Below are 72089 nucleotides of genomic sequence, written 5' to 3'. Positions count from 1 at the left end.
GGGTGGTGGTAGAAGGGTCTATCTTTCTGGGAAGCAGCGGTAGCAGGGTTTGGGTGTTCACTGAGAGGAAGAAGTGTGCAGGGCAGAAGGTGTGTGAGAGGTATCAGCAGCTCTCTTGTAGATATGTTAAGTTGAGATGTATGTTAGGCCTCCTAATCAAGATGTCCAGTAGCTAGGCAGGTAGATACACAAGTAGGGAGTTTAGAAGAAAGGTCTGAGCTAGAGATACAAATGTGGGAAGCATGAGTATCCAGGTGGTGTTTTAGGCCATGGGCTTGGATAAAATCACCTAGGGAGTAAGAGGCAATGACAAGAAACACGAAGAAACCCCCAAGTTTGGGGGTACTCCAAAGCTTAGAGGTTGGGAAGACAAGGAAGTATAGGGCAGGTGGGTGGGAAGGAGAAGCCAGTAAGAAAAAGGCAAACCAAGAGAGGGTGGCGTCTCAGAAACCAAACAAGGAGTTTAAAGGAAGAGATGGTGATCAACATTGTCACTATTGCTGATGGGTCAAGTAGGACGAGGTCCAAGGACTGGCCAAGGGATGAGGCACCATAGAGACCACGAACATCCTTCATAAGAGCAGGTTCACTGATTTCTCTTTGGCCACCTGCAGTTCAGAGACCATCGTGGTTTTCCCATTCAGGGACCGGTGGGGGCTGTTGGGACGACTCTGTCAGCTCCCACCTTAGCTGGATGGGCTGTTGTTGATGCTCTTCCCCCACACTGGACAACTGTTGTCAAGGCTGGCTCCAGCAGCTCTTTGTTGGGTACGATGGAAGTCCTTTTAGCCGGTTGACCCTCCCAGACCCTCTAAACACAGTGCCCCCCGAGGGGGCCCATGAATCATCCCAGATGTTGGGAAGGACCCAATCAGTCCACCTTCATAGATGATCTTGTTTCTTCAAACCACAGACACTTCTCCCTCTTTTGCACTGTCACCCAATGACCTTGTTTCTTACTCCACTGGAAATGCACTAGCAGTCAGGGAACAGTCCCTTAGGTCCCCACCACCACACCCACCAACCTCCCTGTGACTGTGCTTTCTCCCTCCTCTACAACAAATGAATTGTCTGTTCTTAGCTAAAGCTGACCCGTAACTTATGCACTGGTTCCCATGTGCACTTGTAGGACCAGCTACATAATTTGGGGAGCCCAGTACAGAATGAAAATGTGGAGTCCCTTATTCAAAAATTATCCAGAACCCCAAGATACCAACAGCAGAGCATTAAACCCAGGAGGGTGCCCTTCTGATGCCTTGGTCCTGAGGGACGGCACAGGTCACATGTCCAGGAAACCAGCCCGCAACGCCATCCCGGAAAGGATGCCTTATTCCCTGGGCTGCCTTCTGCCACAGAGAGAATCCTGGCCGTGGTGAGTGAGTCTCCCACTGAGGTAATCTGAGCAGGTACTTTGGGGAAGAGGCGCTGCCCTCCAGAGAAGCGAGCAACCCTGGAAACCAAGGCTAGGCAGCCAGCGGGGGGCCACTTCCATCCAGGGTCCTGAGACACTGCCTGGTAACCACAGCCACACACTGAATGGGGAGTTCCTTTGCCTTCAGCCCTACGTGCCTCAGGACAATGCACAAAGAAGCTAAGGAACCGCCAAAGCACTCCCAGGGTCGATCCGCTGGCCCGTCGCACTCACGCCGTGTGGTCAGCACACCAGTACGGCTCCCAGGCTTGTCCCCGGGATCACCGCCTGGTCCAGGGACGTCTAGTTTCTCCCGGCTGCTCAGCAACTCCACTTCCACTTCTTCCTTTCTGAGGGGAGCTTATCCTCCAGGGGCTAGAATTTCCTGGAACTAGAGCTGGACAGTCTGGAGATGTCTTAGACCCACCGATCCATCTCCTTCCCTCCCACCACCGTGGAGGCCTCCTTCCTGCTTGGGGCCTGGCAAAACCAGCTGCAGGGCTTCCAGGTCCCCTTTTTTAAAAGACCAGGTGCTGATGGCCGCTGATACTCTGGCTCCAGCCTCCCATTTGGAGGAATCAGAGGACTCTCACTGCCCAGGCTGGCCGGGGGGGTCTCTGCAGTTTAGGATGGGGGCAAATGACTGGCTCTGTCCCCCGCGACGGCCTGCTCACCACTTCCTGTGCAGGCGACTTTCTCCTTCCGCTTGGGACACTCAGCCACCAAGGAGACTTCCTGGGCTGGCGGACTTTCCTGAAGCCCCATCTTCCCCAGCAGAGATGGTCTCAGGAGGGAAAATGCCACTACACAAGCAGCAGTCCTCCGGACCCCGGGCCAGGGTGCAGCCACTTCCCCTCCCCGTCTTGCCCCACTGCCTTTTCCCGGGGAGGGGGTCCAGCTGTACCCCACTGCCTGTTCTCACCTCCCTCCTCTTCTTGCCTCCAGGGCAGCAGCTTTTCATTTCCTAGTGGAGGTTCCTGAACACCTTATGCCCGGACGCTGGCTGCTTCCCCCCAGGAACAGCCCCCCGCTCCTGGCCACACTTTTCTATGGATGATACACATTGGCCAGCAGCCTCCTCCCCTGTGGCATTTCTCTTCCCATCTGGGCCCTCCGCGGGGGTCAGGATATCTCCATCAGGGTAAAGGGCAGGCCCTCCGTGGCAGCACGGGCTCAGGGCCACTGCCGGGGACACCTCCTAAGGTCAGCTCAAGCGGCAGCCCCATTGGGCCGGGTAGGGTCTGGGGCTCAGAAGCTTCTGCCGCCTGGGCCAGGCTTCCGCGGGGTCCAACCCTCTTCTTACTGTGCCGTGATGCTCTTGACAGAAAGCAGCAAGCTGCTCCGAAGATGAGCACACATTCTGAGGGGGCGGCGAGCGGCGTGGAGACACAGTGAAAGAAGATGGGCCTAGGCCCATCGGAAGGAGTGAAGGTGGAAGGGGCTGAGGAGAGGGCGCTGTGACTCCTCCGCTCTGCTCAGCGCTCAGATGTCAAAGTGGAGGGGGGACGGGGACTTTCGCAGCCTGCCCTCAGAGGCCTTGGTGTTCCAGAGCCTCTGCAAGGATGGTGCCTGCTGTCACCGCTGTGGCCCAGCTTGCTGGCAGGCAGAGACCTGTACTCTGGCATCTTCTGCCAACAGGAAGCCCGGGAAAGCAATGTTTCGGAGTCCAAAGGGGCTTCCCTGTTGGCAGCCCCTAAATGTGGAGCTGGACAGGAAACAGCTTCGGATTCATGTTGAGGCTCTTGGCAGCCAGGGACCGATGTGTGGCGGACTCTGGGTACTGCCTGGTACCTTGGGTGTTGGGAGAAGGGAATGTCTTTGATGTCCTACCAGCTTCCCTGTGTCCTGAGGGTCTGTCCAGACTCACGACCCTCCTCTAGGAGGCTGCCCCACCCCCATCAGCCTCAGGGGACAGTGGGGAGCAGCAGAGATGTGTCTGCATATGCCCGTGCTTGTCTAGGTTGCTCTGGCTCATAAAGGCAATGCCGAAGGGAAGGGGGCACACGGCAAGGTCTCTCGTGTGTGTAGGACCAGATGTGCTTTTCCAGACAGCTGGCCTTCAGGCTGTCCTGAGCCTGGTGCAGGCACAGTACACGCTGGCGTGTTCGCCTTCCTGGGTTTCCCAGGCCTGGCAACAGGACAGGTATTTCTACTCAGCACCGGGGCCACTGGCCTCCCAGTTGGACAGGGTTGGGCCTCTTGGGCCCTAGCAGGGGGTTAAGAACAAAGGGCATGCTGCCCCCATCCAGGCTGCCTGCCTCTAGGGAAGCAGGCGGCTGAACCCCCTGGCAGGCACTGTGTGGTCGAGGAGAATGGGCAGGGCCTTCCGGAACATGGCTGGTGCCGGGCCCGGCTCCAGTAATAAGACTATGGGGCCCTGGGTTAGGCAGAAGGAGAATGGACCACCGTGGGCTCCGGGGGAGCTGGGAGCAGGAGCTGGCAGTCCCCGGCAGGCGGAGCAAGGTGAGTGGGTTCCAGCACCTCCCCCTGCCACCATTCAGGGCGGCCCAGGGTGCAGGGCAAACTGCACCAACAACCGGATGTTCCCCTGGGCGCCTCTCTTCTCACAACACTCTTACCTCAGCCCGGGCACGTACATGACCCCATCAGAGTCTCAGAACAACCCCCAAGGAAAGCACCGTTTTCTCCACATAAGAAAACAAGGATGGAGGCGCCGAGGACTGAAGTGACCAGTCCTGCAGCTAGTGAATGGCAGAGCCAAGATCCAGACCCACGTCTGCTTGGATCCAGCCTCTTATTCACGCACCCTGCAGTGGACCCCTGTCCCCTGGCCCTACACGGCCTCCATGGCAGGCTTGTCGCTGGCGAGTCCCCAGCACGTAGCGTGAGGCCTGCTATAGAAGGCACTCTCAAAAACTGTCTGGACTGCGTTGGGGGGAGAGACAGGCAGCGTGGCCGAGACCCTGGAGGTCCACAGGCATCCAGTGCACAGAGCACAAGCCCCTTGCATCCTCTGGGACTCATTTCCAGATCTGTAAGCTGGGCAGGGGCCCAGCAGCTTCCTAGAGCCCTTCCTACTCTGGGGTTTTGTTTCTGCCCTGAGATGTCCATAACAAGAAAGACAACTGGCTCAAGGACAGGACGCCTTCCTCGGCCCTGGGATCAGGCTCAGGGCTCCTCTAGAGCCACTGCAGCTGCAGGCAGGGCAGAACTGGTTCCCTCGGGCCTCGGCCAGGGCAGCTGGGCAAACGCTGAGCAAGAAAGATCCAGCAAGCTCTTCAGATCAACTGGAAAGGAAAATGGGTGCGATGGATGTTGGCTGAAGCTCTGAAATGGGGAACCCCACATCCTAGCTCCTTGGGTACCCATGCCCCCAGAAACTTGCATAAACACCCTTCACCCCACTCTGCAGCTCAGCTCCTCAGAAGCAATGGTGAGCTAGAGCCGGCCTGTGCCGCTTCATGGTGCCTCGAATCAGCCCACACAGCTTCCACCGGCCCACACTGGCTCACGAGAGCTGATTGTTCCATTTCCAGGGTTGAGTCAACTGGCTGATTTAAATACAGCCCTTATTAACAATTAGTTAAATATATTAAAGAGGATTCCTGTTGTGACGAGTACTGGGTGGTATATGGAAGGGACGAATCACTGAATTCTACTCCAGAAACCAAGATTATACTATATGTTAACGACCTAGAACTTATTTTTATTATCTTTTTTTAGAGAAAGCGAGAGACGGGAGGAGAGGGCAGAGGGAGAAGGAGAGAGAGACTCTGTGGAGGGGCTCCATCTCATAGCTTGGAGATCATGACCTGAGCCAAAATCAAAGAGTCAGATGCTTAACCGACTGAGCCACCCAGACACCCCTGACTAGAATTTAGATAAAAACTTGAAATGTGAAAATAAAGAATTAAATGGAATAAACATACAATTATATAAATCATATTAAAAACAAAATCATTTATTAATTGTTGCGTTGTACTTTATCTCACCTATGATCTCGAGGGGTTTTAACGTCTTACATCGCTACAATGGGAATGCCATTCACTGCCATGTACCTCCTTCCAGCTCCTCGTCATGTTAGGAGCTTTTTCCACCATGAAGGTTGGCAAATGAGGCTTTTGATTTTGAGCAAGAACTGGTGTTTCCCATTTGCCAGCAGCCCACTAGAGAGAAGGGAGGGTAGATAAGGCCACCTTGGCCATCCTCTCTCCAACCAGAAACACCTACCATTCTGGCTCTGGCAGTACTGGTCCCCTGCAAAGCCCCCTCACTTCGCAAAAAAAAAAAAAAAATTAAAAAAAAATCTGAGCCTTTATATGTTTTTTAAGGAAAGAATTAAAAAGAGAATTATTTAGAGAGTAGTAGCTACTAAAGATGATAAGCACTGATATGAAGATAAAGTCTTTAAAAAAAAAAAAGATAAAGGCTTATCTCATGACACGCATCATTTCTGCTACCTGGAGAATATCGGAGTTCTTCCCAGGAAAAGAACAGACCTGAGTTCCTATCCCTCCTTAGCGATCGTGCTTGCTCAAGGATGCCCTTGCTTGGTTCTAAGAACAGGGTCATTAGGGCAGAATTACCCAGAAAGTCAAATGAGACCACGGACATAAAAACATCTAGCACGGTGCCTGGCCTAGAGGAAGAATTCAATCCAGAACTTGCGGGGACTGGTGCAAACTAAAAATGTGGGACACCTTGCTTAAAAAGCAGGGGAAATGGTAGTCAAACAGAGAGCTTTTTCCTGTCTTTCTCATTCTGTTTCTTGACTTGTCATGGGGCTTTTATTTGCTGTTAACGTCAGGCTACATAGGAAAACTGAAAGGTTTAGATTACTAGCATAAATTTTGCTGCACACACTTGGGCCTGGTCTCCCACTGGCCACCTTGCCTAGCCGTGGCCCTGAGACCGGGGGGGTGAGCTCTGAGCAAGTCGAGTCCCACCTTCCATGGGTGTGTCTCCTAAGTCCACCGCCGACAGATGGCCCTCAGGGATCTTGAAACCTGCGCACCAGGGCACACTAGGTACCAAATTTGGAGTGGATGAGAAGCTTGTCTCCACCAGAATGCAGCCTCCGTTAAGCTGCCTGGATGTGCCGTGGCAGTGCCAATGCTGGACCAAGATGGCTACCACCACAGCCTGCCCTGAAACTCCCCAGGGTGTAGGCACCTAAGCTCAAGCAGCCTGTACCCAGGCCCCCCAGGAATGGATGTTGACAGCACAAATCAGGCCTGTCCTCCTTCTTCCACCTTCCACTTCCCACCCAGCTGTTTTTCTGGGTGTGGGGCAGGGATGGGGGGAGGCCAGGTGGGTTCTGGGGCACCAGACAGCTGGGAGCTGGTGTCTAAGAACCTGCCCCAGGGAGATGGACAAGGCAGGACTGTGCGTGAGCTGAGGCTCCAAGCCCCTGGCACCTCCCAAGCTCCACTGGACTTTATTTACAAAAGTCCAAGTATCAACAATCTCCAGAGGGCAACAACAGAGCATTAAACAGGCCTTTCAGAGCGTGGGGCCCTGGGTGCCTCCACAGGTCGCAGGCCCGTGAAGCCAGTCCCAACCACTTGCCCTCCTCAAGGACCAAGCCCAGCAACTAACTATCTCCTCAATTTCCCCGTGCGTACTGGAGAAAGCTGGACGGGTGTGCAAACACGCCATAAGTAAAAGCTCTGACACTTCACAACGCACACACATCCCTCAATTCCACATCCAATGCCACAGACTGCCCTAATGCATTCACTCCCTTTTGCACTCAAACTTCTAGAATGAGCCATCTGTGTTGGCCATCATTGTTTGCTCTCCTCTTTTTCCACCCTACTGCAATCAGGTTTTATCGATCACGCCATTATAAGCACCACTGTCACTCCCTCCGGGTTCTCCGCTTACCTTTGCCACTTACAGACGGTCAGCTGGGGCAGCCTGTTCTCCGTGGGTATCTCCGTGGTATCCTGTGGGGCAGCCACAGTACCCCACAAGGGTCGCTTCATGCACTGTGCCTCTGCATCTGGGTCGCTGTCCAGGGCTCTTGCTGTCTGTCTGCCTGTCTCTCTCTCTCTCTCTCTCTCTCTGTCTCTAAGGCTGAGAATGGGACTTGAAATGAACTCTCCAGGACCTGTCCGGCCCAAGGCCTCTCTTCTTGGAGAACATCTCAGCCCCTGCAAAGATGCAAGGGAAGAACCAAGATGTGTTCCCTTAGGGCGCTTAGTGGCTTTTTCTCTCCTCTTCGTTTCTCATCAAAGAGAATGCCGCACAGATGCTCTGTGACTACGTTCAAGCCCGCCGCACTCGGAACATTCTCAAGTCATCGTTACTACAAGATGTTTATCTGGAGACAACGGTTTGAGTTCCACATTTTTCTATTGCTATTTTCGACTTTAAACATAAGCCCCAAATTCAAATTAGGGCCAAGAGTGTGTTACTGTTAGTTATGAGATACCTGGCTCTCCTCTAATCACGGCACCCATTACAGCATTTAAAAACCAGAACTATGGCCTCTTCTTTAAGACTTTCCTTGAGATCACATCATCATCTTGTTCTTTAAAAAGGAGATGGTTGGCAAATTGGCTACATGTATCGGCAGCTGGTCTCACTTTCAGGAAGTCCGGGGGGAAGCCCATTTGATTTGAAATCCTTCTGGAGTGTTAGCCATATGTGGTACATCACAGTTCTCTTCGCACTAGACTTCTATGAGAATAAAAAAAGAGAAGAGAAAACTATCTTATTTTTCTGTGTATGACCTAATCATCTTCATGTTCCCCCCTGCTTACTAACAAAGCAGATTCAACTTTTCAATCAGTCATATCTTCATGTCTCCCAGTTTTAAAACTTCTCTTTCCATTTAAAAGGGTCCCTTTCTGGGCCAATCTCCGTCACATATATAAAGAGCTCTTAAAGATCAAGAAGAAAAAGATCAAAAGCAAAATTAAAAGATGGACAAATATAAAAAGGTTGTCTGGAGAAAAAAATGAATGATTCTTTTTTTAGGGGGCAGGGGAGAGGGAGAGAGAGAATATTAAGCAGGCTCCACACGCCCAGTGCTGAGCCTGATAGGGGGCTCAAGCTCATAACCCTGAGATCGTGACCTGAGCCAGAATCAAGAGTCGGACATTAACAGACTGAGACACCCAGGCACCCTCAAATGATTCTTAAATATAAGAATATATGTATATATATTGCTCATCTTCACTCATAATAAGCTAAAACTACAGTGAGACTACATTTCTCATCCATCTGTTGGGCAAAACCCCACAGACTTGACAAAAACCTTTGCTGGCATGGCTGTGGGAAAACAGGCACTCTCCCATGCTGCTGGTGGAAGCAGAAACTGCCATAGCCACTCTGGAGGAGGGGTTGGCACGATGTAACAAAATTACACCCTCTCTGTTTACTGCTGGAAACAGAGTCATTAGCATCTTGAAATCTAATCAGGTTAAAGAGCCAATTCCAGAAACGCAGAACCGATTCAGAAAATTCACCCTTAAAATTCTGTTCCTCTAGAATCACTCTTGGTACCAAAATCCATACTAGTCAAGGTTCTCCAGAGAAATAGAGCCAATAGGGTAGATAGATAGATAGATAGAAAGATAGAGGAAATTTATTATAGGAATTGGCTCACGCAGTTACGGAGACGGAGAAGCCCCACAACCTACTCTCTACGAGCTGGAGACCTGGGAAAGCTGGTGTAATTCAGTTCTGGTCTGAAGGCCTGAGAACCACAGAGGCCCAACGGAGTAAGTACTGGTCCGAGTCTAAAAGGCCAGAACCAGGAACACTAATGTCTGAGTGCAGGAGAATGTGGATGTCTCACCTCAAACAGAACAAATACCCTTGCTCAGCCAGGTGCTCAAGGGATTGGATGGTGCCGAGCTGTGAACCGAACCGCGTTACTGAAGACAGCTCCTCTCCACTCAGTCTACCGATTCAAGTGCTAATCCCTTCCAGAAACACCTTCGCAAACACACCCAGAAATAATGTTTTACCAGCCTTCTGGACATCCCTTAGCGCAGTCAATTTGACACATAAAATTAACCATCACAAAGATTAATGCGAGGGATGGATTATAACACACATTATGATACTTGCAAAGGTTTCGGCAAAAGGAGGGAGGGAGGGAGGGAGGAAAAAGATGGGGGAGGGAGGGAGAGAGAGACAGAGGGAGGGAGGAGGCAGAGGGGGAACAGAGCTGAAAGAGAGAATAATGGAATGACGTCAGGAGAAGTGTTAGGTGACTCTGAGTGAAGAGGTTCCAGGTGATGACTACATTACTTTTTCAACTTTTCTTACTATTTGACAAGTTGAAAAATAAAAATCTAGGGGAATATCTGAGAAAAGTCCCTCTCTGAGCTCCGCCCAGCTCAAGGGACAGGGGTGTGGGCAGAAAGGCCGAGACCTGCCACGTCCTCATGACATTCTTTGGGTCCTGGCAGGCCTCGGGAGCAGTGGCGTCCCTGTCCATCTGCCCCCGTTCACCCTGCTGTCTCTGCTAACAGTGTATACAGCTGGCGACTCCCAGCTACTCAGGGCCCCGCTTTCGCTCTCCTGCCTCTTACACAAGCCGTGTATCCTCCTGAAGTCCAGCTGGTACTCTCCAGGGCCCCCAGCCTCAGGTTCACCTTGCAGCCCTCAGCTCCGGGGTCACTCTGCCCCTCGGTAGCCTCTCCTCTGGTGGGCTCACCAGCCAGCACTGTGGTTACTGTTGGCTTCCTTCCGGAGAGGGCCCTTCTGGATGCCCTCCCTGCTGACCCCAGTGTTAGGCCAGCCAGGAAAAGGGCACCCTACTGCACCCATTTCATGGGCCAGCACTTTGTCACATGGCCCTCAACCTAACTGCAAGAGAGGCTGGGAAATGTGATCCCCGTGAACCCAGGAAGAAAAGGTCTGATGAGTATTTCTAGACTGGTTGTGCCATAATTGTCTAGAGAGGCTAGGCGAGACCAGGACTCCCTGAGGGCTCAGACCAACCCTGTTGGATGTGAGAAGGGCTGGGGACAGGCTGACCGATGAGGGAAAGGGATGGGGAGCAAAGCCAGAGGGCTCCCAACAATTCAGGGGAGGACTGGACCTTGCAGGCGCACTGCTTATGGCTCCCAGGCAGGTCAGCCTGGTTGAAAACCTTAGGACTTGGTGGACACAAAGTCTTGGTTACATTAAAAGAGAATTTGATTTTTTTTAAATGGGCGTCACTTGGACTATTTCAGGGATCCATCTAATGTCTAGATCAGGGCTTCTCAACCTTGGTGTTTGTGACACTTGGGACGGGATCGTTCTTCTCCATGGGAGCTATCCCGTGCTCTGGAGGACATCCAGTAGCAACCCCGGCCTCCAGTTACGAGATGCTTATAGCACCCACTCCTGAGTTGTCACAACCAAAACGTCCCCAGAATCCCCTGGGGACAAAACCACTCTCATCTGAGAGCCAGGGTCTCCATGGATGCCAGAATCTCACGGGGAGCTTTTCCAAAATTGGTTTCCCAGGCTCCCCTGTGGGGGAAAGGGGCTGATGTGGAAAAGCTGAGGAGGGTCTGCCCTGTAGGTGGGGCACAAAGTAAAGGGCCATTCAGTTCGAACTGAATTTTAATCTGATAAAATGGGATTTACAGAGAACATCTCAGGGCCATCTGCTGCCGCGTGGTGGTTCTCCATGGGAGCAGTACCCGACCCCATCAAGAAGCCTGGGGGAAATGCCGAGAAGTTTGGCGATGATTCTAATGTCAAAGACTGGAGCCCCTTGCTGGCATCTCGTGGGTGGAAGCCAGGGATGCCAAACAGTGTGCAGCACACAGGACAGACTGGAACAACAGACTTCTGTTCTGCCCAAGCTGCCATTCGAACTGCTGTGTCAAAACCACGAGAAGCACAAGCAAATTTAGAGCTGTGCTCACTACCTCGTGAAAATCCTGTTCGTGCAGGATAGCTGTAAATCTAGGATTACTGGGTTCACTTATGATACAAGCTTCCAGAGGGCTTAACTTGCGCATAGATTTCTGAAAATCATGCAGTGAACAGATGCTGATGGAAAATTCCCTTGGAGTCAGTTTCTCATGCCCAAGGACAGATCAGGCTTTGTGGGGCCTGAAGCTCTGCAGAATCTGGTGGGAGAGGGTCCTTTTAAAAATCACACAAAATAGGGGTGCCTGGCTGGCTCAGTCGGTTAAGCATCCAACTCTTGATCTCGGCTCAGGTCATGATCTCGGGGTCATGAGTTCAAGCTCTACATTGGGTTCCATGGTGGGTGTAGAACCCACTTAAAAAAAAAATCATACAGGGCGCCTGGGTGGCTCAGTCAGTTAAGCCTCTGCCTTCATTCAGGTTATGATCCCAGGGTCCTGGGACTGAGCCCTACAGGAGGGTCCCTGCTCGGCAGGGAGTCTGCCTCTCCCCCTGCTCATGCTTTGTCTCTCTCTCTCTGTCAAATAAATAATTAAAAGTCTTTTAAAAAATACAAAATAAGAAAATTAGGTACAAATATAAATATTTACTTAGAATAAGAACAAAACATGCAACAAATTATAAATTTCAAAGAAAAGAACGACAAAGCTCCCAAACAAAAATCCTAAAGTGACAGTATTTCGTATGAATTAGCTTCCTGAAATATAATAATTTTTCCTTTTTTTCTAGATACTCTGATAACCTCTTCATTTGACAATCATTTTACGATTGTCTACAGAAACAACAGAAATAATTCAGCCTCAGCTCCATCATGACTGATTGAAATTCATCTTTTTATTACTGCTAGCTGGGGTACCTGTAACACACGACTACACACACTGTCCGTACTGCCTAGAGTACTGCGGTAAGTCTGTGCATACGAGCATGGGAATCCTATTCCTGTCTGTTGCAATTCACCAAGGGAAAAAAAAACCATATTATATGCTTGTAATGATAAATGTTGCGTTTATTAAGTGTATTAGTTTCCTATTGCTGCCAAAACAAATGACCACAAACTGGGTGGCTTCATACAACATTCTCTCACCGTTCCGGAGGCCAGAATTCCCAAATCGGGGTCTTTGCTCCCTCCAAAGTTTGGAAGGGAGACTCATTCCTTGCCTCTTTCAGCTCTTCATGGCTCCTGGCCTCTCTTGGCCTGTGGCAGCACGACCCCAGCCTCCATCTTGATCTTCACATAGCTACTTCTGTGTCTCCGTGGGCCCTCTCCTCTACAAGGACACCAGCCCTGGGATTAGGGCCCCCTTTAATCCAGTATGACTTCATCCTAAATTACATCTTCAAGGACCTATTTCCAAGTAAGGTTGGCGTTATGAGGTTCCAGGTGGACATGAGTTTTGGAGGACACTATTCAAGCCAGCACCCTAAGTATATCGTTGCCAGGAGCATGTCCATTTTGATTAGGCATCAGTGAGAACTGAATCCTCCCCTTGTGTCTGTTGATGGAAGAATTTTCCACAACATCAAGCTGTATGCTTTCCAGACCTTCTTCCTCCTCCACTCTGCGCGTATCTTTGGTACTTGGCGCCATAGGTCCAGTTGGCATCTCAATACGACTAGGGAAGTCTTTGTCACAGTGCCGCATGTCTTGGCATAGAAAGCAAGCAGAAGGATTCCAGAGCCACTCTTGGATTGGGATAACTAACAATAAATTAACTATACACACAAGTCACTGTGAACCACATAAATATTTCCCTCTAAGCATAAATTAAATGCACCCCCAACTCAAATTCCCCATAGCCCGATCTCATCTCTGGCCACTTCAGGGCCACCAAATGTGAAGGATGCTCTGCTGTCCACAACACAGAGCTTCCCAAGTTGCACCTTGCCGAGTAGGGTGACTAACTGAGCTAGTCTGCCGGTACTAAGGAGATGATCTCCTGAGCTGAGGGGCTGCCAGTGCCCAAACCGTGGAAGTTCCAGGCCTACTGGGATGACTTGGCCACCTTAGCACATATCCTTACCTAGATGCATCTATTGCACTGCTAATGCTTCTACCCTATGGTCGGGGGCACACATTTTGGTGAGCTGCTGTCTACCATAGTAACAGGTCCCTCAGAGAACGGAGGGGGCCAGCGTGCAATGTGGGGGGAGGGGAGAGGAGCAGTTTAGCAAATACAAAGGCCCTGAGGCAGGAGTGCATCTGGCATCAAGGAGGAAAAGCAAGGGGGCCAGTGTGGTTGGAATAAGGACGTGAGGTAGGATATTCCAGGGCTATCTTCTCAGGTTCTCTCTCCAAGTGTGGGTTGTTCACTTCCATCCAACTGGCCATAATTTGTTTATAAAAAAATGATGAAGATCTTGGCTAACTCCTTCGCTAAAACCCACTTACACAGTCTGTGGCCTTTCCCTGGCTGAATAATTTGATAGCGCTATCAAGAAGGTTAACTGGCACAAGCTAATGAAGCCTAAGCAGAGAGGCCCCTCACCTGCACAGACCCCTAACCAGCCCCGAAAGGGGCCCGGGCAACATGTTCACATGTCATGTGCTTTCGCAAAATCGGCAAAAATAAGGCATTCTAACCACATTCGGTTAAGTCCTCTGTCTTGAGTTCTCCTTGCTCTCTGTCACAAATCTACTCTATACCCGGCAAACAGAGTTTGGGCCAGTTGAATGCGGGTGAAAATGATTACATCATGTCCAGGCCTGCCCCACAGACCAGAGAGACCTCTTAAACCATCCTCCATTTCTGCATTTCTCCCATCTGCTGACTTGATGTTAACATCCAGAGCCCCTTGGGAAGCTCTGCACTGTGGCCGGCAGAGCCTCTGATAGCCTGTGGCCCTGAAGGACCACACAGAACAGATTCTACCTCGTGATTCCAGAGTCCCTCCCCACAGCCCGGTGATTAAAGCAAGAAATAAATTCTTTTGTGTTTAGTCACTGAGGCCTGAGGGCTTATTTGTTATATCAGCTAGCATAATGTTAACTAATACAGTCATCTTTTCAGGGAGACCTTCCTAGACTACTGTATTTAAAATTGCAACTACTTCCCCTCTACTCCTGTACTCCCACTCCCTATTTGGCACTCTTGCTTAATTTTTCTCCATAGGCTGTGATCACCATCTGACATAGCATCTAGGCTTCATGAAGATGAGAAATGTGTCTGTCGTGTTCACTATTGTACTTTCAGTATCTAGCCAATAGAAACTGCTGTGACAGAGGAGATATTCTCTACCTATGCTGTCCTATGTGGCAGCCACTAGCCACATGTGTCTACTGAGCACTTGAAATGTGACTAGTGTGACGGAGAAACTGAATTTCTAATTTTAGTTAACTGAAATTGAAAAAGCCACATGTCACTAATGGCTAGCGTACTGGACGGTGCAGATATAGAACAATGGTTCAGTGTAGCCATCCAATAAGTTTTTGCTGAATGCAAGAATCAGTGAGTGGATTCAACAAGCTTTCGCTGAGTCTGTTGTGTGCCACACGCAAATGAGACCCTCATGACTCAGTGCATTGGCAGAGGCTAACCTGGGTGATTCACTGAGATCTTCTTAAGTTTATTATTCTATGAGTGGCTAGCTCTGCGTTTGAGAAGCAAACCCAAATGATTACCCTTCTCTGAGTTTAGGTTGGACAAGATTCATTTCTAGAACATGTTATATTCCATCTGGGTGGGGGAATTCTTTCCCTGCCATTTACAACAGTAAAGCCAAGATAATATCAGAGAAGAAAGTTCCAGTGCTTTGTGTAGTGTGACTGGAGGATAGTTCGAAAGGCTTCAATCTCCAAAGAGCATCCTTCGTCTTCCCTTCTTCTTCCATAGGTCTGAGCTCACCACTCAGAAGGTGATAATTACACTGTGGCAGAGATGGCATCTCGTCTCTGAAAGCCACGTTACCATCTTCTTGGACACATGGCCTGACTACATTTCCCAGGTATGTTTGCAGTCAGATTTGACCATGTGATTGAATTATAACCTGTATGGTTCCTCTGCAGGCTATTTTTTTTTTTCCTTTTCCCTCTGGTTTTGAGATTTTCTCCTTTACTGGAACGCTCTGTAGTTTTACCACATTTTTTTTTAAGGTGTGGATTTAATTGATCTTGCTTGGGAAAAGACATGCTTTGTTTAGTCTAAAAACTCATGTCTTTTTTTGGCCCCAGAAAATGTTCAGCCGCTATTTCTTGGAATATTGCTTTTCCCTCATTTCATTTCCCGTTGATTATTCATTCTGCAGCTTTGATTAGACATATGTTGGAACTTGCTCCAAATTACTTTCATAGTTCATTTCTCTTTACTTCTCTTTCTCTCCCTCTCCCATTCTGCCACCTGTGGAGTAATTTCCTCACAGGTACCATTTAACTAAGTTTCCTTTTGCCATTGTCTACACGACTGTTCAAACCTGTCCACTGATTTCTATGACTCTATTTTTCATTAGTAGAAACTCTATCTGGTTCTCAGTCAAATCTCTCCGGTCTTTTTTCATACTATTTGGGGTTTTCATTTTGGTTCTCTTTTTTATATCTTCAACTATTTAAAATATACTTACGGCATATTCAAGATGATTCTATAATATCCAACTTGGGATGCTTATTCTCCGGTCTGCTGAACTTTCTAACTGACCCTCACCATGGGAGCATTATTCTATACAATGAAACTTTTATTGTGAATTCTTCTTTGGCAGGTTGGTTTTTTTCCCTGGAGTCCTGTGAGTCACTACCTGTGAAAATGGACCTGCAGAGTAGGTCTGCCTTTGTTTCAGTTGGGAATTCTGTAGCTTTCAAAATGTTCTAGATCCATTTTTATGTTAGTTCTTTTGCTTGTTTCCTGTGCCATACAGGAAATGTGAATTCAAATCATACACCAAGTACAGGGTAGTCCTGGGCTTTTCGTCTCCTGTAGAGGACTTCTTTCAGCCCAGGGGCCCAGCCACCAGCGTCCTCATAACTTCCCTCGGCCAGGGTTGCTTCCCTAGTAAGCTTGCCATGCTCCTTTTCAGAACCCGAGATGAAATCTTCGTGGTTCTAGAGTACCTGTTTGGCCTTAGTGCTCTGACTTCGATTCCTTTCTTCCTGTCTGGCTCTTGGGGACTTCCTTATCCTTTTCTGAGCCCATGTATGTACTTAAATTCTGGAGATATATATATATATATTACTGGAAGAAGTCTGCTGTTGATTGTTTTTAGAATGTCTCAGAAGAAATCTCCAACTTCTCTTTTCTCTGATTTACTTCCAGCATTCTTGTGATGGTAGGGGGCTGGTCTACGTGACATTCCTAATATAGACTGAAGACCCCATTATGCAAACAAATCAAAGAGACACATAATTTATGTAAAATTAGTCTCAAAAAGACATGATATACTTGTTTGTGCTCTTAATGATATACAATGTAAATGTCAGACAGAAGCTTGAAAATGAGGGTCAGAAAACAGTGACCTCTGCATTCTGCCAAATATGTCCTTGGGATAAATTGCATTTTTATTGCATTATATTCTATTATGTCGCTGCAATTATATGAGACTCTTGTTGGAATTCTGAATGCATCTATCATTTTAAATATGCATGTATATTATATATGGCATTTTGAGCGTTCTACAAACAAAACTCATCATATAAAAATGAAACTGAAAAATGTGATAATTCAATAATGCATAGAAATATGTTGCAAAATAATAGTTTAGGATATAAAAGAAATCATACAGCTTTTTAAAATAAATGTCTGTAGCAAATTTTGTCTAATACATCAATATTCCAAGAGAAAAATAAAAAGAAGAAATTCTCAAAATGATTTCTGGAAGCTTTCAATTTTCTACCAGGCCATCTCAGTAGTATACAAAAATCGTGGCATGAAACAACTCAGAATTTTTGCAAACAATAATTAAGGCATAACAGAAGGCTTTATTTTTCATGTTGGATGGTTTTTTAAAAAAATGGTAAAAAGGATCCTTTTGGCTTTTGTGAGCTCCCTTGACAAAAATGTTGATAAGAAAGAAAGATGAGGAAAAAAAATGCTAGAATTTTATAACACAAACAAGACACACAAGCCATTTTCCTAACTTCACACTGTTTGGGAGAGTGACAAAACACCAATTTCCACAAGATGGTCTGTCTTACAAATATGGAACGCTTCCCATGCAAATAGGTATCTGGGGCATTCTGGGTAAGCCAGCCAAAACGGGTAGCAATAGCATGTAAATTAAAATAGCAACCTTCCCCATCCTGAGCGTTCACCCGTGCCACTGACGCGCTGTAGAACGTCTGCCAGACCTTGCAATGACATAAATCTCGTGTCTGCAGCCTGCTGCGCGATCACAGAAATGCACCACCTCCAGCATGGAGAGCTCCTTTGTTGGTGCCATGCAGTCAGGAGGAGGACCTAACAGAGCATCTGGTGTTTCACCATGCTCCCCAGCCACACGTGCTACGTGCCGCAACGTGTAAGGGGCAGATAAACAAACCCGTGCTGAGTTCCAGGCAAACGCAATTACCACTTGAGGAGAACCATTCCATTTGTCTCAACCCAAATGATTTGCAAAATGACGAAGTGCAGGCTGTCAGTATGGCTTGTAAGACAAGCACCTGATCCCCAGAAGTGCACGTGCAGCCCCGTCTTCAGGGCAGGCTGGGCTGCTGGAGCAGGCACCGACAGGTGCCTGGCCCATCCCCCACCCCTGGTCCTTAGCACTTCGGGGCGCTCCAGCCTGACTCCCACTTGCCAGAACCTGCATTTCTTTACCCTTTCTGGTCCCTGATGTCTGCAAGGCCCTTCTCTGTGGCAGGCCAGAAGTGCCGAGGAACTGAAGCCGGTTGCCCACGGGGACCATCGGCTACATAGCACACTCCTTCTCCGCCGCCGTCCCTTCCCTGTTTCACTTGCCTGCTCCCCTCCGGTGTTTCCTCAGAGTTCCAGATCAGCTCCATGTATGGGAGACCTTGTTTCTGAGTCGGCCTCCGGAGGAACTCAAGCTCAGACAATTATTTTCTCCCAGAGGTCCTTGCAACTGAATGCTCTGGCAGGTTTCGAGATGTCAGGGCTTCTGTGGAGGATGACATCCAGTGGTATACTGTGCCGGGTGGAACACACCTTTTCTGGTTTACCGTTCATCTTACAAGTTAGTTCTGCGTTCCAAGTTCACACTGGCACGCTCAGCAGGTTTCCTTCCTTACTGCTCAGGTCAGACTTGCTGCAAGGTTCCTGATGCTGCTAGAAAACCAGTTTCTCTAGTGCCTAAAACATCCACAGGCTCCCTTCAGGTGATGGTGATGCCACTAACAAGTATGACAGAAAGCAAGTGTTTTAGAGGACAGCCCCAGGACAGGAAAGCAGACTGTGTTTGGAAGCAAAATTAGGAGTAGAGGTAAGGCCAGAATTGAGTTAATATTGAACCACATATTTTGGAACTTAAAATATCGGGTAAAATAATTAGGGCCTTTTGTATGAAAGTAACAGTCACTCTGATCGCTTTGGGTCTTGTGGGGTTAAGAACATGCGTGAAAATCATCACCATTGTCCCCGTGAATATGACTTATGCTTCTTGAGCACCTAGTATGTGGGAAGCACTCTTCTAAGTGTTTTATATGCATCAACTGATTTAAACTCCATAAAATGCTGAGACATAGGCATTATTATCCCCATTTTATGGATGTGGGAACTGAGAGATGAAATAAGGGTGACAGGAATCTTGTTCTTGTACTTACACCAAGAAGGAAAGCAAGAACAGCAGCACAAGGGCCCTCAAGCGAGCCTGAGTGGAGATGTAGGGCCTCTTCACGGGCAGCTCACACTCCATGGCCACCTTCTCTGGGCTCTGCCATTTCTCTCAGTCAGTGTCCTCCTTCTTGGGATTTCTGTGTCTGCTCCTGCCAATCAACCACCTCACCTTCTAGCCTGCTAATCTCTTGGCGTCTGCCTACGCAAAGCTTGTTCATGGTCATGGCCACTCATGAGCCTTCCTCCTCAAGGCTTTTCTGCCTGCCTTCTCTTAGGCACCATTCCTCTGGGGCTCTCACCCACCTGCCCAACTCTGTATTTGTAACACATCCAGGCTCCCCAGGAAGATCAGGTTGTACCAGTTAATCTGTCATCTCTATTTATGTGGAACTTTTACTCCAGGCTATCGCTGGGCTTTCGATCACGATGTGCTGCTGTTCGGACATGTGTCCATCTCTGCCCAATCTGGTGTGGTCTGAAGATGAGGTCACATGGTAGCAGAAGGATGACCTCTGACTAAGGAACTGCCTGAAGATGGGGACCATTCAGAGGGATCTACAACATGTGGCTGATGGCCAGAGATGTGACATGCCCAGCACCAAAGGAGACACCCCCTAAAGAGTCTTCCAAGAAGTCACTGAAAACCAGTCAGTGGGCTTACAGAGTATGGCCACGTTTTGCCTTGTTTCTTCCTTCCCTGGATTTCATATCTATGAGAATCAGAGATTCTAGAAAAGTCTGAGTGCTTTTGCAATAGGTAGTTGCCTTTACCCTGTCCCAGAGACACAGAGTACAGGGGGAAAGATCCTGGGGAGAAGCCCAGCAAAGGATGTCTCTATCCTGTGCATGTTTCATGGCCTGGATTGGACTTTGAAAACCATGTTAGGCTCCTTATTTGAAGAGGGGTGGATACAATGACAAGGGTTGTTTTTTCTTTTTCCTTTGTAAACTTTTAAAACTGAAGGACAGCATACATAAAGACAAGTGCACAAATCATAAGTGTACAGCTCAGTGAATGTTTACAAAGTAAACACATCTGTGTAAGCACCAGCCAGATCAAGATCTGTAACAGGAGGCTTTTCTCAGGGCTCTGGAAGTGCTCGTTACCATTCTAGAGTTCATAGGTCATAGGATCATAGAAGATGCTTTGGAAACAATCAGGCCACATCATCATTTTTGCCTAAACTAAGCCCCAGAGTGGCCAAATGTCAGGCACACGGCCACACAGTTAGAGAGCATCTGGGTTTTTTGTTTGGTTTTGTTCTAAAGCATCAGGCAGTTTTTCTGTTGCTTAACGAAGTCAGTGCCCATGCATAAACCACCCCACACCCCCACTTCGATGGGGTTGCTCCACATGCCTCGTTAACTTCCCTTATTTTGTGCTCACTTTAGAGTCAAACCATCAAGGACTGTGATTTCTCCAGGCTCTCTGTGTCCAGCGCGCAGGAAGACAGCTCTCCACACGTTTCCGTAGCCAGGGCAGCCCAGGGCCACGGGCGCAGGTCGCAGAGAGTGTGGCGTTGGGGCTCTACCCTTCCACAGAGCGCCCTCCTCCTCGGTGTCCAGTGTCCTCCACTGTCCTGAGGAACTTGAACCCAGTCCATCAGCGGTTCTCATGGCAGAGCTGACGACCTAGCCACCAGGACTGGCCTTTGCCTCTGTGACGCTGAGGTGTGGCTGGAAAACGGCTGCTTAGCCAGCAAGTCCATCTCCCATAGTCGCGGGGGAGGCCCTTTGACTGGCTGGTGACCAGCAGAACGTGAGTGCAAACACACTTTTCATTTCTGGGCAGAGGTGGTAAAGAAGGAAGGGTGCCTTCTGCACACTCTCTTTCCCCATCCGCTGATGCTCTGGACCTAGCTCAAGATGGGGGGAAATGGACCCCCAAAGGAGGCCACGGAAGGCCACTTGCTGAGCGAGAGCCCCAGCGATGGACTTGACATCAGCCAGAAATAAACAGCTAATGGATTCATCTACTGCGATTCTGGTATTACTGTAATGAACACAGAGCAGTGTTGATGGAGGGAATCTTAAACTTTTCAAAGGTCATCTTTCAAATCATCTCTTTTTGCTTTTTCCAGCTACTGAAGACCACCACAACCCAATTCCCTTACTCATATAGGAAAGACAAATCTTAGACATTCTATGTAGAAAGATAAGGAACTGGTCTTTTTTATACATAAGAAAACATTTTCTAGAGTCATGCACCTTTTTCAGGATTGTTTCTAGGAATCCCCCAGACACTGGGGCAAGACCGGTCCCGGAAGAGCAAGGACAGCCCGGAGTTAGTTGCGGAGCTCAGCTCGGCACCCTGTACTTCCTTATTGGCTAGAACACTGAACCATCACCTGTATCTGTGATATAGTTTTAATTAGTGGAAATGCAAATTTCTCTTTTGGAATGCTTGCCAATAAAGAAAGTGACCTTTATTCATACTGTTCTTTGACCCATTTAAATAAGACAAGTTTTTCTATAACGGAAATTAAAAAAAAAAAGACACAGAATATGACAAGGGAGCCCTCTTTATGGGTTTGGTTTTAGGAGACAGTAAATAATACACAGAACGGAGGTGGCTGTTTCATGAAGAGCTTTCATCATCTCACACAGAGGCACCCAGAGAATGGCCTGTGGCATGAGAGTGCCTGAGTTCAGATCCTGCCTCTACCATGTACAAACCAAGTGACCTTGGGCAAGTCCTTTAATTTCTCCATGGCGCAGCATCTCCAATGGTAAAATGGAGACCAGCAGATGCCTGCCTCTTAGTGTTGTGAGAACGACATTAACACATTATTTAAACTGTCAGAAGAGTGTCTGTCACACAGGAAGCCCTTGATACATACTACTATTGTTATTACAATGGCTTGAGGCCCTGATTTGTCTGTAGTATATCTGGATTCATGTCATAACATAAAAAAGAAAAACAAAGAATTGCCTCACTGGGTCAACCTGGGGTCCTTTCTCTTTCTCCCAAGAACACCCAGCGGCAGCCCTATGGGGAAAGGGACTGGGAAACCCGAGGCCGTGTCTTCTGACACTAACCCTAAGTGGAATTAGTACCACACGTGTTGGAGAAATTTACTGATGTGCATTGAAAATTTGAAATACTCTTTGATTTAATAACTCAGTTTCTGGGAGTGACTCTGAATATATTCTAATGTGTCTTATTTGTTCTAAATGCAGAAAAGACTAGAAGGCTCTAATGTATCATTGCAGGTGCCTGAAAATAGCAGGAAATCAGGACTGCTCAGGTTTTCAATAGGATATGGTTTTAAAAAAAGAAAAACTCACAGTAAATCCTGTTGATGAAACCAACCCAGGAAAATGGGGATTGGGAAAACTGTAATAACATGGAATACACTTATGATATAGTATTAAGATGGAAAAATTAATATTCAAAATCTTATCTAAAACCTGACTACAGCTATGAAAAATGAGCCCTAAGTGATAGGAGGAAAGAGACTGGAAACAGGACTAGGCTGGGACTAGGGCCTGAGACAAATCAGGGTCTCATTTCAAGAGGTGAAGTAAGGATAGGCTGGTGCCCCTGAGGGGGCCGACGGCCAAATGGAGGGAAGCCAAGGAAAGCATCACGTCCAAAGGCTGCAGAGCAGCTCGGCTTCTGGGTGTGGGGACTGGAGATAGGGGCCATTGAGGGGGAGCCCAGAAGGGTCCTGAGAGATGGCCACTAGCAGCTTTAGGGGGTGTGGGGAGACTCTGGCTGCTTTAAAGGGCCAGTGAGAAGACAGACGGGAAGGAAATAACCTTAAACATCAGCAAAGGTTGTATTCGGGTGATGGGACATACTTAGGATGCTCCTTACCAATTTGTATCTAGTTTTCCTATTTTCTCTGTTAAACGTATGTTAGCTTTATAATGGAAACAAACTTATCTCATAAAAGTCTACAGTACTGCTGCAGAGCTAATACCTCTATACATGTACGCTGGAATTGAACAATTAAGTAAATGGATGGCAGATGGTGGGAGCCAGGTTTCTCACTGTTGGAGTGGAAATTTACAGATCAGCAAGGGGAAGAGGTTAGAATGACCCACGTGGTCATGGATTAGTTGGAGACATCAGTATGAATTTAGGGTTAGCTTAATATAGACACAGATGGATATAAATAGAAATACTTATAGAGACGTATGAATGTATGGGTTAGTATACACACCTCTATTTCTCTGTTCTGTCAGCTGGGAGGTCCTAAAAGAAACAACACCCCAGTAACAATGAGCAAACCTACCTCCAAGATACTCATTTCTGTTTTTTTAAAGATTTTATTTATTTGACAGAGAGAGATCACAAGTAGGCAGAGAGGCAGGCAGAGAGAAAGAAGAGGAAGCAGGCTCCCTGCTGAGCAGAGAGCCTGATGCGGGGCTTGATCCCAGGACCCTGAGATCATGACCTGAGCTGAAGGCAGAGGCCTTAACCCACTGAACCACCCAGGTACCCCCCCCAGACACTCATTTCTAATACTAGTGTACTAGGGTCTAATAAAAGGAATCACAGCTCCTTGGAGAAATCGTTGATTCTAGGATTGGGGCAGGAAATATACAAAATAAGCCTGGAGTATCTTGTAGAGCCAGAAAGTAAGGAAATGCTCTTTCTTCTCCCCCTTCTCTCTCTCTCTCTCTCTCTCTCTCACACACACACACACACACACACACACACAATGGTGGAGTGATGGACTATGTTGAGTGGTCACAAGGATCAACTGAAAAAGCTCCCAGTCACCAAAGCTGGAACAATTCGAGCAGTAAATATATAAAGTTGTCTTGGGTTCCAAACCAAAGTATAAAACAAACATCCCTGAGTTTCTACTGCTATAAATAAATGACTGAATATCTTAATAAATGGAGAAGACACAGTCTCCCGTGCAGGAGAATCCCAAAGAAATTCTGTAAATATTCACCCTCGAGGAGATGAACACAGCGCCCTACTCCTTAGGTGTGGGCTACCCATAATGACCTCCTTCTAAAGACGACAGTACGGCCAGGGGAGGAAAAGACTAACTTTACAGTGAAAAAATATGGCAAACTACTGCAGCCAGGTGACCGAGGCCAATATCATCAATCATGTTGATAATATGTACCCTTAATATGACACAATGAAAATGTTACTCTACGCCTGTGATCTGCCTCCCCAGAGCCATAACTCCAGCCCAATCATGAGAAAAACATCAGACACATCCCAGTACGGGAGCATTCTACAACATACCTAACCAGTCCTCCTGAAACCTATCAGGGTCATCCAAAACAAGGGGACATCTGAGAAACTCTCCCAGCCGAGAAGGGCCCAAGGAGATGTGACAACTAAATGTCGTATGGTATCCTGATGTCCAAGAAAAGTGGCATGAAGTAAAAGCTAAGGAAATCTGAATGAACTGTGGACGCCATTGAATACTCATGTATTGATACTGGCTCATTAATTGTAACAAACGAACCACACTACCGTAACGTGTCCATGACGGGGGGAAAGGATGGTATACAGAAAATCTTTATACTATCGGTTCAACTTTTTTATAAATCTACAACTCTTCTGAGCAATGAAGTACAGTTGATTCTCATTATTTGTGGTAATTGCGTTCTATAAAATCTCCACGAACACGAACTGGTGAACACGGAGCCATTACCCCTGGCTGTGAACCTCTGGTCACAACATTTTTGGATCAATACATAACCTTCTTTTATGTGTGTTTCTGCTTAAAGCCGCCTCATTTAATATATAGTTGACTCATTAACATTGAATTGATGGCAAATGGCACTCTAGCTCATGCCCAGAAGAAGCTTATCTCACACACATATTTTTTCCAGCACGCACAGCTCAGCCCTCTTACACGAGAAAGCACTTCACTGCTATGCTTCGGGGCCCTTTTAAACAGCGACATCAGCCACAAAAGGCACACAAAAATGCAAAAAACATGGCACTAAGCAGACCACAAAAAGGCCTCTGTGTATGGTATGAGAACTGATACAAGGAAGCAAAACATCACCTTGTTCCACCCCAGGTGGGAACACGTGCACTGGGCCACTCAAAGGGTTCACCCCATGCACAAGTCATGTTCACCAATGACCACAAAACTGCCACCAAAATTGATTTGGGGGTTACAAATAAAGTTTAGCAAGTAGGTGAATTCACAAATATGGAATCCATGAATAATAAGGATCAACTGTATATTAACTTTCAAAGGCTCAGGAACATGCTTCCCAATAGCCTAGGTTCTCTGCATAACCCACTACAGACTTCTCACTTTTGAACTTGTCTAATTCTCTAAGATTTACTTATTTATCGATTCAGTGATTTATTTAGCCTATACCCCTGCCATAGAATAGCCACATGTGGGGACTGGCACTTTCACTGTGGCTAGTCCAAATGGAGTCATGCCATAAGGCTCCACAGCAGATTTTGAAGGCTTAGTACACAGAAAGAATGTAAACTACCTCATTCATGACTTTTATATTGATTACACATAGAAAAGATAATATGTTAATATAATCGGTTAAATAAAATACACTACTGAAATTAATTTCACCTTATAATGTGGCTACTAGAAAATCTAAAACCACACATGCGGCTTGTGGTTTATTTCTACTGGACAGCACCAACCTACAACGTCTCTACGGAAAAGGAACTCCATCATAATATTTGTAGTGTGGAGAAGAACAAAGAACTTAAAATCATTTTATCCTTACAGGGACCATGTAATCCCCTCCTTTTAAGAGGCTAAGGCTCAGACAGGTGAAGTGCCTCGTCCTGCTTCACACAGGCGGCTGCTGGCACAGGACTCAGAGCTCGAGCTCCCGTCTTCCAGTCTAGTCTCTTTCCTTTTGATCTTCTCCCCTACATGCCCCCACCCCTGCCAATAAATTAGCATTGGCTAATCCCAAATTGAAAGAGACGATTTCATAAAATCTTACTGGATTTCTATAGGTGGGGCTGTCAGATTTACCGAATAAAAACACGGGATGCCCTGTTAAAATGTGCATGTCTGAAATGCCAGCTTAACTGGGTCTCCTGTATCTATTAGTACAAGTAAATTCCACTTAATAGTTGGGACATACTTATACCAAAAAAGCATTTGTTGTTTCTCTGAAATGTACGTGTAATTGGTCTTCTGTCTTTAATCAGGCAACTATGATAAAAACTTTGAGGAAAGAGCCTCTTGCTAATTTCTGCCAGGCACTTAGGCACTCATCTTTCCGTGTTCCTCCAAGGAAGAGCACAACCCAGTGAGTCATTCAGTGGCTCCATAATAACCGAGGGAGTCTCTAGACTTGCCTTCCCCTCCGCATGCTGCTTGGGCTGTCAGCGCTATCTTCCAGAACAACCAACTTGCCGGGAATCAAGGCGCAGATCTTAACTGTCCCTCCCAACCTTTATAATCAATTTGAGTTGGGCAAGATGCCAGCTTTAAAAAACGCACAGAACTAATTCTTGTAACTATGGAGATAAGAGGGAAGGAAAAACCCAAGGAAACAGACAAGCTTTCCTTTTCTTGACAGAAGCTCTTCTTAACCTAACGGGCGGCAACTGGTACAAACATTCCAGCCATTTCCTGGACATGTGTACATATCAAAGAGATCAAGGCAAGAGTTTGGCGGATTTTACATTTTATGATTTTGCTTGCCTTCATTACTATTATTTTGTAGCATACTAAGGGGGGGGGGCGGGTGAGAGAAGCGGTCCATCGAAGGCACAGGCAAAAAGTGGGTACAGGTAATGAGGGGTTCACTGCCTGTAGAGAATTTTAAAACAATAATAAAACTGACCGAAAGTTGTTCTGCTTTTTATTACCCCATGTGCTGGCAATTGTAAACAGCGTCACTGATAAAATACTCCACCTACAGCTCCTCCCCCCCCCCACCCTTGAAAGTTCTGATATTAAGCAACGCCATCGACCCTTTTTTTTTTTTTTTTTAAAACCCTGCTTTACAGAGCTTTGCTGATTTGTTGTTTGTGGGTGGGGGTTGGGAGGAGGTATAGAAAAGAGAGGACACCAGCTAGATGGGGATGCTTAAGCCACTGAAACAGCAAGGGTGTCAACCGATGCAGATCTCCCTCTCAGGAATGTGTAGGGCTATGTCTTAAGGTTTCCGAGGACGAAGTGGCAACATTACGGTAAAAGGAGCACTGGAATCAGGATCAGAATCCCCAGGTTCAGGATGTGACTCTGTGTCTGCAGAGGTATGCAACTGAGCAAAAAAGGCCTGGCCGCTCTGAGCTCCAGCGTCCTCCCTATCGAACAGACTCTCTAACTGTTCCCGCTCAGCTCTCGCACTTAAAACATAAAAACCTACAAAACCCTGCAGGTGTTTTCCTTATCTTCCAGACTGAAACTGAACCACCACCTATCACAGCTTCACTTTTACCCACAAGACGGGGGGTTGGGGGGGGACAACCAGAGGATGAACAGATTCCTTTAAGAGCATGACCCAAGATATTACATGCACCCCACTTCTGCTCCTTTCTGATTGGTTAAAACAGAGCCGCACGGTTTCACACTCCTGCCACAGAGGCTGAGAAATGTGGTCTCTGGCCAGGTGTCTGGGTACAATCTGAAGGTTCTATTTCTAAAACCTGATCATGGACATAGTGTGATAATATGCAGATCAATAACAGTTATTGTCATCATTTTGCAAGCTGGCAGACAAAAAAATGTTGTTTGCCGTTTACTGCTCTGATGAATGAAATGAGATGAAAAGTCCCATCTTTCCACTGTGCTTGATGAGTTTGAAGTGCTTATCAATGTAAATGGTACTGGTTTCAATGGCAGAATGAATTCTTGGAGTGGTGGATTTCCAAGCCCTTCCATCTGGTCTTGTGACTGTTCTCCCAGGAGACCTTGTCAGGGTGAATGTGGATCATCTTATGAATATAGTCCCGTGCCTCTCTAGGACTGAGCCCCCGTCCTGGGAAGAACACGGAATTTAGACCATTGTGCCACTGCCATGACCCTATCCAGCGGGCTCATAACTGCGCAAGCGGTACATCATCTGGTTAGTGCCGTATCATCCTCGAGGTCTCGTGTCACTGCCTCCATAATTAAACACAGACCATTAGCTCTAACCCACTGCACCCGCATCAATTATGCCAGTTTGGACCACAGCTGCAGAAGCCCTTCTTTCCCGTCTTCCGCCTCTCTGGAAATAATCCTGCCTGTCTCGCCCAGGTATGGCTGGAATTGCCTTGGTTTTCGTAAGCATTCAGATCAGCGGGCTGCCGTGCCACGGATGGAACCCAGCTTTGGTCTTCCATACGCTGATTAAAAGGTAATTTAACCTCTTCCAAAGGTGGTCTAGCCAACCCCCAGCAGTATTGACATTGTGTTAATGAGAAATTGCTCTCCCGGGTGATAAATTAGCCCTCCGAGACGAGCGCGCAAACCCATCTTCAGTGGATGGCCCAGGCTTGAAAAGCAAACTTGGTAGGCTCGTCACCATCGGCCCGGCTCAGTTAAATCCGCGGGGACTCGCGCTCTGTGTCTGAAATCCTGGAGCTGGGCACACTTGTAGCCTCCTCCGTAATGCAATCTGTCCCAACGAGCTGGCTCCCTCGCACGTGCTAGGCAAAGGCGACTGCAGCTTGCCGGGGAGAGGGCGGCTTAATCCGCCTCCGTGCTTGGAGATAAGAAATTCAGCTGATGGAAAGGAGAGAACCAAGCCGGAGAGTCTCAGACTGTTGGGAGGGCTCTGAGCATTCACCTCCTCTCGTGCTTTCCTTTTACGTACGAGAAAACTGAGGCCGAGAGGGATGAAGTATTTTGGCCAAAGCTGCAAAATGCATTTTCCCTGACAACCGGGACACTCTAGTCACCCTACCGCACCACTGCTCAGACACCAGCTGTCACGTCACCTGGAGACCCTCAGGTGAAGAAAGCATTCGTTCCCACATGAGACTATGAGCCTCCCTTCCGCTAGCACAGCAGAAATAAAGCTCAATCCACAAGGTCCGGCGAGCAAGACACACCGCTGTGTTTTGTCTTTTCTTTTCTTTTCTTTTTTTTTTTTCAAGATTTTATTTGAGAAAGAGAGAATGAGAGAGATAGAGCACGAGAGGGGTAAGGTCAGAGGGAGAAGCAGACCCACGGCCGATGCGGGACTCGATCCTGGAACGCCAGGATCATGACCTGCGCTGAAGGCAGTCACTCAAGCAACTGAGCATCCCACGCGCCCTTTATCTTCTATAAAGCAACCGGCCCCATCCTACCAAGCTTGATCTCACAAACCTGAGATCATGACCTGAGGTGAAATCAAGAGTCAGATGCTTAACTGACCGAGCCACCCAGGGGCCCCTATTAATAGTATAATATAATAAATAAGAAAAATCAATGTATTGATTACATGACATATAATGTAATAATATGTATGTTCATTTATGTAGGTTCACGTGGGGTTTTATTTGGACCCTTGCACCAGATTTACATGTATCCATATTAATTTCATCGGGTTATAGTTCACCCATTGCTTCAAGAGTTATGTTGTTTTATGTCTTTATTCTCCATTGAAAGTATTTGTTATTTTTCTGAGATTATCTCCTGCATATCTGATATGTGGCTTCTACACGCCCTTCCAAGTTATGGATGAGAAATAGTGAATAGAATAAGGTTGAGAAATGCCTTCCTATTGCACCAGAAACTTCTATTACTTAGCAAGCTTGTTCATTCTTCAAACAGCAGCAACTTCATTTTAATAGCAATCAGCTTCTGATTTTCCATATCATCTTTAGGGTTCTAAGAACAGAATTTACCATATGTTGACTGAAGTTCGCATCCACTGCCATCTATCTCTTGGCTCTGATCTACCAATCAAGGGAGAAAACTAAGCATATTGGTTTCTTATATCCATAGTAATGCTATTTAACACGGATTCTTAACACTTGTCATGGCCTACAGTATAAGGCGCGTGTTCAGTTTGTGTATCTGAGGGCGGACCAGGGGCTCCATCCACCTAAGGCGGGGGCGGGGGTGGAGGGAAGTTGTTGACGGCCCCTCTGGTCGGGGAGGGAGAGAGCAGGTAAAGGAAACAGACGGTAGTGTGCAGAGGGCTCCCAGCAAAGGGAAGCGGCTGGGAGGTGAGAAAGGGAGAGTAGCAGAAGAGGAACGTCGGTTGCCTGGTAGTATCCGTAATGATAGCAATAATACTAATAATCTCTAATATCAATCAAACGTATAACGTGTCTAGCACTCTGCTAAATGCTTCACCCATCCATTCCCCTAACAACTTTGAAAGGTGAGAGCTATTATCATCTCCACTTTGCGGATGGAGAAACTGAGGCACAGAGAGGCTAAGAAACATGTCCAACAACACAAAACTAGTAATCGAGATAACCAGGATTTGAATCCGGACATCTGATACTCCCTCCTAAGCATGCAAACCGCTCACCCCAGGACACACAGTGTGCCACTGTACTACAGTCTACCTACTATTATTATTGGTGTGTACACACACAGGCACACACACACACACACACACACACACACACAACCATGGCCAGGAAGTGAACTGTTGTTGCCTTTCTTATGTGCTCATAAAGGAGCTGACTGTGGGAATCTCTCTTTATGCTTATTTGGAAACAGTTCTTTGAGGAAAAGGACATTTGGGTCGCGCCCATGCTTAGGGTGACCAACTTGTCCCAGTTTCCCTGGGACTTCACCAGTTTTAGCGCAGAAAGTCCCATGTCCTGACTGTATGTTTGGTTATTTCTTCCCACTGAATACACAAGGGGGCATTGTAACCATTCAGTCGTGTACTCCTCAAACATTTATTGGGCGCCTAATCAGAGGTGCGAGTGCTGCCCAAGAACCTAGCGAGGAGGACGAGATGGCACGACAGGAATGTGAGGAACCTTCCATGATTCCCCCATCGGGAAGAGTAAAATACGTACATGAACGAACACTTACGTGGCCCTGTGTGCCAAGTGCTACACCGAGCACCGTCCATTTAGCATTTAACCCTCATGAACACCCCAGGGCACAGTTACTCTCACAAGCGCCCTCACTGTAGAGAAGCAGAGGCGAAGAGGGGCTGAGTACCCTGCATATCACAGAGCCGGCGAGGGGCCCAAAGCCAGATTTGAAGCCGGGCAAGGCCCTCCTGGCTCCAGAGTCCATGCCTTGGACTACTGTGGTAGGCTTCGAGAAAGGGACCTGAATCCCGTTGACAACTCTGTGTGCCCTCAGCCTCTTGCCAGCCCTTCTTAGAGGTTTGTCCCTAGCTCCCTGGTTCTCAGCCCTGAGGGCACACTGCAACCCTCTCCCCAGGGAATTTAAAAGACACTACTGATTCCCCAGGACCCCACCTGCAGAGATTTTTATGTAACTGAGCCACTTTGACCCTGACATCAGGATTTCTTTGTAAAGATTTTCTGTATTTATTTCTATGAGGGAGAGACAGAAAGAGAACTCCAGCAAGAGGGAGAGAGAGCAGGGGGAGGAACAGAAGGAGAAGGAGGGAGAGAATCCCAAGCAGACTCCACGCTGAGCATGGAGCCTGATGCAGGGCTCGATCTCACCACCCTGAGATCACGAGCGCCGCTGAAATCAAGAGTTGGATGCTCAACTGAGCCACGCGGGCGCTCCATGGACATCACGGTTTTTTAAAGCTCTCTCAGGGGTCTAACGGACAGTTGGGTCTGAGAACAAGGCCGCGAGACCGTCCCATGTGGCAAGCGGGGCTGAGTCTTCTAACCAGTGCTTCTCAGTGCTAACGGGCGCCTCTGTCAGCCAAGAACTTGGTTACAACGCGGGTTCTGCTTTGGGCAGTTTGGAGTGGGGGTGGGAGGACCAGAGTTTCAGCATTTCTAACTAGCTTGCAGGGTGCTGATGTTATTGGTTTATAAATCGCACTTGGGGTAGAAAGAATTTTGAGGCAAAGGGTAGTCCATAGACCTACTGAGTCAGAATCTGCATTTCTAATGCACATTTGAGTTTGAGAATTCGTACTCAAACCCTGAGCTCCCCACCGGTTCTGGGAGTGGCTCACAGATGTGCCAAGGTGTTGCCTCCCCTCGGCTCTCAGAAGCTTGGTTGGTGACCTCCAGGGTGTGACAGTAAACAGCCCCAATGAGCCCAGGTGTACACAAATAGTATGTTTCCCTGTTGACCATCAGGGAGAAAAGAGTGAGGAGACCTGTTCTAATAGAATCTTGCCACCCTCTTCTTCCGTCACACCTCCAGCAAGCCTTCCTTCACACTGTCTCTCCTGCCTGGGTGACCTTTGACCAGCCTTAGCGGATTTCTGAAGGTCAAACTCCGGTCCTAATTCTTCCTCTATGGAACCACTCCCATTTCCACATGGCCATGTCAAACTAATAGACATTTTTTTTTTCATATCACAAACACCAAATAATACTTCCTGTGTGTCAGGCTGTTCCAAGCTCCTAACATTATTCATTCATTCATTCACTCATTCATTCATTCAATCCTCATTTGGCGGGCAGGAAAAATGAGGCACAGAGCAGTGGAATAACCTGCTCAAGATCACACATCTAGGAAGTGGCAAGGTCAAGATTTAAACCCAAGTAATCTGGCTTCAGAATCACTACACTGAACCACAATGCTAAGATTCTTCTCACCAGCATGGGACTTAACTGTAGAATTTGCAAATGATGCGGAGCTTGGACAGAGAGAGAAGATGTAGGAATTTCCTGTAGCTGCTGTGACAGACCACTACTCACTGGGTGGCTTAAAACAACAGAAATGTATTTTTTCACAGTTCTGGAGGCTGGAAGCCCAAGCTCCCCTTGTTTGCAGAGTCACGTTCCCTCCAAAGCCTCGAGGCGAAGATCCTTCTTCGCCTCTTCCTGGCTTCTGGTGGTGCCCAGCGATCCTCGGGGCTCCCTGGCTAAGACACACGTCACCCTCTTCTCGACTCCATCACCACAGGGACTTCTCTGTGTGTCTCTCTCTGTCCTCTCATCTGCTTATAAGGACGCCCGTCATTGCGTTAGGGCCCATGCCACTCCAGTATGGCCACATCTTCACTCCTCAGACCTGCAAAGACCCCATTTCTAAATAAGGTCACCTTCTGAGATCCCAGGTGGCCATGAACTTGGAGGGGCAGGGAAGCCACTACTCAACAGAGTACAGAAGAGCACAGAGATTGCTTCAGGGCAGAAAGTGTCTCTTAAGAATCCTCAGCTACTCTTTGCTTCAAAACACTGCTGAGGCCTTAGGACCTGTGACTGACACTTTCCAGACTCCACTGGGGTGTAGCGAGCCACAGAATCGCTGCGAGTTTGGGTCAACAGACTGCAATTTCCTCAGTGCCAAGAGGACATCTTTTAAAAGCCTCTGCCTGCTGATCGTGCTTGTACATTCTCCCCAGACCACATCAATCAGATTGCTTTCACACGTAAACAGGTATAATAAAGCTGCCGCTTCTGAAGGTTTGGCTGGTGGCAGGTGCAGAGGTGAAACGTACGCCTGTGGAGCGGCCGCGCGTTACCCAGGCTAGCCTATGATGGGGCAGCAGCCCTGGGTAGCCTGTGGCGATCTTTCGGGGGAACCGTGTGGACGTGAGAGCTTCTCTGTGAAACAGCCGGGCCCTCTCTGTGATCAGCTCAGGAGGAATCCTGTCGTCAGGACTCCAGGGCCACAGCACAGATATTCCGAGCCAAGAGCAACTGAAGCAACGTGTAGGGGAAATTCTAAGTCCAGGGAAAGGGCTGAAGAGGATGGTATCCGTGCCGCAGAACTCCTAGAGAAGGGGCTGGGCCCTGCTGCCGTTGCAGGCACTGGGCGGGAATGGATGGGTTGTAAAGGAGTCAGTATTCAAAGAGTTAGTTAGGAGCTGGAGTAAAAGGAGAAGCTGTGACTACTGATCAAAACAGTAAAAAAAAAAAAAAAAAAAACAAAAAAAAATCAGGAACTAAGTGACCAAAAGGTGATTGAAGTGGAAAATAATGACCTTGAGGACTCTCTATCCTGGAGTAATGACACCAGTGGAGAAGCCGCTTCTGAGGAGGAGCGGTAGTGGTACTGAGTGCAAGAACGTGAACCCTGCAAACCAGAGGCGTTGCTGTTGCTGGGCCCTGAGGGATTAGTATTCAGACTATTCTAAGTGAGCCCATCGCGCTTTCCTTCCTGCGATCACTGCCACACCTACAAAGAGGAAACTGAAGGAACTGAGGTCCCCCCGCTCCCAATGACAGGGCCCCAGTCATTACAGCTCACCTAGAAGGAAGAAAAGCCCAGATTTCCCTGATTCCCGCAGCTTGGTGGAATTCTCACATTTGGCTCCCAGCTCCGAAAGCCCAGAGACCATCTCAAGCCAAGAGAGAACAATCAGATTACAGAGCAGAGACCAGACACACAAAATATGAAGGACTGACAAAACCTCTTGACGCCGTGTAGCATGTGTGAGAAGGGGCCACACGCAGACATATTCCCAGAAGAACAGACCATCTCGTCACTTGTCTCCACTGTACCAGAAGATTAAAGAAGCCTGGGGCTTCATGCCCTCTTTGCAGGAACATTCAGCTGGTTATTAAGGTTTTTATGGCCTAGCTGAATGGGCAAGTTGCAGAGAAATGATAACCAGAGCCAGGTCAGGGATAAAATTGTCAGTACTGAGCATCTCCACTCAGTGAGACCCACTGCATCCATTCTCTGATTCATGCCAACGTCTGTGTGTCGGGGCATTTTCCCTTCCAAGTTCATACGGAATTTGAGAGCAGTTCTCTAAAACTAGATCATCAATCTGGGGGCTCCGTTTACATGGAGAGTGACTTCAGTCACTCCATTCTCCCTCTAAAAAAGAGCTTCTGGGAGGGAGCAATTACAAAGACAAACAGGAAAACACATCCATTCCTCAAATTATCTGAAGATTAATCTTCTCCCTAATTAATTTTCTTGCCTATCTTTCTCTTCTGTTGGAGAAGGCTCTTTGGCATAAAAATCCAATGGCTATGGAAAACACTATGAGATGGCTATGAGAAAAACACTAAAAAGCGAACAATCAAAAAACACAAATAACATGACATGTTATTGATCATTTACTTTACAGTCTAGCTACATGGATCTGAGAAGTCAAGAGAAAAAATAAGAAGCTTGAAAAACAAGAGATTTTGTTTCATGTATGCCCCCAGAACAATGGCTATCTTTTTGCTAACATATGCCTCAAAGAATTTTGAGAAACTATATGCTCTTTTCCACATTAAAAAAAAAAACAACCCCGACATATACTGAACATACAATAAAACGCAGAGTTCCCAAAGGTTCCTTTCCTATGAGTTTTAGGCATCTGAGTACCCACCACCCAAAACAAGCCACAGAACATTTCCATCACCCCAAAATTGTCCTTCTCGTGCCTTCGCAGGTAATCTTCCATTTCCTGACTCTCACCCAGGATTAGTCTTCCTTCTGCACATCTTTTTTATTTAAATTCAATTAGCCAACATATAGTACCTCATTAGTTTTAGGCGTAGTGTTCGATGATTCATCAGTCGTGTACAACACCCAGCCTTCTGCACATCTTTAATTTGATATCTAAATTTTCAAAATACACTTTATTGCATACAAAGGAAAAACTGAGCAGCTAACACTTTACATATTTACATTCCTCTTGGTGAGGAATGATTGACAGGGAACGTAGAACCACTGTGTGTGTTACTTGTAATCTGCAAATATGCAGAATTTTACTTAGAGATGGCTACTTCTCACACTTGGGGCCCAGGTACTACTCTCCCAGTCTTTTCCATGCTCTTTATTTATTATGTCCTGAATAACATAACCTCATCAGTATCGGTAAGAACACTAAAACATGGGTTTAGTGCTGAGGGAGCCAGTCGGGCCACTGGTGCCCTTTCTAGAATGCCACCTTTCTAGAATGCAGTCTTTCCTAATAGCAGGTAGTAAGGGGAGGTAGGAAAGTGTGTTCCACGCTGCATTTGGTCATTCGGTTGGCATTCATCATAACCTGCCTTGAACCACTGGATAACAGTTTGTGGAGGAGATATCTTATGCCCCCCTGGACTGAGGTATGATGACAAAGGAACAGAAATTGGAACCAGAAGACTACGGTAAAAGACTCGATTCTGCCATTATGATGTGATCGGGGACAGATTCCTCAAAGTTTCAGAGCCTCTGTAGACTGCCAAACAGGACTAAAACCCACCTCACCGGGACATTGCAAGGAGAATTTCGGCAAGAAGCATAAAAGTGCTTTGTAAAATGTCAAGTTCACATCAGTGAACTCTATCACTATTCTCTGAAACAGGAGCTAACTCTTACACTTCTTTGTACCCTTGCTGAACACGGCATGTAGGAGGTCTTAACAAGTATGTGTTAACTGAGTGATATATTTGTTAATAATAAGAATAAAGAATTGTAAATGTTATTACTTGGGGAATCAAAAATTTACAAATTAAATTCTCAGTGCACCCATAAGAACATAGATTTCTTACCCTAAGCTTAATATGCATTCATGAGATAAAAGAAAGAACCCCTTTTCAGTTTTTTAAAAAGTGATCTGCAGAATTCCATCCCTCAGTAATCTGAACGTCTGTACGCAAAATTATCACCGCTCATTCTCTTCCTACCAGGAAAGTTAAGTAATAGCACATGGTGTAACCTCTTTGGAGAATCGATTTGCTATCCTTAATTACATCTGCAAGTTCCCCCAAGAACCATTCCGAACGCTTTCACACTTACATAAATTGTAAAGCTAAGAACAAGAAATACCGTTCTGGTAAAGAGGAGGCCACACCTGGTTTCATGGATGATTAATTAGCCCACCTAGCAAACCAGTGTTAAAGTCCCACTATGAGCCACGTATTCAGGACTAGGATACAAAAACAAGGTGACAGAGAGGGTGCTGGCCAAGGTGGACCAGCCCCCACTGATTCCAACTGAGAACTCCAGGCAGGACACAACAACAGCAGCAGCAAATGGCAGAAGACTCTGAAAAAGCAAATAATAGCAGACAGATGGGGGAGGCAAGTGAATGAAGTCAGTATGGTGGCATACTTCCTCTAATTTCCCAGTTGTGGTCCCTTGGTGGCCCAAGTTGTAGAGCTGTACAGTGGCTCTACACATGTCGTGGCTCCCCACTCCCGTACACCCTAAGTTCTCTCTACTCAACAGAGAAGAAGGGGGAGTACCGTATGTGAGAGGTTTTATTGGGTTAGGCCTAGAGGTGAGGCACATCAGTCACATGGTCAGGCCTAACTGCAAAGGAGGCTGGGAAATGTAGTCTAGCTACCTGCCAAGAGGAAAGTAACACAGAGATACTAACCAGCATGAAAAAAGTCTGTGTCGTAACTGCCTTTGTACACAAAGGGGTGCACAGGGAGATTCGTGAACAGAGCAGGGACTTTCCATCAGAATGGGGAGGCAGAGACCAGAGAAGGCTTTCTGAAGGATGGGACGTGAGTTTCACAAGGTAATCAGGAAGGTGAAAAGAGGAGCGTGGGAGGAGACCAGAGCATGTGTAAAGCTGCAGACGTAAGAAACGTGCTGATGAATTTGGGAGACTCCGAGTGATTCCTTCTTTTTTGGGCAATAGATGAATGCCAAGAGAGCCAGGAGATGAGCCTTGAGAGGGAGGCAGGAGCCAGGATTTGAGCCAGAAATCACTGCTGTATTTTAAGCAAAGGTGTAATAGAAACTGGTTTCCAACTCAGAAAGAGCTTGGTAATTGCGTAGAGAGTAGTTGGAAGCAGCATAGGAGTTAGCAGACTTTGGTCATGGTCCAGCCAAGAAGCAATTTGGGCTTGAAGTAAGCAGTGGGGTACTGGGAGGGGATCAGATATGAGATCTGAGATGTTCATGAGTCAAAGCTCAAAGACTTAGTAACTGATTAAATGTGGTATTTGATATATGAAAGGAGTCAAGGAAAAATCCCTTTGTTTCATTCATTTAACAAATATTTATTGAACATCTATTATCTGTGTTCCTCTAGGTGCTGGAGATAAAACAGTGAATAAATAGGCAGAGTTTCTGTCCTTGTAGAGTTTACATTCTGGTGGAAAATTTTAAAACACTCACAAGTAAATATAAATGTACAGTGTCATTATATTTAGCAAATAACCTGCTGTGTTTGAGATATCCTTATGGGACATCCGTATGGGGGGTGTTTAACTGTAAGTTATTTCTTTTTTTTTAAAGATTTTTTATTTATTTATCAGAGAGAGAGAGGGAGAGAGAGCTAGCACAGGCAGACAGAATGGCAGGCAGAGGCAGAGGGAGAAGCAGGCTCCCTGCAGAGCAAGGAGCCTGATGTGGGACTCGATCCCAGGACGCTGGGATCATGACCTGAGCCGAAGGCCGCTGCCCAACCAACTGAGCCACCCAGGTGTCCCCAACTGTAAGTTATTTCTATGAGTCTGTTGCTCAGGACAGAAGTCTTGGCCGTGGATGTGGATTTGGGAGTCATCGGCATATGCGTGGATGCAAGTGACAAGAAAACCAGCACAAACTAGTGCATGAAGAAAAGGGAATCCATGGCTGAAGACACCAAAAATCCCTGGGATTGTTTCTTCAGCTTCAGGCATAGCTAGATGCAGGGTTTTAAATGACAGTACTGAATTTCTGTCTCTCTTTTAATTAATTTCTTGGGCTCTTTTGGGCATGATGGCCTCTGGCAACCCCAAAGTCCCCATTTCACATCTAGTCATTCAACGACTCCGCAGAGATTTGTTTTGGTTTTTGTTTTCTGATAGCTCCAGCAGAAAAGTCTCTGTAAAGACTATGATTCATTAGGGATTACATGTCCATTCTTGAACCAAGCCCTGTAACCTGGAGTGGAACATTCTCATTAGCCATGCCCGGGTCATGAACCCAAACCTGTTACAATGGGTGGGACAGGGTCAGCTCCAAAAAACCCACAAGTGTGTTCCTTCAGGAAAGAGAAATTCTGGTACTAGCAGGTAGGGAAAGTGCTGTTGAGCAGGCAAAGACCAGAATGTTCTCTACAGATGGAATATAAGGGTTGAGTATTAGTGAGATCACCCTGGGGGGACCTATAGAATGAGATCCTAGAACTGATGTCAAAATTCTGGGAAGCATGACACTTAGGAGCTGAATAGAAAAAAAGGTGATCCTGCGAAAGAGATGCAGAAAAGGCCAGAGGTGTAAGAAGAGATCCTGAAGCCAGGTGACGTCCCAGAAACCAAATGAGTGAGTTTCAAAAAGAACTGAATCAAGAGTCACAGAGAAGTCAATGAAAAGGAGGACAGGGGATGTGACCTGATATCTTGGCCACGAAAGCCCATGAGGTATAGCTAGGCACTGCTCCTTGGAGAACAGAATATGCTATGAAGGAGAATATACCAGATTGTTGGGGAGAACGATCTGGAAATTTCACTAAAGCAAATGGCTCTATGTGTCGCAGCTTCTTGAACTGACAGGCATATCCAGAGGATTGGGAAAACTGTGGGATGAACATGAAGCATCTCTCTTGAACCTCAATTCTATGCACAAAAACAAACAACAAAAAACAAACCCATAGGATGGGTCACATTATTTCTATAACAGAACAGACATAGCTATATTATGGTGCAGGACGCAAAAATCTGTGGGAATTTTAAGCTAAAATATTAACCTTTAAAGAGATTTGTACTTGCAACAGGAACCCTTCAGACTCTACTCCCAGAGTCCCTTGCAGTGAACATCCCTTCCTCTCTGGCAAGAGGGTCTGCGGGTAGACCAGAACAGGAAGCCTGATGATTTCTCATCTGCACATTTGCCTGCTGCTCTGTAAATAGGGTGTTTCAGGACATACCCACTAACAGATAATGATAGTAATGACTATAACAGACACTGTTCTACAGGCTTGACCTCGGGTATGCCTCATAATAATCCCATGAGATGAAGTACTATTATAATCACTCCTGTTTGAAAGATGAGGAAGCTGGTGCATGGAGAGGTTGAGTAACTTACCCGAGGTCACACAGCTCCAGATTGAAACCCGGAGATTCTGCCGTGTTCCGCCCCTTGGTGTCCCCGTGTCACACCCTACGTTCTGATACTGCCGCAGAAAAACTTGGCCCTGGGGCACCTGGGTGGCTCAGTGGGTTAAAACCTCTGCCTTCGGCTCAGGTCATGATCCCCGGGTCCAGGGATCAAGCCCCGAATCGGGCTCTCTGCTCGGCGGGGAGCCTGCTTCCCCCTCTTTCTCTCTCTGCCTGCCTCTCTGCCTACCTGTGACCTCTTTCTCTCTGTCAAATAAATAAATAAAATCTTTAAAAAAAAAAAAAACTTGGCCCTGTTAAGAGGGTCTATAAATGTTTAGAAGAGGCCCGGCTGGGGAAGCTCTGTCCCACCCCTGCCCGATCCAGCCCACTGACTGGTGATACCAGGACACGCTATAGAGCCTCAGAAGCCCTATAGCCCTACTCCCCAGGCACCTTTGCACTGGTAACCTTGGAACCATGGGAACTGGTTGGTTCACTGGGTGACATTTATCTGAGCCCCACGATCACCTTTTTGTTTGGACTTGCAATTTTAATCTTCATGGGTTTTAATGCATTCCCCAAATGAAAGAATAATTTGAGAGGTGCTTTATACAATAGCTAGTTTCATAAAAGCATTTTAATATAAGCTTTTTACACCCTGAGTATGAAGAGAAAAACAAATCTGCAATCACCTTGTATTGATCTGTTTTCCTTGAATGTATATGCATAAATTACCTTTTTATGTTATTTCTGAATGTACACAAAGATAGCCTGAGCAGTATATGAACCCCCATAGCTCTGTCATTCAGCAACAACCATTTACCCATGGCCAATCTCAGCCATTTCCTAAGTAAAAACCAACTATCATGTCATTTCAGCCATAAATATTTCTGGGCGTATCGCTAAAAGAAGGATTTTTTTTTTTTTAAAGATAACTGCAATACCAGTACATATTCATATTTCCATAAATTACTTTTAAAATTCTACTCTTTCTAAAGTTCTAGACCTTTTAATTATTAACTTGATTTTGCTATTGTTGATATAATTTTTAAATTTTTTATGATGAAAAACAAACTCCCAAATGTAGAGAAAACAGGAGGGTGAACCCCCTGCACCCATCACTTAGCTTCAACAATTATCTATATTTGGTCAATCTTGCTTCATTTACTTTCCCCTTTTTATATCCTCCTTTTGTTGGCTGTTCATAAAGCAATCCCCCAGACAACACTTCCTGTCACTGGTTGGTGACTTGGTTGGTGGCAAGAAAATGTGGAGGTGTTCTCTGGTAGGCAGTTATGTATTTTTTTCATTTCTAAATCCCTGGAAAAGGATTAGATGAATTGCAACATTTTCAGTGGATCAGATAAACTGCCACTTGGTGTCTTTGCTCTTTTTTTTGAGTAATATTTAAAATAAAACCAAATTCTAGGGGTGCCTGGGTGGCTCAGTGGGTTAAAGCCACTGCCTTCAGCTCAGGTCATGATCTCGGGGTCCTGGGATCGGGCCCTGCATCGGGCTCTCTGCTCAGCGGGGAGCCTGCTCCCCTTCCTCTCTCTCTGCCTGCCTCTCTGTCTACTTGTGATCTCTGTCTGTCAAATAAATAAAATCTAAAAAAAAAAAAAACAGGTTTATAAAAAAATAAAATAAAATTCTAAACAAATGGCACTAATAGTCTATGACATGACTACCAAACAGAGTATCTGTGTCATACACCCTCTGTCCCCTGTGCCCAGATCTTTAAAGGTACACATTTTTCCAAGACTAGGTAGATAAAAACTGAAACAACAAAAAAAGTAAGCCTAATTATAATTCTGAAAAAAAAAAAAAAGAAAAATGTAAAGAGACACCATCAGCTTGTTTAGATTGGAAATGGGGCCTGAATGATGACACTCCCATTGGCAAAACCCCTGGCTTCCTTTCACACTCCTAAGTTTTAATATCCACTCTTTTCTAAACTTCTTAGAAGCCCTTTGAGAAGAGGGTATTTCCTTGCCTGGGAGGTAGAAGAAGTACTTCAGGCTTTGTGGTCTCCGAAGTTAATGACACAGGTCGTGATTTGTTGAAATCTACCAAGATGACCTTGTTTTGTCTTGTGAAGACTTACCATGAAATCCACGGTAACACCCATGGTAACTGTGAAATCATGGTGTGCCACCATATTGCTCATTCTGCGGTTGCCACCACAAGCAAATGACAAATAACAGCCATACTGGCTTATACACCCTTAAAAGCCCAGGGGGGTAATGAAAACTTGTCATGGGTTAGGTCAAGTACCAGCAAGCGAAGAGCTGTCAAGCATTTTCAGTGCCAATGACAGAAAATCTAGGCAAACAAAAAGTAATTGGTGAGGATTATAAATCGGTTCAATATTTTTGCAAAAGGTTCAGCAGTACCTATTAAAACCAAACATGCATATACCCTATAACCCAGCAATTCCAGTTTGTGGCACTAGAGGTCAGAATAGTGCTTACCCTGGGGTAGTGGCTAAGGGGGGCAGGAGTGAGACTTGTGGGACTCTGGAAATGTTCTACATCTTGATCTGATGAAGTCACATGGGTGCAGACATAGGTAAACATTCATTAAACTGTACACTCCGTATTTGTGCACTGTCCCGTGAGCCATACCTCAAAAAAAAAAAAAAGAAGAGAAGGGAAAAGAAAAAAGAAAAGAAAAAGAAAAGGAAAGGAAAGAAAAAGAAGAGGAAAAAAAGGAAAGAAAAGAAAAGAAAAGGAATTCATTAAAATTTCAAATAAAGAGGCTTTTGCAAAGTGCTGGCAACTTAAGAGGACCTCATCTCCGGATTAAGACAAAATGCTTGTTCACCAGGAATTCATTATAGTTCCCCTGGTAGAGAACTGCCAATCAAAACGTGGAGGTTGGGGTGTGGTCTCTTTACTTACCCTTAAGACAGTAGGACTCACTCATTCCTTTCTCCACAAACCTGGGTCCCACTGAGACAAAGACCCACCTTCCCTAGAAGGGCACCCACTGCCGTATTCATGGGCGCTGACAGACACTTTACCTCTGGCACTTCTGACAATTCAAATGGCTTTTCTTTGACAAAATGATTCCAATGGTTGATGATCGGGCTGCTTTTGAATTGCCCTTTCTTGGCAAAGCAAAAATTGTCATATCATATGCCAAGTTACTTTCTAAAATTAAATTGAGTTGAATGGCAGGCTCTGCCGGTACTGCTTAATACTTGCTCATAATTACATTGTAGCCTCTGCCATTCCACGATACATCTGAGCACCCTTTGATTATTCATGATTCATGGTGTGTTCAGTTACTCAGGCGCACCTGCTCGGCGGTAGATCAGCGAGAAACCACCGGAGCTGAGTTTCTATGCTGACACGCTACTGGCAGAGCAGCCTAATTCTCCCAGTGCCTCTGCCTGGTGGAACACTGCTTGCACTGAGCTCCTCTCTGTTCACAGATTTGAGAGAAATTGTAGTTTGTAATGGGAGGCAGATCTGTACCTCGGGTCTTATACCTGGGAAACTCTAATGGGCTCCGTCCAGGTGAGCCCAGCATCAAGAGACGTGCCCACTTAAACTGCCAGTTCCTTGGAAAGGAGGCAGACCTAATGGAAGGGCATCGGGCTGTCAGGAGATGCGGTTTCCAGTTTATGATGAGAAAACCGGTGAGGAAAAAAAAGAAAAAACTTTGAAGGGCACAAGAAAGAGCATGGAATCAAAATATGGGTAAATCCAAATACATTTTCTAGGTTAAAGTGGTTTTATGTTTGTTCATATGCAGGCTTACAAAATGTGATAATACTAATGCAAGAATCTGGCTATGATTTAGAAGGAACTGATACTAAATTGGGAAAAAAATGATGTTACATGTACCAAAACTGAACACTATTTTATTATTCACGACTTGGTATCACAACCTTATGGCAGCTTTTAAATATGAAAAAACCTGTGAAGATACAATGAATTAAAGCTGTGGAAGTTTTATAGAGACAAAAAAAATGCTCTATATTTCAAGGCATTACATCCCCTGGATATTTTTATAATTTTAATTCAAGGGTCAAATTTTTATGGTTGGGTAAACAGACAAGAAAGATTCCATCAACTGCTTTTCAGTAATTATAATAGGGGGAAACACAGTATACCTTTGCTATTTAAAAGATTTTTTTTTCAAGATCAGAACATGTGTTCCACTTCATGGTATCAACCACAGAGCAAAATGGCTCTAATTGGTAACATACTTGGGGCATAGGACTGGATTAAAATGACTGAGAGTTATAAATGTCTGAAATGTCTATTTTAGGCACAAGCAGGGGGAAATGGCACTAATTTCTAGATTGTGCACATAATGATTACATTAGCCCACAGAGATGAAGAGTATATCAGCATGTACCCTGGAGAAGAAACACCATATGAATAACGAATGAGCCAATCAATTCTTTAGTGGGCAGCAAGTACCATGAGAACGACCTTGGCTGACTCTGCCTCTACCCTCCCACACGCCACCATGTGGCCAGCCCATTTCTCCAGAATCTCGAACGATACCCTCCTCTGTAGTATCCACCAAACGAAATCAAGTGCTTTTATGGATACAACGAAAAAATGCCAACTAATCTCTGACTTTTTTTTTTTTTTTTTAAAGATTTTATTTATTTATTTGTCATAGAGAGAGAAGCGAGAGTGAGCACAGGCAGACAGAGTGGCAGGCAGAGGCAGAGGGAGAAGCAGGCTCCCCGCCAAGCAAGGAGCCCGATGTGGGACTCGATCCCAGGACGCTGGGATCATGACCTGAGCCGAAGGCAGCTGCTTAACCAACTGAGCCACCCAGGCGTCCCTAATCTCTGACTTTTGACTTAACCTCGGACCCACTGGACATCTCCTCCTTGCTCGCAAATTGCTTTTGGAATAAGGTGGTGGCTCACAGTGGAGGTATGCCAAAAGACAGATGTGCACACATCTGGCCTCCATGCACACACACGCACACAAGCGTTTTTTGCTGCTCCTTCACTCTTAGGTGCTGACTCCTGGGCACAACAAGCAAAGTAAGGGCAGCCCTTCCCTCCCTTGTTCCAGCCTCTCTGTATGGGTGTGGGAGTACACCTGCGCCTGGAGAGTCTTCTAGGAGGAGAGAACAAGTCTGAGTGGCAGAAGGCTCAGAGCGAGGGTGCTAGAACCAAGGGACAGTCACTGCTGGTGGGGGACCCTGCCCTCATCCTCTGTGCATTCCAGTATATACGCTGACAGTGCCCAGCTTCGAGCAGTGTCTTCAATTCTCTGCCTGAGGTTTTCTCGTGGCCTGACAATGGAGTCATCTAGAGGACCCATGGAATGAGCACCCCGAGAGCACTGCCCTCACTCGATACAGGATGGACGGGGAAGTACATATGCCAGCTTTCTCCCCCCCTTAATCGGGTACAACTCCAAGGCATGCTCTACTGAGATCCCCCCAGAGCTGCCCCAGCAGGAGTGAGCCCCAACTGCCCGCCCAGGCAATACGATCTGTCACGTATCTTTCCCGCCATGCTTCCCTGCTCCCCTACCGGAGCTTCGGATCACCTCCCAAATAAGCTTCCTGCCCTTAAATCCTCATCTCAAGGTCTGCATCTGTGTGGCCCAATGCGGGACAGATGAATTCGGACTCGGGGCATCGTGGCATTTGGAACTCAGAGATGGGAATCTGCTCTCTGTGACCACAGGGCAGTTACTTTCCCTCTCTGACCCTTAGTCTCTTCATCTACAAAGCAGGGATAATAGCACAACCTCTGCTGCGTAACAGCGCCATCGGGAGGTATGAATGAGATAATGTACGTGGAAGCGTAAATACCCATTATAGTTCACGAGGCTTGTTCTCACCTCCCCACCCCATGACTTCTTTTAGACATTTTGTTTGAAATTATAGACTCACGGGAAGCTGCAGTAACAGGACGTAGAGGCCCACATACCATTCACCCAGCTTCTCCCAGGGGAGGACATCTAATGTGATGGCAGGAGGACAGCAACCCCAGGAAACTGATACTGGTACAGTTCCATGAGCGAGCTTGACTACCGGCCTCATTCAGTGTTATGCTTTTGAAGGACTTGCCGATCTGCCATTCTTTCTCCCCGGTCCTCTGGCCTCTGCTCCCCCTGCCCCTCTGTGATCTTTGAAGAGTCTCGAGTCTCAAGCAGCCACTCGGATCACTACGTCTTGGTGTCTACCACATCACAGCAGCTTCTGACTTAACACTTTTCAACCGCTGTCCTATGCACACTTCAAAACTGTGAGACCAAATTCCGTTCTTTTTCAGGATCTCGCTAAGCAACTTCGTAAAATAGTGAATGTAGCAGTTACCCAAAGAGCTGTTTCCAATGATGAATTTGATAACAATATTTTCATTAGGAGGTTAATACACTTTCTTCAGTTGCTTTAGAAATCTTGGATAAACACCTCCTTGTTCAGTTGATTCATATCCTTCTTAATTTCTCAAGTTGTTCTGTCATCCTTTCCTTAGAACTCCCGGGACTTCACCTTTAATGCCTGGAGAAAAAGTGGGGAGAACCTTTTCTCCACCAATCCTCCAATGAAGAGAAGGGTCACGGGGTCGCTCGCAATAACGCCTCCGAAATCTCCTATTCCCTCTTTGAATGCAACCACTATTCCTCTTTGAGCAGATCATTTATCTCCTCCTTGACTGCCTTCTTGGTTAAAGGTTAACAAAAATGACATCTCCTGCAAGTTCAAACCCTTGGAATGCACAGACCTCTGCTGCCAACAAAGTCTTTCCAACCAAGGAGACAGAAAATGTACCAGGGCCAAGGCTCTGAACCTGCTGCCATTTCTCTTTCTTCCTGATGCTTATGGGTCTTGTGGATCAGCCTGCCCTTCTGAAAATGCTTTAGGATATATATTTTCAAGGACCAAGTGCGTAGGTCGGGTAGGAGTACAGGACCCACTGTCTAAGTATTGGAGGCATGCCTCTCAGAGCTTTCTAGCCTTCCACTCTTTTTGTAGATGTTCACTTCTGGAGTTCTCACTCTCCTTCCTGGTTTCAAGGCATTAGCTCTACAGATCGTATTCCCAAACTACCTCTCATTACCAAACCCTCTCAAGGAATCTGATCCCATATTCCACTTTCCTGGAAGTCCCACCTGTACCGGTGGGACCACCATTCTCACAGTTGCCTGGACTCAAACTCTCAAGACTTATTTCGCTCCTTACCAAGAGGCCTCTGGAACTGCCTAGTCCCAGTTGGTCATTCCCTTCCCACACAGCCAGACACACTCATGTGTCTAAGGAATGGGTTTTAGGGACCTGCTACCTTTGGACAAACCCAATAATGCTTTAGAAAAACATCACAGGCCAACACACAAGGACAACAGCCTGGCTCTGCCTATCCCTGTCGACAAATGAAACACTGCTACACCCCATGCCCATTCCCAGATCATCGGTTTTTCTCCAGTTACTCTTCTTGACCAAAACTACGCCCCTGACTTTTCCACCTATGAAATTCCACTTAGCCTAAAAAGGATCTGGACACTTCTATCCTTGTTTGTACCATCTACTGGCAGTAGTGTCATGCCACCTGGTATTGCTTGCTAATTTTCTATATCCCTTATCTTCCTCGACTACACTGCAAGCTCCTTGGGAGCAGAGACCGTGTCTTATCTTTCTGCAACCGCCACAGCATCTAGGGGTGCCATCGTAGCACCTCTCGCTCCCTGCCATTATCCTGGCCAGTTACGTATTTAGTCCTTTCAAGACTAGGGTGCTCATTCCTCCAGGAAGTGGGAATTGATGGCGGCTGAGTATTCTCAGCAGCCCTTCAGGAATTGTCCATCGATCACACCCCTCCCCTGGGGCAGCCTGCATTTCTTGACTGCCAAAGTGGGAGTATAAAGAAAGGCCCACATACTTGCCTTGCCTGGGGGCAAATCTGAAGGGCTATCCTGGTCCCAGAGCTTCTGTGGAGTAGACTGACGCCCACTTGTACAAATCCAATATCTGCTCTCTTTTCAACACCAAGCACGGCCTCTTGATGCCTTCGTCATGGGTAGTACCTTCTGCTTCAGCTCTCACCATCTGGCTGACTTCTTGGTGTACTTGGCATAGAAATGTCACTGTAGACTTAAACTCTTCTCCCTCTCTGTTCTCTATCTCGGCCCCACTGCTGGAATCTTCCATGCCTTTCTGGATGACTTTACTCCCACGTCTTTTCGCTTCTGATTTCACGGACATCGTGTTTGTTCAGAGCCCGATGCCTCCCCAGTTCAATCACTATAGTCCTTGCAGTGGGGCCATCACCTCGTGCTCTCATGTCCTTCAGCTGACCCTATATGTCACTCTCAACTTTCTCTTCCTTACCATCTTCTCCGACCACAGTCAGGGATCGAAGAGGGCATAGATTTCCTACCAGATGATTTAAGCAAAAATCAAAGAGAGAACACCACAATGAAGTATGGGCAGGGTTAGGGGAACAAACCAAGATGGCGAGGCCCTCGGGAATCAGCAGGAGTGGGGAGCTGATGCCACTCCTAGGGTTGAAGGAGTGAGGGAAGGAAACAGTGTTACTGGAGCTTTTGAGAGTTGGCGCCATGGGAGAGGGGTCCCCCCATGGGAGCTGTCATCCTGGAGAGGTGCAAACAATACCAGAGACAGGATGCCAACACAGAGAAAGAGCAAGGAAGAAATCCCCTGGCTTTTTCTCCTGCCCCTCAGAGTTCCTGCTGCTGTTTCACATTGGCCAACCCAGCTGGATGCCAGCTGGCCATGGAGACTGGCTGATGGCAGTGTGTAAGTTCCCAAGGCACAGAATGGGGCAGAGAGCCTGGATCTGGGCATTGGGGTGGACAAAAGAGGAACCAATACACCTCCATTTACCAAGAGACTAGCTAATTTTCATGTCCCATCAACACCATCCCCTGCCTTTCCATTTGTAGGTTCTAGCAAAGATTATAAAGCCCTTTGAAACAAGGATCCTTTGATCCTTGCAATGTCCCCATGAGGTGAGTACTAGGATAGGACCTACCCATTTTACAGATCAGGAAACAAGCCTAGAGGATTTGTGGCTGACCCAAGATCATCAGATAGCTAAGAAATGGCACAGCTGAAACATAAGCCCAGATTCGTGAGTTCAAACTTTCTAACCAACACCCAGGGCTCGGTTTAAGCACACAGTTAAGGTGTGCTTAAGGCATTCTCTGAAACATCTCTCCATTCCTACCCTCTCCCCTTTCTGCACACACACACACACACACACACACAGACACACACACACACACACACACCTAGCCCTTATTATCTTAAAGCTTCTCATTAAGTTATCTTTTGTCCTTGGCCTCCTCTTGTGCTTCACTAATTGTCTCGACATCTCTGATCCTCGAACTCAGGCGTATCACATCTTTGTCAGTACCTCACCTCCTCACCAGCCGCCTCTTGCCTCGAACACGGAAATGTGGTAATGTATAGTGCTGCACTAGCCAATACAGCAGCCCGAGTCCCCCAGAATATGCTTAGTAAGACGGAAGAACTAAGTTCTTATTTGATTTTAATAAATTTCCATTTAAAACTGACACTTCCAGCTTAATCCACACCCCTCCTCCACCATCCTTAAGTGTAGTCTGTGCTCAGTGACTGGTTTCTAAGGAAAAGAGTATGAAAGGGAGAAAAAAGTAATTTAGGGTGCAGAAATCTGGCAAACATGACCTCAGCCAGATGATCCAGGTCAACATCACCAGTCATAAGTCATGTCAATAGCACATGCCATTGATATGACGCGAGGAGAAAGGCATTTCACCCCTGTAGTTTTCGTCCCCGACACCCATCACCCCAGTCTCATCATGAGGAAAATAGCAGCCAAACCTTATTTGGTGGACATTCTTCAAAACACCCAACCAGTACTCCTCAAAACTGTCCAAGTCACAAGAAACAAGGAGAGTGTAAGAAGCTATTGCAGACCAAAAGAGACTAAGGATACATGAATAAATACAGGGTAGTGTTCTGGAATGGATCCTGGAACAGAATAACGACATTCGTCAAAAAACTGGTGAAATACAAAGAAAAACTGGAAATAGTTTCTACCACTGTATCTATGTCATCTTCTGAGTTGTGGCAAATGTCCCACAGTAACCTAAGATACTAACAATAGGGAAATGTGTCATTTATATATGGTAACCTTTGTACCATCTTTGCAACTTTTCTGTAAATGTAAGATCATTCTAATATAAAAAGCTTATTAAGAATTTGAAAATCAGAAGTCCTATTCAACTCATTATTGGAAAACTTTTGGAGATGTTGGAATGACTTCAGTACATTAACTTATGTTTTCAACTGTAAATTTTATGAAATCTAAATACAGATCAAGTATCTCCAATGAACATTCAGTGTCGGAAATGACATGTGTTGTAAGTATCAAGTACACGCCGGATTTTAAAAGACTTCATACCAAAATACAGAATGCAAAACATCTTCATTTTGAAAATATTTGATTACGTGTTGAAATGATAGTTTGGATATATTGGGTTTATAACAATATATTACTAAACTTAGTTTTCCTTGTTTCAATTCTCATTTTTTAAATAGGGTTAGTAGAAAAAAAATTACATATGTGGCTTCTATTAGAGCTTAAAAATAGACACTCAATTGAGCCAAACAGCCTGGGTTGGAATCCCAGCTCCGCACCTAGTAACTGATGGACTTTGAGCAAGTTAGTTACCCTTCTGTGTCCCAGTTATCCATCTGTAAATAGAGTACCGACCTCATGGGGTTGTTGGGAGGATTTAGCAAGTTCACCTGTATACTGTGCTGGGTTAGAATAAGCACTGGAACACAGTAAACACTCAATAAATGCTAACCATCAGCATTAAGGTAGGGTTGTTTATAGCCAAAGGATCTTTGGAGCTTCAGGAGTCCTGAAGGGATGCTCTCCAGCAGCAGAGAGGGAGCAAGGAAGGAAGACCATGACCGCTTTCTCTTCCTCTCTTCCACCTTCCTGCCGGGGTCTCCCATTGCTCAGTCTCTATGGAAGTTGGCCAGCAAGGGAGCCCAGGTGATGCCATCCACAGGGCATGGCTGCCTGGCTCTGAGGAACTTGGGGAAGGGGGTGCCAGGTCAAAGGAAGAGAAGCAAGACACATCACTACTTCTATAGTGAGCCTAAAGCACCCTACTTTCAACATCCACTCAGCTCCACGTCTCTGTCCCTTGCTTGATAACTCAGGACAGCCATGTTTAGTGAGTTTCCCTCAGCCTCCCCATACCCCCTACTGCATAATGGACTCAGCCCTTTCCATGCTCGGAGATCTGAGACTTTGTCGGTCCCGAACTCAATGTTTTCAGAGATGACAGTATACAAAGAGATGGGCATGTTTTCTGTGTTTTCACAGACTTCTTGCTTTTAGTCTATAAAGGCAATGGCTGATCTTTGAAGGCCAAGAGCAAGTATTCTCAGTATTATGTATACAGTTCTGTAGCCTAAACTGACTGATGGGTAGGGATGAAGTGAAGGATGATTAAGGACCTCAGAATTGTGTTTTGAGTGTTTTTTTTTTTCCCCTACAGGATTCTTCCCAGTGTTCCTAACGTCTGCCTTAGCTGGCCAGTCACCATTCTCTGAAATAAATGAAGTTAGGGGATCTCCTTTGTGTGTGGGGTGAGTATTACCTTGGTGAACCGATCACACTAGCTTTCTTCTTCTGCTGGCCATACGGGCTCTCCCCTCTGCTCAGTTTTTCCAGAGCACATGTGCACTGAATCTAATAATGGATTCCAGCCAGCCTCTGGGCTATTATGTAAATAGGAATCCTCTAGCACTCCCCTCATGCACACACACATCCCTTTGGGAATTTCTCTAATTAATTAAGTTTAAAACACACACACATACACACGCATGCACCCTTCTTTTCATGGTGTTAGGTGGTCTTAACACCACTTTATTTTGGGGTGTGGCTCTACTTTTAAGGATAAGAAGCACATGATTTTATGACTCTGGTTACTTAAGTGCTCAATCTCATTAAGCTCCTAAAGTCATCACCTACTCCCGGCATCTCCCAAAGGACCGTTATCCTGCCAATATTTATGCATTTTCATCTATTTTATTAGGTGCATACAAGTTTAGAATTGTTTTATCTTTCTGAGCAACTGAATCCTTTATAATGATCTAGTGACCCCTGCTAACCCTGATAATGCTTTTTTATCTTAAAGTCTGTATTCCCTGAGGTAGCTTTCTTTGGGTTAGTAATTGGCTGGTGTGTCTTTTTTTTTCTGTTACTTTCTGCCTTTCTGCATTCTTGGGCCTTAAGTGTGACTTTGGTAATGGACATATAGTTACATTTTTTTAAATGCCATCTGATAATTTCTGGTTTTTTAAATTGGCTAGTTAATTCACTTGCATATTTGGTGAGTAATAGCAATTATTATACTTGGACTTGGTCTGCTATCTTATTTTTTTATTTTTTATTTGTCCTGCTTTTTCTGTGATTCTTTTTCTTTCCCATTTCTTGGTACTGTTTGGATTGTTTGTGGTTTATTGTCGGTCTGTGGGTATATTTATTTCCTTATTTCATTGTTCCTTTTTACTTACTTGACCTTTATAGACTTTATCTTTACTTACTTAGTGATTGCCACTGAAATTTTATCATGTATATTTAACTTAAAAAGAGAAAAAAATTAATAATATTTTAACTTTCCTCTAGAAAGAGGATGGGCAGACTATAGCCCAATGATCAAATCTGCCCATCACCAGTCTTTGTAAATAAAGTTTTACCAGACTATAGGCTTGTTCTTTCATTCATGTACCATCTATGGCTACTTTCACCCTATGAGGCTAGAGTTTTGTATTCATGACAGGGACTGTGTGGTCTGCAAAACTTAGAATATTTACTAGCTGCCCCTTTATAGAAAATGTTTGCCAACACTTATTCTCTAATAATACTCTTAAGGATCTTAGGAGACTTTTTTTTTAAGATTTTACTTATTTATTTGAGAGAGAAGGAGAGTGTGAGTGGGGGGAAGGGGCAGAGGGAGACAAGCAGACTCCATGCTGAGCACAGAGTCCAACATGGAGCTCTATATGGGGCTCAATGAGGGGCTTGATGTCATGACCCTAAGATCATGATCTGGGCTGAAACCAAGAGTCAGATGCTTAACCAACTGAGCCACCCAGATGCCCTAAGGATCTTACGAAATTAAAACTCTGAGCTCCCCTCCTGACTTGCATGTGATTCTTTTTTTTTTAAATCTATTTATTTATTTGACAAAGAGAGAGAGATCACAAGTAGGCAGAGAGGCAGGCAGAGAGAGAGGAGGAAGCAGGCTCCCCGCTGAGCAGAGAGCCCAATGCGGGGCTCGATCCCAGGACCCTGAGACCATGACCTGAGCCGAAGGCAGAGGCTTTAACCCACTGAGCCACCAAGGTGCCCCTTGCATGTGATTCTTGTCCAATATTTTATTTTCATCATTTTTCTTAACTCTATAACTTGACATTAGTATTCCTTTTTCCTCCTAGTATTATTTGATCATGTGTGTATGATTTTACATTTTTGCCCATTTGTTCACATGCATATATGGTTTTTGAAAAGCTTATTCTTTTAGTAATCTCTACACACGATGTGGAGCTGGAATTCACAACCCCAAGGTCAAGAGTCACATGTGTCCCTGACTGAGCCAACCAGGCTGCTCACCATTCCTTTTGGCATCTTAGATTATCCTTCTGACATCATTTTCCTTCTTCCTGAAGCACATCTTCCAGAAGATGTTCCTTTAGTGAAGATCTTTCGATAGCAAATCCCTCTTTTTGAGTATTCATAAACATATTAATTTTACCCTCCTTCCTAAAATATGATTTTCTGAGTATGCAATTCTAAGCTCTAAGCTATTTTCTCTCAACAATTGAAAAATATTATTCCACAGTCTTCTGATTCCCATTGCTGTTGAGGCAACTGTTAGTCTAATTGTCATCTTTTCTCTCTGGCCCCTTTTAAGATCTCTTGGCAGTTAGTATATGCAGTTGAATTATGAGGTGTTTAGATATGACAGCAGAGAGGGAGCAAGGAAGGAAGACCATGACCGCTTTCTCTTCCTCTCTTCCACCTTCCTGCCGGGGTCTCCCATTGCTCAGTCTCTATGGAAGTTGGCCAGCAAGGGAGCCCAGGTGATGCCATCCACAGGGCATGGCTGCCTGGCTCTGAGGAACTTGGGGAAGGGGGTGCCAGGTCAAAGGAAGAGAAGCAAGACACATCACTACTTCTATAGTGAGCCTAAAGCACCCTACTTTCAACATCCACTCAGCTCCACGTCTCTGTCCCTTGCTTGATAACTCAGGACAGCCATGTTTAGTGAGTTTCCCTCAGCCTCCCCATACCCCCTACTGCACAATGGACTCAGCCCTTTCCATGCTCGGAGATCTGAGCCTTCGATTCTGAACTCAATGTTTTCAGAGATGACAGTATATGAAGAGATGGGCATGTTGTGATTCCTGGATATGTGTTATTATGTCCTTCATCAGTGTTGGAAGAATCATGCCACTATCTCTTCAAATCTCTCTTTCTCCTCTTATTCTGAAACTCCAATTAGATTTATGTCTGACCTTCTCACTGTGGACTCCAATCACTTAATCTCTCGTTCATGGTTTCTATCTCCTTCCCTCTTTGTGCTGCATTTTGGGTAATATCTCATCCTCTCTTCAGCTGGATTTAATCTACTGTTTAACCAGTCCATTTAGGTTTTTTGTTTCAATAACTGTATTTAGAAATTTTTATTTAGAAAAGTTCTATTTAAAAATCTTTCTAGCTATTTCTGTTAGCCTATTGTTGTCTACTCAATCTGTGTGATTGCATCTTTTACGTCTTCAAACATTTCATACACAGTTGTTCTGTATTCTGTAACTGAAAATTCCTGTATCTCCAATCATTGTGGAGATCTGAATCTATTATATGTCATTTATGCTCCCTCTGGTTCACGGTGGCTTGTCTTACTGTATTGTAAGCTGACTGCTTGATTTTAATCTGTGGGAATCCTGTAGATCTAAATTAGAGGAGGTTTTTTCTGAAGAGGATTTACTTTAGCAAAAAGTCTGAGACACCTCTGATATAAAACCACTTCAGCCACTGTGAAGACCTTGGCTTAAGAACCCCGCCTTCGGATCAGAATTCTCAGTATTGCTGTGTGTTGCTATTGCTATCTACCCTCAGGGCATCTCCACACACACCTACTCCTTGCAATTTAAGGCTTTCTGCTCTGGTCTCGGCCCGGATTATTTTTTTATTTTAGAAGCTGCTGTTGTAGAAGCCTTTGGAAATCTCCCCAACCACTTGACCAGAAATGCCTTGAAAAGTGTTTTATATTTTATATTCAGGATATAGCTGCTATGCAGCGAGAGAGTCACTCAGAGCACTCCTCCTACCCCCAACACACACACACACACACACCAATTGTTAACTTTGAAACACACTGTTTTAGGTAGAAATCGGGTTGAAAAAAAAATGTCATTACTCATTATTTCACTCACTGCACCAAATATAAAACTAGCTTTCTTATTTAGTCACTATTTGATCATCTCTAATGTTAAAAATAGCTATGGGGCTCAAGATGCTTGCTTCTTGTATACAAAGCTGATATTTTGGCACATGGTCCCTAAAGACAGGTCCTGTACCATAAGTTAGTTTGCCTTTTGAAGCCGGCCCTGATGACCTTGGCCATTTGCCTTGATCTCAGACACACAGGGAAGCTATTGTTACTTCAGCACTATACAAAGACATCATTTAGCCATCGTAGCTTGCTGCTCATTTGTCACAGGCTTCACAACTCATGTTTGTGGTAAGTTATTTCTCACAACCCCCCAGAGAGAAAATCAGGTGATCCATTCTAGGTCCATCTGCTCGCCGTCCACTATTGATCTTTGTGAGATGACTCAAACCATCCAAGCCTCCATACCTTGGTCCTCTATATTCACTGAATAAGTGTATCAACTAAAATGAAAAAACTGGCTGCCATATCCTCCTCTTCCCCAACACCAGGGAAAGGGGGCTGATTTGACAAATATGAAAATGAGCACCAGTAACCTGATTTTTCTCTCTCTGAACCCTTACTCTGATGCCAGGGGAAAGGCGTTGCATCCTGTATCAGTGCTGGAGACAAGTGCCTCTTTGCAAGGCTTCCCCCATTATTGGGCAAACTATTCTTTGTATTCAAGGTCCCCACAGATACAGAGAATGTGTTATCACAGAAAGGGCAGGAAGCCTTGAAGCAGGTAGCCTTGGGTAAAGTAGGGCGGGTTGCCTGGGAAAAGTATGGGAAGCATTCCAGCCATTTTCAGAAGACTATAAGGTCCCTAAGACTATGAGGGAAAAAGAGAAATTCACATTTATTGAGTTCTTGTTATGGACATGGTACTCTTCTTTCTTCCTTAACAAATTATTTTTTTAAATGTCAGAAATAAAAGGAAAAAAGGAGAATAACGTCCATTTACCTATCATCTAGATTTAACAGTGCACATTTTGTCATAATTCTGTCATCTATTTTTTATATTTAGAATTACAGACATAATAATATCTTACCCTTAAAAACTTCATCATGTCCTACATAATCACAATGCCATCATTGCACCTAACAAAATTAACAGTAATTTCCTAATATTATCTAACACTTATTCTATATTAAAATTTCCCCCAATTGTCCCAAATGTCTTTTTCAACTGGTTTTTCAAAGCAGGGTCCAATCATAGACCATCCAATCATTTGGTTATTATTACATCTAAGAACTCCATTGATGCAGATGGTCCCTGTAATTTTCATATCTTTTTATCTCCATAACAATCCTACGAGGCAGTTATCATTATTTCTATTGTACGAAAGCAAAAAAAAATTGAGGCTAGAAAAGTAGTTAGCCCAAGATCACACTTGTCAGTAAGTGTGCAGAGGACATTTCCTACTTTTTTAGTGGCCGGGTATCCATACCTCCTCCTTATCTTGAGCAAATTCTATTGCATCTTGGTGTGGGGAATACTCCTGATGGCCAAGAGGTAGGCACATGATAGTTTTTGGCTAGTGCTTGGCAAATTGGTTGCCTTGATCCAGGACTTTGAGTCTAGACTAGCACTGTCCAATGAGTCTTTCTGCAATGATGGGAATGTTCTATATCTGTACTGTACAATATGGTACCACTAACCACATGTACTAGCTACCGTATCAAACAGCACAATTCTAGAAAGGATGATGCCAAGCTGCAGGGACATTTGAGAAAGTATACATAGCATCGGTGGCGTCATTTAGGAGTCTGGTGGTATTGGCAGCTCTGAGGGCTGGGTTGATGATAGTGTTCTGGATGGATCATTTGTTCCCTTTCAGAGCTTGACCCTTGACTCAGCCTATCGAATATCTGAGTTGTCCAAGAGCCATCCAGTAAATTCCCCTTTTGCTTAGATTTTCCAGAGTGAGTTTCTGTTGGGTGAAATCAAAAGTCCATTGGCAGACACTGCTAGTTGTCACCTGATTCCTCTTTTTCCTCAGGACTAGAATCTCCATTTTTATCTGGGTGCAGGTTTTAGCTGGTTGTGGCTACACAACCAAGTTCTGGTCAATGAGATAGATTTTCATGTTCCCATAAGCCAAAACCTATGGTTTGTAGAACCCATCCATCATGTTGCCCAGACACCAAGCTATTCTTTGATCCCATCAAGAGGGGCCCTATCCTTGGCCTTGACCATTACAGAACCCCACTCTGGTTGGGCCCCTTCCTACAGAGTGAGGACCCCGCAAGGCCAAACCCGTCTAGACCATGGTTTAGATGAAGGGAACCTTGGAATTTCCTGACCAAATGACCCAAATCAGCTTCCAGAGACTACATGTGCTTCTTCCCTGGGTCCTTCTCCCCAAGGACAGATTATGTAACCAGTATGAACACAATATGCTAGAGGGAAGGCCAAGGGAATGGTTGTTTTCAGAGAGGTGCGAAGAGAATTTAGACAGAGGCTCCAGCCCACTGGTCCATGCACTCATGGGGATCCTTACAGTGGGAGATGGAGCCAAGAGGGGAAGGGATGGGTAGGTGTGCTACAGGCTAATGACCCAAACTTACTCTCCCCATGTCATTATGGTCCAGTGTAGAACTCCAATGAATCCAGTAATTTTAAAATCAAACCTGGTCTTTCAGGTCTTACAAAGATCTATTTGTCAAGATAGAGGGATAGACATGTTTTGATTAACGGTTTCTGAGCTTATTTATAACTTTAAAGTATTGGGAGATACACACATAGAGATGCACGCACACACACACACATTTCCACTGTACTATGATTCCAGATTTTACAAATACTAGGGGTAAGCCTACCTGTGCAAAACCTTAAATACTCCTTTCCACCTCTGAAACAGTAAAGGTAACAACATGGTTCTATGGTCTTCTTTCTGGGTTGTTTTCCTCTCACTTTCTCTATTATTTTCTTGTTGTCTCTCTGCAGTTCTCCTCTGGTTGCAATATAAATCATTTGTAGGCAGGACCTGGCTCTCTGTTTCTTTCACACACACACACCCCCCCATGGCCCTTTAGCACAAAGTGTTCTAAATCCATGGGCTCTATGTCCAGGAAGTCTTGACGCTAGATGAGCATCAGAATTGCAAAGGGGGATGCTATAAAAACATGAAGTCCCTAGCTCCATCTTAGTACTTCTGATTCTGAAATTGAAGCAAAAGATTGTGTGTGTGTGTGTTTTAAGTTCTAGAGATGATTTTGAAGGAGAGCAATGGCTGAGATCCTCAATATAGTAGCCAGTTTAAGCACTCACTCTTGCCTACAGACTGATGTCATCAGAGATAGAACAAGAGAAAGGAGATGAGAATGGGGTGAATTAAGAAGCTGAACCCCCTGGGCCTCCCCAGCCCTACGTTCAACCTCCGGGGCACCCCATCTGCATCTCATTTTTATTGGCCTCTTGGCCTTGGATGGCTGTCATTAGCACTTCCCATCGCTCAAAGCGTGGTCATGGATTTGGAAATCAGGGTGGTAGCTGGTGGTTCTCAAACATGTATCCGCACCTCTTTGTAGTTGTGGGATTTCTGTGACTATACACCTAATGTGCCACCGCAGCAACTGGCATATAGTGGATATTTATCAAATGTTTATCAAATATCAAAAATATTTTGTCTGAGTTCAAGGAGCACTACCCTGATTCTGGGAAAACATTAGGATCACTGGAGTTTCATATTCAGATCCCTTCAAAGAAATGGACTAAGTGGGTTTTTTTTTTTTTTTAAGTTTCACCTAATGTCGGACAAATGGACTTCTTGAGCAGCCCATTAGCAGACTTGAACAATGCAAATCACCTGTCAACCACTCCCACTTTATCTTTCATGGACATTTTAACTGAGACTTCTGATACTCGTATTTTTACCGTTCCCATTATTTAAAATACAGTGAGGCTTCAAGCCCTTAAGGGATCATTCATTTCATGCTGTCTTTAAAGATAAAGGTAAATTCCTTTAGAAAACAAAAAACACACAGCAAAGCAAAACTCAACAAACATTTAGATAACACAAAACAGGAAAACTTCAGAGCTGGGGGCCAGATGTCTTGAAGAATTTTTCTAAGGAAAAGTCTTTGAGATGAACTGTCTCTGCTGGTTTGGTGCCCAGCATTTTTTCACTGGAGCCGCTATTGCACAAGATCGCAACAGCAGTTTGATCTTTGTCTTGATCTTGGTTATTCTTGGCCCCAATAGGTTGGGATTATTTTCAATAACTGCGCTGGAAACAGCTCTGTCAAGTGTCTTCTTTGTTTCATGCCACAGATCTTGACTGAAAATAGTACAATGGCTTCGTTAGGGGCTATAAAAGGCTCATGCCAGGAATCTTTGGGAAGCCACAATAGAAAGATACCAAGGCTGTTTAGGGGGAAATACAGACAGCTATCTACCAGTGGGTCAATGAAACATGCTCTTCCTCCTTTGCTGGAACAAGCAAGTGACTGAGCCTCACCGTTTGGGGTCTGCTTCTTGCAATGGCTTCACTGACCCCACAGTGCCCCGAGGAGTCGTCCCTGGGGCTTGCCTCGGGGTCATCGGACTTGAGGCTTCATCTAAGCCACACTGGGAGATGAGTACCACTGCTAGGTTCCCTTGGAGGAAAATGTTAAATTGAAACCAACCCCATCGCCAGTGTTTCTCCGAATAAAAGGAGCATGCTAAGTGAGACAATTGCAAAATATCCTCCACTCCGCTTTTTGCCAGAATATTCTATTAACTTAGCAACATTCAGAGCCTTGTCAGGATTCCATATTACAGTCCACAGACTTAATTGGGACCATACAGAGAGAATGGCAAGCATGGGCTAAGTTTCCCAGGGGTTTGGATTATTTAAAAGAGTCACACAATATGGGTTGGGATTGAGGAGGCCCAGCAGGGGGATGCAGAGGGCTCAAAAGCAAGATCTACTATATTTTGGTCTGTTTGACTTCTCTTCATATGTTGGAATTTTTGAAAAATTTAGAATGTTAAGCCAGACAAATATCTTTAACATTGACGATCCTCTTGGTTTCTTTTTCATAAAATGCCTAAGACCTAGAGAGGCACAGCAACTAGATATGAGACTCAAGGTCACAAAACTATCTGGGTTGTGGCCAACTCATGCCTACTTGTTCATCCTCAGTCATGAGAATATTTTCGGAAGCTAATGGCAGCCGTTGAAAAGGTCTGAATAAGTGAGGGTTGGCCACTCCACTGCAGCCTCAGGACAAGATTATGAAGAAAGCGATTCTCAAACCATATTATATCACCTGGCATGAAAGAAAGTTTCACTCGAAAACAGACACAACAACCACACAGCGTGATCGGAATATGCTGTCATTATAGCCAGCCGTCAGGCAGTCAGAAGTCCTCCTAAACCAATGGTTGGACAAGGGCCCACGTAGGCTTCAATTCTTGGGTACCATCCCTAAGGGTACCAGCTACAGATGTCACCAGGCTCTTACCCCTGGCTCACGCAAGAGCAGAAGTATTGCTAAAATACTTGTGCAGATCCGCGTACCTTGAATTCATGTCATGTCGTCAATGAGAACTCATTTCCACCTTCATCTTGCTAATTAACAAGTTATTTGTTCTAATAATAAAACCTTGTTCTGACATTTGCTATGTCCATTACCAAGACCTAGGTGATCCAGATAGCAGAAACGGGTATAGCAGTGGCCTTGGCGGGGGGCGGGCCCTGTGCTTCAAACACCCATACACCAGCCCTGGGGTGTACAGGACTGATCCGCATCTGGCTTACTGCTTAACCGCAGTTTGCAGCATGTAATATCACTCTGTAATCGATGAGGAATTTTTTTTTTTTAAGATTTTTTTTTTTTTATTTATTTAACAGAGAGAGATCACAAGTAGAGAGGCAGGCAGAGAGAGAGAGAGAGAGAGAGAGAGAGGAGGAAGCAGGCTTCCTGCCGAGCAGAGAGCCCGATGCGGGACTCGATCTCAGGACCCTGAGATCATGACCTGAGCCGAAGGCAGAGGCTTAACCCACTGAGCCACCCAGGCGCCCTCGATGAGGAATTTTTAACGTTTTTCAAAGATTTATTTATTTTGAGGGGGGAGGGGCAGAGAGAAAGGGAAATGGGAGAGAATCTCAAGCAGACTCCCCATTAGGCACAGAGCCCAACGCAGGGCTCTAAGATCATGACCCAGGACCCTGAGATCATGACCAGAGCCGAAATCAAGAGTCAGATGCTTAACCCACTGAGCCATGCAAGTGCCCCCAAACTGGTAAGGAATTTTACAGTAAATTTCAGACATTCTAACGAACTGCTTCATAGTAAAATAAGAACTCAAACCCAGCCAGGTCTTCTGACTTCCACTCCAAAATCTTTTCCAAAGGGCCACCTGCCTCTCTTCAATTAAAAAAAAAAATCAGAAAAAGTTTGCTACACACATGCTAGACAAGGTGTCAAAATACGAAATCAAGCAAGCCCATGAGACTGGGATCCTCTGAAATCACTGGTTAGAAACCCAGCTTGGTGTGTCCCACAACTTCTACAAAGGAGTGTGTTTCAGGGCTGTCTGAGAACCCACCTTCTCTGAGTCCCATGGGGCCATCAGCAGACACACAGGGTGACCTCTCAGTGTCACGGCGCAGGGAATTCTACAGAGAACTCGTTCTTGTCTACAAGGGGATTTGGGCTTCTTGACTTGTCTCAGTGGGCCTGTGGGGCGTGGTGAGATGGATCCATTAGAGGCACCAAAGAAATACTTGTCAAATTAAATTCTGCTGAAAATCCTGTTGGTTTCCAGGGAGCCTGGGGGAAAGGATTTGGGAAACATCCACGGGGCGCTGAATTAGGCTTAGAACTGTTTGTTTTGAATCCTGCTCTAAGATTTTGTGTAGTCCTGTGATTTTTGCCCTTGGCTACATGTGAGATCATGTGAGCAGGTGACAGAAATCCCCAATGCCCAGTTCTGTGTTGGAGCAATGAGACCAGAATCTCTGGGCTTGGGGTCCAGGCATTAGTGGTTCAGTTTGTTTTTAAGGTTTTCAGATGATGTGAATGTGCAGCCAGGGTTGAGCCCGATGCAGTGCTTCTCAGACGGTGATTTTCAAGCCACCTGGCGACCTCCTCATAAAGCAGGTTCTGAGATGGTGACTTCTAGCAACCCCGCAGGTGATGATCATGGGGCGCTTGCGGCTGCGCAGTGGACCACACTTTGAGTGGCAAGGCCTAATCTCTCACCACCAAAAGGATTTGAGAGCAAAACCGCTAAAGCCACGTCTGAGATGGGCCAAAGTAATCCAATGCAATCCTTCCAGAGGATGTGAGGAAGACAGCTTCAGTGTGAATATGAAGCAGGTAAAAACGATTCAACACCTAAATGTTTCCTAAAAACCAAACTCTGATTTCCCAAAAACTTGTCTTAAATGCTTAGAATATTTTTCAAATCCCCAAAACAGCATATGGCTCTAGTTCTAAAAAGTTAACTGTCTACTGTTAAAAAAAAAAGTCATCTCCCCATTCTCTAATTATTATGCCCTTCGTATGTACGGATTGTCTCGCATCTCACTGCCTCTGCAGTTAGCCTGCTGGAGAGTGGTACCTGTGTTTGCCGTTCCTGCCGGAGCTCGGAGCTCGCTGCTCATTCCTGCCAGGATCCACGGAGGGTGTGGAGGCCACTGCCCTCCACTCGGCCAGTCGGAGGGTCTGCAAACTGCATAGGCGGCTAGAAAAGAAAGGGCAATCTTTAAATGTAAACAAAGGAGCAGGCTGGGGCTCCTTGAGTGGCCTTTTCGCTATATCTGCATAAGCAGATAGTGACTGACATCAGCCACAGCAGCTTGGATCTGAAAGAGCGAGAGAATTCTGCAAACTCAAAAAGAACAGAAAACCCCAGCCCCTACCCGCAGAGCCCAAGGTATGCGTCTGTGAATTAGGTTATCAGCTGCGCAGCAGGACTGTGGAAAGCACTAACTAGGAACAATATATAAATTACTGAGGTCATTCAATGTGCAGATCAAGTGCAATTAAAATGCAAAAGACTTTTCTTTATACCTGACTCAGAAGACATTTTTTTGCAACACAAGCGTGCCTCAAATTGTCCAGGAGATCAGGAGTAGTGGTGGGGGGGAGAGGAGAGGTGTGTGTGTGTGTGTTGGGGGGAAACCTGATTACCAGACTCAAAAAGGCTAACGTGCAATTTGTGTTCTTTTTATGTAGATTAAATGCATTGACTGCAGCTTGTACCGCTTAGATACGCAGCAGGGAGTCAAAAGCTTGGGTATCAGTCAACCACAGCCAGCAGCTAAAGCCTGGGCCAAATCTGTTATTGTGCCTCAAATGAGACACTTAATCTAATCTAATGGGAGCAAACTCCCCTGGACAAATAAAAGGGCATTACCAGCAGCAATGGCAGCTGTAATGTTAAAAAAAAAAAAAAAAAAGGCACCAAATATTTTTTTGTGATAACATTATGGATGACTCCTCCAGCCTCCTTAAAAGTCTTGCCTTCCAGCTCACAGGGGCTCTCGAGGAGTCTCAGGAGGTCAATGGCAGGTAGGAGCAGCCTGCCCTCTCACCCTCTCAGGAAGCCGTGTGTCCTAGGTATACCACAACCAGAAGAATGTGTGGTGGGTTTTTTTTTTTTCCTCCCTGGAGACAAATCTATGCCCTCAAGTGGCAGGAAAACATCAGTGGGTTTTAATGAATTTGCCTTCCTAAAGCAAGCAAGAGCGATGCAACGGGTAGGCAGGAAGAAGGTGAAACTCGGGTTCCTGGGACAGGAACCATAGCCATCTAAGTCACAATGAACCTGGAGCCGAGGGTCACAGAGCAGACCCGCACAATGTCGGAAACTGCAGTGCATCCTGAAGAACGTGAAATCCAAGCTCTCCTGACTCAGGAAAGAAAACCCTTTCTAAAAGCAATCCCTTCAGAATGCGTTCCCTTCCATTGCCAAGTCGCTACACAAGTAATCCTTTGGTGAAGTGCTCCCCACTTTCAAGTGCGTCTGAATCCCCTGAGGAGCTTGTTAAAATGCAGATTCTGATTCAGCCTGCCTGATGTGGAGCCCGAGATGGGAAACTTGCAGCAAGCTTGGGGCAATGCGGCTGCTCCAGGTACTACACTTGGAATCAAGAAGCCTTGGTTAGGGGCACCTGGGTGGCTCAGTGGGTTAATCCTCTGCCTTCAGCTCAGGTCATGAGTCCAGGGTTCTGGGATCGAGCCCCACATCAGGCTCTCTGCTCAGCAGGGAGTCTGCTTCCCTCTCTCTCTGCCTGCTTCTCTGCCTACTTGTGATCTCTCTCTGTCAAATAAATAAGTAAAATTAAAAAAAAAAAGAAGCAGCCTTGGTTATCAGATCACACCCAAAGTCAAGCTTAAACCTGGTAGCGTGGTTGAGTCTGGTGCTAAGGCCGAGATTTCTAGGTGAAGACTCCCAGGGTCCATTCTCCTTATGATCCTAACCTTATTTCTCCCTGTTCAACCAGCTCGCACATGGTCTATGGCCACTACTCCGACACACAAATGCAGGTAGGGTAGTTTTCTGCACAGTGGATGGCCCCATTACTGCAGAAGCTTCTCTGAATGACAGACACGCAACCATTTCACCAAATGTATTCATTGTCTATTGCTGTGTAACAGATCACCCTGACCCTTGGTGGCTTAAAACAATCAACACTCCTCATCTTCCAAAACCTCGGTGGGTCAGGGATTCAAGAGCAGCTTTGGTCAGGTGGTTGTGGCCAGGGTCTCTCATGAGAAGAGTACAGTCACGTTGGCTGAAGTAACAGTTAGCCCTAGGTCTTGACCAGGGCTGGCCAGTCTGCTTCCAGGCCTGGTGCTGACTGTTGGCGGGAGAATGCCGAGTCTTTCCATGTGGGTCTCTCCCCACCAGGCTGCTTGAACGTCTTCCCGGCATGAGGACCACTTTTCCCCAAAGCAAGTGATCTAAGACACTAAGGCAGAAGTCCCAAAGCCCTTTCGACCTACCCTCAGAAGTATCAATAGATACTTCTGCCATATTCTCTTATATTATTATATCTTATATTATTCTCTGCCATATTCTCCAATAGATACTTCTGCCATATTCACACAGACCAGCCATGAATTCACTGTGAGAGGAGAATCCAGAAAGCCATGAGTACCAAAAGGCAAGGATCACTGGAGGCTGGCTCCACACCAAATACACCAAGCCTCTCTCTTCCCTCTGTAACACACACCACCTGAGGTCCATGGACCCCCAAATGCCCAGAGCCACACTCTGATCCGTGCACACTTCTGCTCCCACTGTTTACACTTATTAAGAGTTGACTGTGTTCACCGCCAAACCTGTCTATGACAATTGTTCCAGTTGCACTTGTTATCAAAATTAAGTAATCTATATAACATGTGAATTATGAAATATGAATGCAAAAAGGAGTTATTTTTATGGGAACAAAATTGAAATTCTGGAAGATGTATAATAGAAGGTAGCTAAAAATGCTGTTGAATTATGTGTCTGCCAAACTACAGTAAGAGACTGAAAAATCATTAAAAAATTGGGAGGATTAGGCACTAAGCTCACCTTGCAAGTGTCTTAAATTCTTGCTCCACTTCCAAAACTGGTAATCATGGTGTATTTTAGATACAGTAGCTCATGCAAGAAGGAAAGCTTAAAACTCCCATCAGCTGATTTTTATTCAAAGAAAACGACTTGGCTGTACATCGAAAGTTTAGTGAATATTTATTTACATACTTTAAATAAAATGTTTACTGTTTGCGTGTACCATTTTTAAAAAATGATTCCTGGTTTTAATTATTTCCTTTAGTTAACTAACCAAATTCTGGTTCAGGTGGACGGGTACGAAAGCACCCATTTGAAACAGGAAATTGCTTCTGGAAATAGCACTTTTGCTTGGTGGGGGGACCTGGGTGCCTCAGTCATTTAAGCATCTGACTCGATTTTGGCTCAGGTCATGATCTCAGGGTTGTGAGGTTGAGCCCAGTATCAGGTTCTGCAGTGAGTGTGGAGCCGGCTTGGGATTCTCCCTCTCCTTCTCCCTCTGCCCCTCCCCTCCTCTAAAAAAAGGAAAAAAGAAGTAGGGGGAAGAAAGGATAGAATTAGAGAGAATGAGGAACTTAACCATCTTGTTCTAGAAAATTCTAAGACTGGAAGATGATTTGTCTGTAACCTCAATTACTTGCTCCCAACAAGATAAAGCCACAGATGGCCTACTCTACACATGCGTGGGGCTTCATAATATCTCTTGGTGGCTTCTTTTCCCTCTCAAGGCAGTGTTTGCCTTTTATTTTAACCTGATTTTACATGCCTGCAACGGTTAGGAAAAGATGCACCTTTCTGGCCACCAGAAGTTCATGTTCCCCGTTCGAGTCATCACTAAGAAATGGTTACCCAGACGGGGAATGTGTTCTGCAGGCCACATCTAGCTGTGGCCCTGAAACCCATTCTCTTCAACGAAATATGACCGGCAGGGATATGTAGCACTTCCAGACTGAGGTTTTGAAGAAGCCTGTGAAGGTCTGTGGTCTTTCTCCTTCAGCCGGCTGTGTGCACAGGCCTTGGAGACCCTGGCAGAAAGTGGAAGAAGCCTGAGTTCCTACAACACTCATTTGCTGCAGTGGCATCATTCGCTTGCTGACCAGGAACACCTACAAAGAACTGTGATGTGCCAACACACTTGGACTTGGAGAGTTGTCTGTTAGAGCAGCTAGTGTTATGTCACTTTAACTAACAGAGGCTGAGACCTGCCCTTCTTCTCCTCTTCCTCCTCCTCCCAGCCTAGCCTCTTCTTTTCCACTGGGATTCTTTTCTTTGGTATATACTGCAAATTTTTCACCCAGGGTGTCTATAGGATTACACATAGAATAGTATCCATCAGTGCACTTTCCTGGGAAGAGGGTCCACTGATTCCGTGGGTTTCTCAGAGGGGTCTGGGAGCCCCTCAAATTGTTCGGAAGAACTGTTCTAAGAGATTTCCCTTCAATGTTTTATTACTAATTTAATCCAGGACCTTATTCCACCCTGTGATTTGGAGAGCTGCCTGCGGTTAACCCACAGATGCCAACGGAAGGGAGAGTGAAGAGCCCAAGTCAGACTGTGAATGCAGCCATGCAAGTGCAGCACAGAACTGAGTAGGTGGACAGAGGAAGCTGAGTTGAAAGCCCCCTTTGGGATTTATGACAGAGCTGCCTTTCTCCTGTTGTGTAAGTCCAGCCCCAGAGCACACACCTGTGACCTCAAAGAGCTACCATGCTCCTTTCCAACAGCCTAACCTATAGCCTAGAATTGAGGAGATTTGCTTTTGAGTATTCTGAGAAGTAATCCTTCCCCATAGCTCAACTCTTACTTCCTGAAAAGTTTACACCTAGCAAAACCGTGTTAATAGCAGGGCAGCTAAATTTTTTTGACCTGCAGAATTCTACAAAGGGGCTGGAAATAGGCGACAGTGGATGGTGTCTGTCCTGAGCACTGAAAATTAATGGGTGAAACTAAGGGTCTCCAGAGAGCTTACTATTCATAAGAATAAAAGCATCTAGCCTCCCCTTCAGAGGCCAGGAATGACGTAATTGCTGAACCAGGGTTTGATAGAGCCCATGAGGGTCCACCATCTTCATCTTTTTTTTTAATATTTTATTTATTTATTTGACAGACAGAGATCACAAGTAGGCAGAGAGGCAGGCAGAGAGAGAAGAGGAAGCAGGCTCCCCACTGAGCAGAGAGCCCGATGCGGGGCTTGATCCCAGGACCCTGGGATCATGACCTGAGCCGAAGGCAGAGGCTTTAACCCACTGAGCCACCCAGGCACCCCCACCATCTTCATCTTGAAGGAGTGTGGAAGGTAGCGAGCTACCCCATGATTGGGCTCTCTGCTCAGCGGGGAGACTTCTACCCCCCCCCCCGTCTGCCTCTCTGTCTACTTATGATCTCTGTCAAATAAATAAATAAAATCTTTTAAAAAAAGTTCATCTAAGGTAAGGGGGTATTAATCTTTGAAGATCCCTCCACCATGTTTTAAACTAGGGTCTGCTGATACCTTCTCCTCTCCCCAGTTTTTAGACAAAGCTTCGTATCTCTGTTCCCAGGGGTTCTCAAAAATATGACCCCCAGACCACCAGCATCAACAAATCCTTGGGCCCCACCCCAGACCTGGTGAAGCAGACACTCGAGCTGGGGCCCCAAGGTATGTTTTAACAAGCCATCCTGGTCACTCTGATGCATATTCAAGTGTGAGAACCACTGGACCAAACTCTACCGGAAGTCTGCCCTTTGCTTGCCTAAACTTGACCCACGCAGTCTCCGGGTTGGTCCACGTTACTTTGCCTCCCAGACCGAAGTGGTGTAAGCAACTCTGAAGGCTCTTTAGTTTTGTTTGTTTGGTTTTTTGTTTGTGTGTCTGCTGTCACCAAGATAAGCCTGTGCTTTTAGCCCCCTAAGAACCAGATGGCAGAAAGAAATTGACCATTGGAAAAATGGGTGCTTTTGTAACCATGAAATGCATTCAGCCTGGTCAGGCATTTCCAGGTCTTCCCTCTCCCCAGCTGTTTCTCAGAGGTTGCTTTCCTCTTAGGGAACACTCAGACTGCGGAGATCAGATCTCTCCCTAGCCCAAAGACCTCCTGATAAGCTCTCTCACTCAAATCAACTCCCTTAGATCACGTACCTTCAAATATTCATGTTTGCCTTCAGGGTTTATCAGAAGGAAGCCTGCTCCATAGTGTTCAGGACTTGAAGGCAATCATTTGAGACAGAAGGCCCGGCTGTCTCCCATTCCTGGCCACCCACCCCCCTGGAAGCTTTCACACGTCTGTTCCTTCTCTCAACCCCATGTACTTAGCCCTTCACTTGGCCTCTTTTCCGGCCTCCCCCTCTTTTCCTCTCTCTGTGCCCAGGAGCATCCAAGCCTGCCCTTCTCAACACGTACTTTGAGTCACCAGGGAGTCTGGTCTAACATGTAGATTACCAGCTCCTACTCCAGACCTCCTGAATCTCAGCGACTCAGGGGTCCTGCCCAGTAACCTCACCTTTACACATGAGCCACAGGGGATCTAAGTCGCACTGGTCTAGCCAGCACCGGTCCAAGGGCTCTGAGGAGCGGCGGCTCTGGAATGTCTTAGGCTTTGGGATAGCATTCTGTTCTATGGATGGGGTCTGACGTGGGCTGGGTGACTTGTCTGGCTGCATTTGCTAACAGTCACCTGGCTCCTTTGTGGTCTCAGTGTTTACTCGAAGTGGCTCTGGAGAAAGACGGATGGAAATTAGAGGAACACTAAAGCCTGCCCCTAGCCTGGCCATGCCACAGAATGGTATGACCTTCCAGTCTACCCGCTCACAGAAAAGATGCCAAAGCCGAGGTGACCATCTGATTTGCGCTTTGAATGAGACACAAAGATCATCTTTTTAAGTCCAGGCTCTTAACATGTGCACCTCAACACCCCAAACGAAAACAGCGATGCATTTCCATTAACCTTCAGTGTTTATCATGCCCATGAACCTCCCTGAGCTCGGGACTAAAGAATCTCCCTGGGGTGGACTTGGATGCCCTCCCTGTGCTTGTACGTGCCCATAACAGATCCTGTTGTCCCCCTGTATGCATCCTTCTCCCTCTACGCACTCAGAGCTGCTCAAGCAAACATCTCCAGGAGAACGTCTCTAGAAGAACACGCTTAGCAGGAGCTCCGGGCGAGATGGAACTGCTGCAGAGTGAACATCCCTGGAAACAGCCTTCAGACACTGACAGATGGGAGATGGTAAAGAAATACCCCAGCTTTCTCCTCCTGCTGGTGGGATAAGTCTGGAATGTCTCGAACACTACCCTTGAGAGTTCCCTCCCGAGAGAGTGGGCTGACCTCCAGGAGCTCACATGGTAGCTTGCTTATTGGCACATGCTGTTGTGGCTTCCTTCTCAGCCCTTCCCATGCCTTCACTTTCCGACCAGGGTTTCTTGGGACCGCCTTTCACATGAACACCTTGCATTTGAGTCTTTGTCTCTGGACCTGCTCCTAAGGGGTGGCCAAAGCGAGACCTTCCCTCCACCCAGGACTTAAGAGACACAAAAGTGAGCTAACAGCTCCCAAGGGACCCTGGAACTATGAGACAGGAGTGGAAGACAGCAAACACCCAGGTCCATAGCACTTTGGCTTCATGGTGAAAATCATCGGACTGATTTCTGCTCCTTCTCCTCTGACCTCCATACAAAATCTGTAGATGCCAGGGAAACTTCATGGCCCGATTCCACTGCCCTCCTAAACAATGAGCCTCTTGCTACCTAGAATGACCAGGGCACAGCAACAGCCCTGGTTCGCCCTGCTGCAGACTATAGCCTCTCCATTCAACACCAGGAGGTCAAGATCCAAGGACAACCTGGGATCTCGCAAAGTCTCCGATTCACATCACGGGAGTCCTTGGAAGGTAAAATATTCCACATTTGTTCATTCCCTTAACAAGTGTTTATGGAGCACTTGCAGTTCGTCAGGGTCTGGGGGATGCAGAGAGAGTGTGTGTAAGTTAAATCCGATCAGGCCGTTGCTAGATAGAACTCTACCAGCCTCTGTCCCGTGGGTCTCTGCCACGTGTCTCCATCCTCTCCTGCCTGGATGAAGCCAGAGCCTGCTGAATGGTCTCCCTGCGCTTAATTCAGACCCATCTGCTTCACCATCTACCACGGGAGCAGCAGCATCCTGCTGAAATACAAAGCCACATGTTACTCCCCTGCTCCATAACCTTCGGAAGCTCCACCTGCCTCTGGGATAAATTACCCCCTAGATTGTCTATGCAGCTGAGGGCTCTCGAGCGTGGCCCGCAGTCATTTCCCTTCACCTCCTTCCCTTCCCACCAGGTGCTCTGTGCTCCCCCAAACACAGTTCTTTCAGACTGCTGTCCTTTTCTGCACATGCTGGTCCCCAGGCCTGGATCACACTTTCCGCTTTAGCCAAGCCCTGCTCATCACTGAGCGCCCAGTTAGAACGCAGCTTCCTCTACGAAGACTTCCTAACCCCTCCCTCAATCTCTGACGGCGCCAACAGCCACATCCTCTGTGTCCCTGGCTATCATCACACATCCGGCTAATTCAATACTGATCACACTATGTGGTTGTTGTTTCTGAGTCTGGCCTCTCCCTAAGACTGTGAGCTGGAAGAGAGCAGGTCCATCGCCATTTTGTTCATCTTGGTACCCAACCTGCGGGCTAAAGATGCCTGGAACATTGTACGCTGTAAGACATTTTCACGAATGACTGCGTGGACCTCAGAGAGCCAAAAGGAGATTGAGCCCTTTCCCTCTGGGGTTTGGCACCATTCCTGGCATAAGAGCCACTCCACGCACCTGGGGAGGAATGTTCGCTTGGGCTGTCCTCTCAGCTTCCTTCTGTTTGGGGCCCCCAGAGCTTCCCTCCCCTGCTTTAGAGCTGAGCTCTGGAGGATGCTCCAGGATTTGAGGTCACCAGGGTGCTCGGAAGTGCCGGGAGCCAGAGCGGAGCAGTTGGATTTTTATTTCCCCCAGGGTGCCCTGTGCTGCTCCCCTGGGGTTCCACTGGCAGGAGGAGGCAGGAAGCTGACCACACTGCAGCCCCTGATGGACATCCACAAGGAGCCCTCAAGTCTTGGGGCAACGAGGAGGATGATGGAGGCGGGAAGGAATCAGATCGAAGTGCATCTGGTCTAGAGGAGTTGAAATGTCATTCACAGGTGGAGGGGAAGGTCTCAGAAGGGCCAAGCCAACGAGTTGTCTGCCAGCATCCAGAGGATGGAGGCCACAACTCAGCCACCTCCCCAATGCTCAGCTGAGGCCAGCAGGTGCCTCTTTCTCCCAGAAGGCC

This window comes from Lutra lutra, chromosome X (genome assembly GCF_902655055.1).
Source record: "Lutra lutra chromosome X, mLutLut1.2, whole genome shotgun sequence".
NCBI lineage: Eukaryota > Metazoa > Chordata > Mammalia > Carnivora > Mustelidae > Lutra > Lutra lutra.
The sequence above is the reverse complement of the archived record's forward strand: the minus strand, read 5'-3'. Positions refer to the sequence as shown.